This window comes from Cenococcum geophilum (assembly GCF_001692895.1).
Source record: "Cenococcum geophilum 1.58 unplaced genomic scaffold K441scaffold_5, whole genome shotgun sequence".
Lineage (NCBI taxonomy): Eukaryota > Fungi > Ascomycota > Dothideomycetes > Gloniales > Gloniaceae > Cenococcum > Cenococcum geophilum.
Window position 1 is genome coordinate 1,077,019 of NW_027137563.1, and position 72,089 is coordinate 1,149,107.

General features: G+C 36.8%; 7 protein-coding genes across 7 annotated transcripts; 3 read left to right on the forward strand and 4 right to left on the reverse strand.

Moving 5' to 3' along the window:
• Positions 1-21,236: 21,236 nt before the first annotated feature.
• K441DRAFT_540994 (uncharacterized protein) lies at positions 21,237-21,629 on the forward strand (the record flags this gene model as incomplete). Its single annotated transcript, XM_067642621.1, has 2 exons — positions 21,237-21,384; positions 21,451-21,629. Coding segments are annotated over 2 exons (327 nt in total), but the record flags the coding sequence as incomplete, so codon positions are not given.
• Positions 21,630-30,053: 8,424 nt separating this feature from the next.
• K441DRAFT_653318 (uncharacterized protein) lies at positions 30,054-31,793 on the reverse strand. The gene has a single exon (XM_067647524.1). It carries the CDS (start codon positions 31,748-31,750, stop codon positions 30,461-30,463), a length of 1,290 nt encoding a protein of 429 aa, XP_067508440.1. The 5' UTR covers positions 31,751-31,793; the 3' UTR covers positions 30,054-30,460.
• Positions 31,794-33,143: 1,350 nt separating this feature from the next.
• K441DRAFT_541298 (Clavaminate synthase-like protein) lies at positions 33,144-37,152 on the reverse strand (the record flags this gene model as incomplete). Its single annotated transcript, XM_067642639.1, has 9 exons — positions 33,144-33,600; positions 33,664-33,833; positions 33,885-33,958; positions 34,011-34,241; positions 34,296-34,505; positions 35,641-35,752; positions 35,899-36,243; positions 36,302-36,796; positions 36,850-37,152. The coding sequence occupies 9 exons, from the start codon at positions 37,150-37,152 to the stop codon at positions 33,144-33,146; spliced, it is 2,397 nt and encodes a 798-aa protein (XP_067508441.1).
• A 1,578-nt stretch (positions 37,153-38,730) lies between these two features.
• K441DRAFT_684486 (thiamine pyrophosphokinase-related protein-like protein) lies at positions 38,731-39,735 on the forward strand (the record flags this gene model as incomplete). Its single annotated transcript, XM_067651783.1, has 2 exons — positions 38,731-38,783; positions 38,844-39,735. The coding sequence occupies 2 exons, from the start codon at positions 38,731-38,733 to the stop codon at positions 39,733-39,735; spliced, it is 945 nt and encodes a 314-aa protein (XP_067508442.1).
• A 1,537-nt stretch (positions 39,736-41,272) lies between these two features.
• K441DRAFT_628185 (uncharacterized protein) lies at positions 41,273-44,558 on the reverse strand. Its single transcript, XM_067646186.1, has 5 exons — positions 44,486-44,558; positions 44,323-44,427; positions 43,572-44,263; positions 43,283-43,522; positions 41,273-43,236 (listed from the first exon to the last, which is right to left on the reverse strand). The coding sequence occupies exons 1-5, from the start codon at positions 44,492-44,494 to the stop codon at positions 41,598-41,600; spliced, it is 2,685 nt and encodes an 894-aa protein (XP_067508443.1). The 5' UTR covers positions 44,495-44,558; the 3' UTR covers positions 41,273-41,597.
• A 181-nt stretch (positions 44,559-44,739) lies between these two features.
• Positions 44,740-46,669, reverse strand: K441DRAFT_653324 (uncharacterized protein). Its single transcript, XM_067647525.1, has one exon. The coding sequence runs from the start codon at positions 46,611-46,613 to the stop codon at positions 44,976-44,978; it is 1,638 nt and encodes a 545-aa protein (XP_067508444.1). The 5' UTR covers positions 46,614-46,669; the 3' UTR covers positions 44,740-44,975.
• Positions 46,670-47,352: 683 nt separating this feature from the next.
• K441DRAFT_684488 (uncharacterized protein) lies at positions 47,353-50,428 on the forward strand (the record flags this gene model as incomplete). The annotated part of the gene is made up of 4 exons (XM_067651784.1): positions 47,353-47,664; positions 47,906-48,994; positions 49,054-49,455; positions 50,372-50,428. 4 exons carry the CDS (start codon positions 47,353-47,355, stop codon positions 50,426-50,428), a joined length of 1,860 nt encoding a protein of 619 aa, XP_067508445.1.
• Between the last annotated feature and the right edge of the window lie 21,661 nt (positions 50,429-72,089).

A 72,089-nucleotide genomic window follows, 5' to 3' on the forward strand; every position in this document is an offset into this window, starting at 1 on the left:
CGAGCTACTTTAGAAACTAGGACGCTGCTATAAATGCCGTTAAGAAGGCTATTATTATAATAACCTAAACTACCTAATAGCTAGGTTTAGTAACCGCTGCCTAATACCTAACCTAATACCCTAAATACTAAATATATCGCTACGTGTTATTACTATATAAGACGAAGACGTAGTAATAATAGTAGAATTGGATATAGAAGTGGAAAACGCTAAGTCCTAGCCCTAAGTTGTGGGTTAGGACGCCCTAATAATAGAGGGATCTATATATTAGCCTACTTAATAGATAACTTAGTAAAAATAAACGGACGGAAATAGATAGTTTTACCTATAATAGAAACTACTGCTAAAAAATAATATAAAAGCCGTTTTATAATTAACTGCAAAGCTATTAATAAATTTATAGATACCTAATTTGTACGTATTTATAACCTACCTACCTTACCCCTTACTAAAGCCCGCGCCCTATAACTCGCTAACGGTAGTTATACTATATAGAAGATTACCTATATAGTATAACTCTACTTAGATATAAACGGGCACTAGGAAGGGCTCTAGCCCTATATTATACCACTTACTAACTACCCTATTATTCTTAGAATAAGCTAGCTTAAATAATATAACCCCACTATTAACTAGGAAAAAAAAAGCAACCTTTAACTCTAAATACTGTAGAGAGACTTACCTAGAACATAGCCTAGCCGCCTCTATTTATTTATTTATTTTTATATCCGTTGTATTATACTACGTACAATACTACGTATGCAGCCTTAGGCTATAGCGCTATAGTTCTATATACATGAATCCTTTCTAAGCATCTTAATATATACTCCTAGTAGTTTATAAACCTCTAAACTAGAAGTTTATAGTTCCTTAGTAAACTAAGTTACTGCAACTACTAGGGAATGAGAAAACGGTAGGAAAAACTATAAGAAATCCTAACACCTGTCCCTATCCTTTTGCAATTTATTTCTGTCCTTTTGCTCTCTATAGTCCTTTTAAGAGCCTAGTAGGAGTTGCCTCCTTCTAGAGTCCTATTTGTTTTATTTTTCTATAGAACCTTCTACGCTAATACTACGTACTATGTACTAGTTTCGCTGCTTGAAGAGTCTCGCAGTCTTTACTATTAGCAAAGCGGTTTTCCTTACAATTAATGCAAAAAGGGGTAGTATGCTTGCAAGGCCTGCCTGATATTAAACAGGTAGGACAGCAGTAGTCTTTAGATAAATATACAGCCGCACAGAATCTACAGGCTCTAGTAGAGCATCTATCTCCTATATGGCCAAATTTTTGGCAGCTAGTGCACTGCGTAGTAGAAGAGACTTCGAGGTATTTTACTACCTTAGTAGCTGTACCTGCAATTAATATCTCTTTTTGCTTAAGGATTTCTTGTCTTTTTTCCTTGTTCTCTATAGTAAAAACTATAAAGCCAAATCTGGTTTATGGATCGTGTCTTTTTACGCTAGATAAAATCCATCTAGGTAGTCCTTGTATCCGTATAGGATTAAAGGTCTCAATTTCTTCTTTTAGAAGCTTAGAGCCTCCCTCTCCTAGAAAAGGTAGGGTAGGAACTCTATGGGCTATAATTTAAACCCAGGGTTCTAGTTTTTATTCTCTTTAAAAAGTAAAGCAGTTATGCCAGATATCCTTATATTTAATTAGGAAATCTGCATTATACTCTTCTGTAGTTATAAGGAAAATATTTTGTTTTCCTTTAGTTCTAGCTATAGACGCTAGTACTGGCTTTTCTACTTACAGTTTTAATGCAAATAGTTAATTAACTTTGTTCCGTATAGAGAAGGTATTTAAAGATTGGTTTTTTTCGTCTGCGTCAGGAAAACGGGAGGGTGGTAGGGGCTAGCCAGGGGCTAGCCCGGGGCTGGCCCGGGGTCATTTTAGCTGGATCCGCTAATCTGCTTATATATACTTATTTATAATAGCCCGGGGCTAGCCCGGGGCCATATTAGCAACATTAACACATTTTATACGTTTTATACGTTTTATACATTTTATACGTTTTATACATTTTATACGTTTTATACATTTTATATAATATTTCCTATAGCTGCAATATGTATAATTATAATAAAATTCAAAATTCAAAATTCAAAATTCAAAAATTTAAAATTAATAGTAGCTATAAGGGATATCTCTCGCAGAGTCTCCAAATCGTCAATTGGCGGCGTTCCCGATGATCCGCTGGCCATGTACTGATTTCCTAACTAGGCCTAGTGCCTGTCCTGCCTGTCCTGCCTGTCCTACCTGTCCTACCTGTCCTACCTGTTCCTACCTGTCCTACCTGTCCTACCTGTCCTACCTGTCCTACCTGTCCTACCTGTCCTACCTGTCCTACCTGTCCTACCTGTCCTACCTGTCCTAACCGTCTGACCGTCCTACTTGTTCGTGCCTACCTGTCTGTGCCTGCCGGTCGTGCCTACTTGTCTATGCTACCTGTCTGTATCTGTAATTCGGGGGAGAGGTCGGCCCGATCGAAGGCTCTGCTTGATTTGATTTGCGATTGGATTATATTGATTCGAATCGTTCTCCTCTGGGCGTTCGCTGGCTGTACGTTTGAACAGTGGGGTCGTCTGGGGTGCCCTCCCTAAGAGGCCTTGATTCGATTTGATTTGGTAATAGGATGATATCGAGGCTCTAGTTCGATTCGATCGATCGATTGAATTGATCGTGGTGTTTGCTGGCTGGTCGTTTAAACGATTATCGTCTGGCTCTGGCGACGGTCGTCTTGGTTCTGGCGACGGTCGTCTGGTTCTGGCGACGGTCGTCTGGTTCTGGTCACAGTCCTCTGGCTACCGTTCTGGTGCCTCCCTAAGTAGGGAGGATGTAAGGAGGAAGGGTAAAGGTGGCATTTAGGTGTACAAGGGGTATGCAAAGGCACGTGTAGAGGCTGTCGGGAATATAGCGGGGACCCGATGGTACTTCGGACGATTTAGATGATAAGGAAATCAAAGTCCTGCTAGGAGCCTACTAGGAAGCCTGCTAGGAGCCTGCCCGGAGGCCTTTAGGATTTTAATACCCTAATAGCAATAAATATAATAATAGTAATAATATTTATTTTATAGCTATAAGCTAGCATAGTGCTAGCGTATAGCTCTAGGGCTTAGCTAATATGGCTAAAAGCTAGCCCTAGGCTAGGGGGGGTTAGCTAATATAGCTAAAAGCTAGCCCTAGGCTAGGGGGGGTTAGCTAATATAGCTAAAAGCTAGCCCTAGGCTAGGGGGGGTCAGCTAATATGGCTAAAAGCTGGCCCCGGGCCAGGGGGGGTTAGCTAATATGGCGGAAAGCTAGCCCCGGGCCCTAAAAACACTTTTAGCGAAACCAAATTTCCTACGCCACTTCCCGTTTTCCTGATGTGTAATTAGGACTAGCTTCCTTTCTTATAGCTGCTTTTTCTTACTTCTAGTAGAAGTAGAACTCCTACTAGAAGGAGAAGGGGTAGAAGATGGTGGTGGTGATAGTAAAAAGGGTAGGGAGGACGAAGAAGGGAGGCCCTTCTTTAGCCTCTCTGCGTAAGTTTTCTTAGTAGGAGCTACCTCCTTACGGAGAGCCCTTACTTCTTCTACTAGTCCTTTTAGGACATTGTTTGCCTTTTCTTTTCCTTATATAAAGGGATTTTCTCCTACTAGAATACTCCGTATATAGTCCTTTAGCTGTTTAACTTGTTCTTTTTTTTCTTTTTCTTCTTCTCTTAGCCCTTTATAAGCCTGAGTTAGGCTTTCTAAAGCTTTTTATAGGTGTTGATTTAGAGAGAGAGAAGAGGGGAGTATACTAGCCGTAATAGGCCTGAAATCTATCCCCTCTCTTATTTAGCATTGGTTTTGGTATTAATTTTTTCCTTCTTTCTTTTCTTTTTCTTTTTTGGAAAGTGATTAAGAGTAGCTTCTTTTTTTTCCTATATAGATTAGAGGGTTAAATAGGCAAGGGGAAGATTGAAGAGAGGAGGTAGAGGTAGAGGTAGATAATATATTATTAATTATCTCTATAGTTTTGCTTTTGAATGGCTTTTTTTTTTAAACTTATAAGTCTTTACCATTTTAAAGCTTATAGAAGCTTATAGGGGGGTTTCCTAGTTTTTATAGTAGATAATAACCTTCTTAGGTCTCTTATCTCCTAGTCCTAGAGGTAAAAAACTAGGCAAAAAGCCTTGCTAGTTTTTACTATCCTTTTACGCCCTTTCTCCTTACTAATCCTACTAGAAGATTTCTAGGGAGACTAGGCTTAAAGGTAGTAGAAAAACTAGCTAAAAAAAGACTAGTATCGTTTTGGTATTGGTAGTAGTGGTAGTAGTAGTTTTGGTGTTCCTATCCATGCCTCGCTTACAAGCTAGGACCACCCCTAAGAAGAATTTTCTGTTGGGGGAAAGGGGGTAAAACGACAAATAAATCCACCTCTAGCTCGCTAGGCAGGAGGAATTGGGTCTTGAAAGTCGGAAAATCGATTGTTTTTGATGGTAAGATAGGTATGCGTAAGTTTTGAAGTGTGGCGCTACCTTTTAGTAAGGTTGCATGTGTGGTGAATCTGCCGCCTCTATTTACTTACTAGGATATTAACCTAAGAAATCCCTTATTATCCCACCTATAACTAACTACCACTATATAAGTACCGCGGCCTTTTACTATATAGTACGTAGGAAAGGCTAGATCGTTGCTATAGCTTCCTAATTATAACTATATAAGCTTAATAAAAATAGAATTATATCCTCTATAGTAATAGGATAGATATAGTTAACCTTTTAGAAGACGACGCCCCTATAGAACTCTACGGACTTTTACCTTTAGACTTTAAGAAGTTTATAAAGCTTAAAAAAGGACTTACTAATAAGGAACTTCGTAAGCTTCTCCCTAAAAGGTACTACAACCTTATTAATATATGCTTATAAAATGGCGTAGATATACTCCCCCTACATTAACCTAATAACTATGCCATTAATATTAAATAAGGAAAAATGCTATTTTATAAGAAACCCTACCTAATATTAAAAAATAAACTTTTAGTTATAAAAAAGTATATTAACGAGCACCTTAATAAAGGNTTTATNTNTNCTNGNATATTACTAATAACNNCCCCTATNNTTCTNNCTAANAAGCTANNAGGAGNNATNTAATTCTATATTAACTATAAAGGACTTAACGCTATTATAATTAAAAACTAATACCTAGTACCGCTTATACGGGAGACCCTTAAGCGGCTTAGCTAAGCTAAAATCTATACTAAGCTTAATATTATTGCCGCCTTTAACTATCTTTGAATATAGAAAGGTAATAAATAGAAAACCGTATTTGTATCGCGCTTTAGCTAATTTAAATATACTATTATGCCCTTTAGCGTATATAACGGCCTAGGCGCCTTCTAAAGCTATATTAATAACGCCTTACGGGACTACCTTAATAACTTCTACTCTGCGTACCTAGACAATATACTTATTTATAGTAATAACCCCTTTAAGTATACCGAGTATATTTAAAAGGTTATATAGCGCCTTAAGGACGTAGGACTTTATATTAATTTAAAGAAGTGTAAATTCTTAATTATAGAAGTAAAATACCTTAAACTAATTGTTATTATTAAGGGTATCCGTATAGACCTTAAAAAGGTACGTATAATTGCTAAATAGTAAGCCCTTAACTGCATTGAGAATATATAAGCCTTTCTTAGTTTTACTAACTTCTATTAGAAATTTATATATAACTTCTTAGGCGTAGTAGCACTATTTATAGCAATAATATAAATAAAGGGCCTTTTTACGAAAGGAAGAAAAATGTATTTACGCTTTATCTAAACGCCTAAATATAAGAAGGCGTTCTAAGACCTTAAAAATGCTTTAACTAAAGTATCTATTCTAGCTTACTTTATACTAGGATAATAACTCTACCTTAAAACTAACTCCTTAGACTATATTAATATAGGCGTCCTTTTCTAGATAGGTAACAACGGTCTCCTTTACCTAGTCGCGTTCTACTTATTTAAGCTTATACTATAAGAGTGTAACTATAAGATCTATAATAAGGAACTTCTCGCAATTATATAAGCGTTTAAGGAACTTTAACTAGAACTCTTCTTAGTAGAACCTAATTAGCCAACTAAAGTCCTTACGGATTATTATAACCTTAAGTACTTTATAACTATAAAGCAGCTAAACTAATGCTAAGTATACTAGAACGAGTTCCTCTCTAGTTTTAACTTTAAAATTATATATAGACTAGGAGTATAAGGTACTAAGCTTAATAGCCTAGTACACCGCTCGCAAGACCTCCCTTAGTTAAAAAAAGACCCTTAAAATTAGTTCCAATAATAAACAATCCTAAAAGCACGGAATTTAGCCTTAGGTATACTACCTATAATAAAGTTAACAGTACCTGAGCTTTATACTATAGAACTAGAGTTACCTCCTAAAATTAATAAACTTATTACTACGGTATATAACACCTCTATTAACCTATTACTATATTAACTTATTACCGTAAAGACTGCTAGCGCCTATATGCTACCTACTAACCTCTAAAGCCTAGGCTAGATTAATATAGCAGCCTTAGAAGTAAAAGAGAATAGACTCTATTATAGAGGCCGCCTATTTATCCCTAACTTAGAAAACCTATAACGGCAACTAATTTAAATAGCCTATAACCTCCGGTTAAGCGGCTACCTAGGTAAAAAAGGAACCTATAAGCTCCTTAGCCAATACTACTTCTAGCCTAAGATAATAGACTTAGTTAAACGCTTTATAGGTGCCTACTACGGTTATAAGCGCGCTAAAGCCTTTAATATAAAGTACTAAGGACTATTATATCCTCTACTAGTACCTATACGACAATAGGCAGACATTATTATAGATTTTATTGTTAACCTACCACCCTATAAATAACACGGCCGTACCTATAAGAATATTCTTATAATAATATACCAACTTATAAAAGAGCGCTACTACGTCCTAATAGAAGGCGTAGCCGTTAGTAATATTACTAACGCCTTTTTCTGCAAAGTTTACCAATTATATAGGTTACCTAACTTAATTATATCCGACTAAGGTATATAGTTTAACTCCGATATATAGAGACAAATTTGCTAATACTTTAGCATCTCCGTTAAAATATCTATATCCTTTTACTATAAAACTGCTGGGTAACCGAAAAACGCGAATGCTAGTATAAAAGCGTACCTATAATAGGTAGTCGTCTATAGTTAAGATAACTAGGTAGATTACCTTCTACTAGGTAAATTCGCAGTAAATAACTACGTCTTAACCACTATAGGACTTACCCCGTTCTTCGCGAATAAGGGCTATTACCCCTAATCTAGTATAGAGCCACTAGAACCTATTAATAAGAAACTGCTATATAGAAAACGCCTTAAGATGCTACTTGCCGACTAGTATGCAGACTGTATAAAAAATCTACTTAACTACTATAAGGGAGAAATGGCCTAGGCTTAAGTAAAGTAGGTTTACTTTACTAACTGCTATAGAACGCCACTACTGGAGATACGTGTTAATAATTGGGTATAGCTAGATATACGCAATATCTCCATATAAAGGCCTATAAAGTTACTTAATTATAAGAACCTTAGCCCCTATTAAATTAAATAAGTTATTAATAGAGGAGCCGTATATAAGCTAGAGCTCCTATCTACCTTAGCTACCCGTAGGATATAGCCTATATTTTACCTATAGCTACTATACCTTTACTAGCCTAACCCCTTACCGGGATAGATATAGCCTAAACCCCTATTAGTACTAATCTGAGATAAGAACGAATATAAGAACCATAAGGAGTAGACCATTAAACAAATTATTAACTCTAAATACTTTGGTAAAGGTAGAGGACGGCGGCTCTACTATAGAGTTATCTATATAGGATTTAATATAGACTAGCCAGAATAGTAACTATAGGAAGACTTTAAAAACACAAAGGATTTAATTAGCGATTTTTACTATACGAACCCATAGAAACTAGGCCTAAGTAGAGATTTTGTACCTAATCCTCTATAGTGTTAGCGACTTAGTTAATTAAGGCACGAGCACGGTATAAGGGACGCGCAAGCCTCTACGATTGGATTGTCTATAAACGAGAATCTAAAGCTAGAGAAAGGAAAGGAGAAGAAGAGCAGCGCCGATCGAAGTAGGGTTCTTTTATGCGGTCCTCTAGTCACGTGACCGCGAAGTTCTGCCAAGTTCTGCCAGTGCCGTAACATTCCCCTCCCTCCGTAAAAGCCTGCCCTTAGGCTTTATATATCCGTATTATGCCTATAGGGCGTTCTTATCTTTATGTTCTTCCGGTAGCTTATTGTCTTTACTATACTAGTACTCTATCTACTCGTTTAGGTACTTTAAGGGTCCTAGTTTATTAGGGTAACGGCTATAGAATTCTTAAAGCTTATAGGAACTGCTAATAAAGTTCCATATAGGGTACTAGATAGGGTTTAGATTATAGCCTTTCTAACTAACGTGGTACTTTAGCGTTTTCCTTACTAGTTTATAGGCTAGTACTTCTTTAATTTCCTATTTATCGTCGCTATTAACTTAAATTAGTAGGGGAGGTTCGTTCTTTTATTTAGGCAATAGGTTGTTTATAGCTTTTTATAGCTTATCTAGTAAGAAAATAGGGTAAACCTTAATTAAATCCAGGAGCTTTATTTTATATAAGTTACCTATCTTTTTAAAACCCTTATATGGTCCCGCTATTTAATAGTCTAGCTTATAGCTAGGCCGTTCTATCTTCTAGTTCTTTGTTATAACCTAGACTATATCGCCTATAGTAAAGTTAGGTTCGCGCCTATACTTATTTACCTGCTATTCTATTAATTTTTAGGCCTTTTCTAGATTAAGCTATAAGCCTAAATAGCCTAGTTATTTTCTCTTTAAGATTATATTATAGCTTCCTAGGTCCGTAATAAGGAAGGGGATATTATACTACCTTTATCTATTAATATAAAGGTAAATCCGTAATATAGTTATAATAGGTAGCCTTATCCGTCCGTTATACCCGCGAATAAAAATTAGTTTAGGCAGTTCTTTAAAGGGTATATTTAAAAAGTTAGCTAGCTTTATAGCGTATTAGGTATCTATTAAGGTAAAGGTATTTACTTTAGAGTTAGCTAAAGTAGAGGTTAAAACTTAATATCTATTACGGAATAAAGTATAAGGGATAGTGAAGCTTTTTTTACTAACTAGCTAACCTAGATTAATATATAATATATTAATCCCTTTTAACCCTAAAGAGGAGTCTTTTTTTAGGGTTCCTCTTTTTCTAACTCCGTACTATCCTTCTAGATTAATAAAACTTTATCCCTTTTTATGTTTATTAGGTAGTCTTTTATAATATAGCCCTTTTAGCCACAAGAGAAGTAGGCGCCTTAATTGCTAAGGGCCTATATATAGGGGCTGCTATATATAGGCCGAGTATTTACTGGACCTATAGTAGGACTAGCTATATAGCCAGCTGCTATATTGGCGGTAGGCTATATAGCTAGTGCTGTGGGAGTTATTAATTATACTAGGGCACTACGGGCCGTTCTTACGTTACTTATAATCTAATTTAGAGGGTTTTTAGCTTTATACCGTTTAGCGCGTGCCTTAATTTAATAAAGGCCTTAGTTAATAGCTAAGTACTAATCTATAAGTTCCTTTAGCGTCTATACAGTAGTAAAAACTAGTAGTACGGCCCGCTATAGGTCTAGGGTAAGCTTATTAAATAGGTCTAGTATTAAATCTTTCTAGGGAATTTAGGCTTAGCTAGCTAGGTATAAAAAGCGAGTCAAAAAGGTTAAAAAGGTCTCTATTGTTTTTATATTTAGGCCTTTATAATTAAGGTGGGCGTTTTATACCTTAAAGGGGTCCTTATAGATAGAAAATAAGTAGTTAATTATTTCTTCTTTAGAGGTAAAAGGGTTTATTAAGTCCTTGGTATATTACGGGCGTAGGTACATTTAGGTGTCCCTATTAGTACGGCTAAAGATATAGGCTATTTAGGCCTAAGGGGTAGGAAAGTAGTTAGTATTAACTTTAAGCTTATCCTATAATTAGAGCTTCCAGTTATTAAATATAGGGTTTGTTCCATCTATAAGCAATAGGGGATCCGCGACCTTTATAGACCGCGATAGTACTATATAGGGCTTAGTGGGTCCGCTAAGGCGCTAGGATACGGCCTTAAGGACCATAGCAAGTCTCTAGGTATTTAATAATTTATTACTAAATATAGAAGTAGGGGTATCTCTAGCTTTAAGCAGCTCTTACAGTTATTTAATCTTAGTATTAGCTACTACTAGCTCTGCCTAGGGGTTTAAGATATTAACTATTTTATTATCTAAGGTATTTAAAGGTCCTGCAGCTGCTTTACTAGCTGCTGTATTTCTTAGCATAGTAATAGGAGTGTTAGATAATTTTAGGTAAATTCCTTAGGGTTCTGGTCTATGCTTGTCCTATTCTTAGGGTTTGTGTTTTTTTTATATTCTTTAGTTCTAGTTCTTATTTTAGTCTTTATTCTTATTTTAGTCTTTAAATATATTTAAGTTCCTTCTTAGGAAGAAAGGGTAGATAAGCTTTAGATAATATTAGCGACTTAGTTAATTAAGGCACGAGTACAATATAAGGGACGCGTAAGCCTATACAATTGGATTGTCTATAAACAAGAATCTAAAGCTAGAGAAAGGAAAGGAGAAGAAGAGCAGCGCCGGTTAAAGTAGGGTTCTTTTATGCGGTCCTTTAGTTACGTAACCACGAAGTTCTACTAAGTTCTACCAGTGCCGTAATATATAGGAGTCCTTAGAGAGTTAAACCGTTATATATTGCTACGTAAGGGTAAATTGCCGTTAAATTACCGTTAGATTGCCGTAGATTGCCGTTACATAATAGTAAAGTGCAATTATATAACTGGAAATTATTAAAATGTCTAGAAACTTTAACCAGCGGTTAAAGTTATCTAATTAGTTAGATTCTTATAACGGAACCTTGTAGCAAGAACTACAATAGGCTCGTTAATGGGCTAGGTGTATAGGAAATGCAAGTATAAAAGTCAATAACGTAATAACAACTGGTGGAGTAGTTGCCTAATAGATTAACTCCAATTATATTCTAAGAATTACTACAAAGAAGGAACTATCTAGGTAGGAACTAAGGGTCCTTAAATACACAACCGTACTCTTATAAAATCCTTCTTATACGTAATATACGTCTTATATATAAGGTACATAAGTTCCTCTCATTCCTCTTATTTAATACGTAGCATATTATATAACCTCAGTTACTATTTCTCATCATATAGTTCTATTGGCTCTATTCCAAACCGTGCCTAGATTAACTAACTAGCTTCTTCCGTCTCTTCTTTAAGTAGTTATAATATCGTACTTAAAGCGTCTATAACACCATCTCCCTCCTCTTTATCTTTATCCTTAAAGATTCAAAACATCTCTAAGTCGTTTACTAGAGGTGTAATATCTATTTAATTAATTTGGTTAATATCATTGCTTATTATACCTAAAGTAATTTCTTCTTTACACGCCCAATGTCGTGCTCGCATTATTACTATAATATTATCTCTTAGTGAAATTATGCCGTCTCTGTATTCTCGTTATTCGAAAAAGGGGTTAGTTTATATTACGTTAGTAAACCCATCTTCGTAATAACCGTCCTCTTATTTAGAGTGTACTAAAGCGAATATTTATTTATCCTATAACGTTCGCTCTACTTCTAATACTAAATATACGCGACCTATTACTCTTAATAGTCGTCTAGTTCCCTAATTAATTTGTCTTAGGGTTTTATATTTAATCTACTACTACGCGGCTAGATAGTAAACTATTATAAGCCCTTACTAAGTTAGAACATTCTTATAATACGGAACAGAAGGCCCTAAATACTCAAATCACGGCATCTACTCATCTACTTTGTCTTAAGAAGGTTCATAAGAAGGTTTATTTTAAGAAGTGGAAACTTATAAAATAAGGCTTATAGGAACTAGGTAATAAAAGAACGGATTCTCCTCTAATAGAGAAGGAAACAGATCTAAGTAGTTCAGCAACTACTCTTCTTAGGTCCCCCTTAGGTGACTTATTCTTTAGCGATCCTTCTTTATTAATGCTGCCTAACCTAATTTCTTCTAATACTCCTATACCTTTCCTATAGCGTTCTTTAAATTCTCTAGTAGCTCCTAGATAGTCTTAGTATAGCCTATTTACTTAACCTCGTACTATATTTCGTTATTAATGTCCTTATAATTAATAATCTTTAAAACTTACTATTCATCTTCATCTTATCCTTTATACGTGTCTACTTTATAAACCGATAGCTTAACATTCCTATATACTGGCTCTAGCATTACAATATACTATATAGGGTAGATCTTTATTTTAGCTAGTAGGTTTAACTTAAATATAACTAGTGAAATTCTCTATATAATTTTAAAAGGTCCTAGTCTAACATAGTCTAATTTCTTACTTAGTCGTTAACTCTTGAAATTTTTATATAGTAGCTACACTTTATCTCCCTCCTTAAGATCTAGTCCCTTAGATCTTTTAGCATTATAGTACCTTTTTATTCTCTTTTATACTTTCTTTACTAATTCCATAAGGTCTATATAAAGATTTATCAATATCTTTATTCTCTCTTTAGCTATACTACTCGTTTTCTTTACTTACCATAGTAATAACGATATTCTCGGCTCGTACCCATAATTTGCCTTAAATAGTAATATGCCTATTCCTTCTTAAGGTGTTGCATTATATGCAAACTATATAATTAGTAATAGCGATACCTAATTATTCTGTATATAATTAATATAATACCTTAGGTACTACTCTAGTGTCTAATTTAACCTTTCCGTTTAACCGTCTGTCTGCGGATAATATACGGTAAAAGTTGCTGCTTAAACTCCTTACTCCGCTAAGAATACTTTCTAAAATACTGCTACAAATCTTAGATCTCTATCCAATATAATCTTACTTAGTATTCTATATCTTACAAACACTTCTTTAATATAAATTCTAGTAATATCTTCCACTAAGATTTCTTCTATATATGCTATAAAGTATCCCCACTTTATAAGCTTATCTACTATTACTAAGATCACGTTATAATCCTATCCAGTAATAGGATCTTTTAATTTTAGCAACTTAATAATAAAGTCCTATAATATAACCTCCCATAATCTCTCTGGTATTTTAATAGGTTATAGCCCTTTATATAGCTTATGCCTCATTAGTTTATTCCTTTAGTAATCTAGATATTCCTTTATAACCTTTCTAGCTATCTTCTAAATTCTATTAATAATATACTTCTCCTAGAGTCTCAACACTAAGCCCATAGCTCTATTATGTCCTTAGGTTAGTCCCTTATAAAAGTCTTCTATAAACTACTCTACTATGCTTCTTAGGATATACTTTACTTCTTAATTTTCGTATATATCCGTCTATAAATCTTTTAGCTATACTTCTAGAATTCTTTATACCTAAAAGCTTTCTAGTGTCTTATAGACTTTTTTTAGTTTATTATCTTCTTAAGTTGCTATAATTTTTAGATAATTATACCTAATTAATCCGTCTATATCTTTCCGTAATAAAGCCCCTAATAGCTTTCCCTTATTTTATAGTTTAGTTTTATAGCTTAGGGTATTTGCCCGCATATTGTCTATACCTTTAGTATACTAAATCTTGAAATAGTATTCCGCAAGCATCTCTGCCTATCTAACCTATCTTTAGTTAAGTTCCTTTATCGTTAGGAATCCTATTAGGTTCTTATAATCCATTTTAACTATAAATGGTTTTTCTATACCTTATAAGAATGCTCTCTATTTCTTTAATGCTGTAACTATACCTAACAACTCCTTATTGTAGATATTATAGTTTAACTCTAGTAGTGTTATCTTTCGACTATAGTATGCTACTAGATGCCATCTATCTTAATGCCTTTATATAAAGTATACCCCTAGTATATAGTCTAATGCATCTATTTCTACAACCGTCTCTAGTTCTAGTTGGTAGATCTTAAGAACTGGCTCCTAGGTGAACAACTCTTTAACTTTCTTAAAGAGTTCTCTTTACTCCTTTCTCTATACCTATAGTTCTTCTTTCTTTATTAACCGCGTAAATGGCTTAATATCTTTTAACTACTACGCTATAAACCTTTTATAGTAATTGCAAAACCTTAAAAACAATCTTAACTGTATAATATTCTCTAATTTCTACTAATTCACTATAGCCTTAATCTTTTTTAGATCTATACTAAGTTGGCTTAATTTAATAATAAATCTAACAAAATCGGTTTTCCTAGTAAAGAATTTGCATTTCTTAATTGCTACTAGCATCTATTCTTCTTATAGTCTCTTTAAAACCTATTTAACGTATTCCCCGTATTCTTTCTTAGTTATTAAGTAGATAATAATATCGTTAAAATATGCTATAATAAATTTATCTAAGTGTTCTCCTAATATATTATTAATACGCTTCTAGAACGTTGCTAGTACATTTATAAGCCCAAATTATATAACTAATAGTTTGTATAGTCCTTCCTTTAACCTAAAGGCTGCCTTTTATTNATCACCTTCCTTAATCCTAATTTAATAGTACGCCTATCTTAGATCTATCTTCATGAAGATTTACGCATTACCTATCCTATCTTAGATTTCGCTAATTAAGGGTAAAGGATACCTATCCTTCCTGGTAATGCTATTTAACTATCTATAGTTAATACATAGCCTTAGTTTACTATTCTTCTTTAGTATAAATAGTACTGGATAACCCGCTGATAACTACAATAGTCTAATATATCCCTTTTATAGATTTTCCTAGATAAACTCTTTTAACGCTCTACCTTCTTCTTTAGTAAGCTTATAGATTAAAAAGAACCTTAGACTTATTCCTAGCTCTAATTCTATCTTATAGTCCTATACTATATATTCTAACAGCTTTTTACTTTCTAGTGACTATAGTTTCTTACCATACTTATAGTATCTCTTTAGTATATAACTTAGTCCTTTTTCTATTTCTTCGTAGGTTGCTCCTACTTAGTACTATACTAACTTAGCTTATTGTTATATCTTACGGCGTTAAGTATTTCTAATATTGACCTAACCTATAATCTAATTAATCCTTAGATTGTATTTCTATAACTAAGGTATACCTAATACTACCTTATCCCGTCCTAATAGTAGGATATTAAAAGATATCTTAATTTATCTTCCTTTAATAGTTATCTAAATAGGTCCTATTTTAAGATTAATAATTCCTCCTCTATAGGTTATTAGATCTCCTAAAATCGTAATTAATAGGTAAGGTTACTCCTTTTATCTATAAGGTAGTCCCATTCTCTTAACTACTACTAGTAAGATATAGTTTTATATTACTCTACTATCTATTAGCGCTTTAAACTGCTAATCTTACTAATTAACTTATAAATTTAGGTATTGTCCTTAAATTCCTTTAAGGGTCTAAGGCTCTACTACTAGCTCCCTCTAGTTCTATAGGCCTCTACTTTTCCTAACTATTAGCTACTTAATCCTAGTATACTTAGCTTACTCTTTAGCCAATACTTTATTTGCTTTTTATCTTTAATATACTATAGATACATATTCTTTAGGTATTCCCACTACTATTATCCGTCTAAGTATTCTTCCGTAAGGAATTTTCCTGGTTAAAGTACTAAACTTCCTTTCTCTTAGATCTCTATTAGATGCCATCTATATATATATTTGGCATTTCTATACTATTACTTATCCGTTATCTAGTATATCCTTATAAGGTATTTCCAATTCTTTTTTTTTAAATTCTTATATATTTCGTATATATCGTCTACGCATATAATCCATGATATTATGTAATATACTAGGTGCTTTAGGTTAACTCTTAGCTCGTCTTTATCCCTAAGTTTAAACCTTTATTATGCTGATCTAAACGTTATAACTTTATTCGCAGGTATTAAGATACGCCTCTTACTTCTCTAGTCCTCTAAATATTCCTCTAGATCCTTTGACGTTATAATTAAGGCTCCTTTAATATACGTTATAGCCTTCTCTATAATTAGGTGGTTTTAGATAACTTTTTTATCTAACTATATATAGAAATCTTCCTACTTATTATTGTGCCTTTACCTATACCACTTTTGGTATAGCTGCTAAAGTATATATAGTCTGTCCGTAAGGAAATATCTTCTTATTACTATATTGTAATAGCCCTTTATATATCGTTCCTTAAACCTAGTTAGAATTCCTAAATCCTCTTTTTATTCCAGTTTAGTAAGCCACTTAGCTCTTAGTATACCTACTCTTAGCCTATTAGTAATTTTTTATACTAGTACTCTATCCTTTATACGTCCTAATATACTAGATCTCTTATCTAGTTTCTATTCTTGCTATACGATGATTTTTTGCCTAAACTCTTTTATAGTTTCTTTTGGTTTGCGCCTTACGCTCTAATCCTTAAAGTCGTCTTACTTCTTAATTTTAGTATTAACTTTTTAATCTTTAGGCTAAATACTATACTCTTTTAGTAAGTCTTCTAGGTTTATATATCTGTCTCCTAGTCTAATTGCTATTTGTACTACAGATTCTCTAATTTATAAAGAAGCTCCTTGCCTCTTATTTATAGGTGTCCTAATTTATACTTTAAATTCTTAACCCCTTAGATTCTTTAATCCTAAACTTACTTCTAACTTAAGCTTAGCTCCTGCCTTAGTCTAACTAGGCTTAGCTAGTGTCCTCGTCTTATCTTAAGAGTTCTAGATCTCACTTATCTCGTCTTAAAAATCTTATACTATTAGGAATTCTTATCCTAAGCTTATTTATATATCTTTAAACTAAGCTACTACTCTGCTCTATTAGTTTCTATCCATTATAGGTCCTTAAGCTTACCTTATCTTATCTTAAGAATCTTAGTTATCTCTTATCTTATCTTAAGAATCTTAAGCCTTTAGCCTTTTGCCTTTATTAAGTGCCAAAGTAGTTTACTATCTTACTTCTCTTATATCTTGCAAAGCGATAGACATTATATCTAGTGGGGTTTTAATCCCTACTAATATTCCCTATTCTATAGTGGAATTATCCTTTACCTTTAGTATAACATCTCCGAGGTCTACTCGCTCCTAGTAAGCGGCCCTTATTACCTTATTATTACAAAATATTTCGCCTATATTAAATTTATCGTCCTTAATATCCGATCTGTAAACTAGTTTATTAATTCCTCTATATCCTATAGGTGCTAGCTCCTATAGCTAATAGCTTACGCTATACTTAGCATTCTTATAAATTTGGTATATATTATTATAATAAAACGCAAAACTTCTAATTAAATATTCTTTTGTTCCTCGTAGTATATTATCATCCCTTTATATATATATATTGTCTACTAGTCTTATACCCTTTACTATATAGTGACTCTATTTATTTTTATAGTCTCTAATATAATAACCCTATTTTCCATAATTTATATAAGCTCCTTTTTTAAACTATTTTTCTTACTATAGAGTCCGCCTAAATATCTTCTGCTATTAAAATCCCTAATTCGGCCTCTACTTTTTAGACCTTTAATTACTTAATCCTTATCCTCTAGGTTTCTATAGTTTGCTCCATCTCTTATAGGCTTCTTTAGTACTACTTAGGTCTATTAGCTCTACGCTATACCATAGTTTCTAACTTAGCTTTTATTATTACGTACTCTACGCCTTATATAATTATAGAACTCTATCTTAGCCTTTCTTAGCCTATTCCCTTTAGTAAATCTAATTATTAATCTTAATCGCCTAATCTATTAGTTCTCTTAGAGTTTCCGTATCTTCCATTAGAATAATTACATTCTAGACTTTAGCCTTAAGTCCCTATTTATACTATGCTATAAGCGCCCTATTATTCTACTCTACTTATATTACTAGTGTTTAGAACTATATTATATACTTAATTGCTAAAGTTTATTATATAAGGTTCTGGAGTTTTTTTTCTACTATAGTTATCCCTTCTGGGTCTCTAAATATCTGTATAAGTTATTCTACAAATCCTTCCTAACTTAAGAACATAAATCGCACGTCTTAGTTAGTAGTCATTATTCCATTTACCTATATCTCCATAAGGTAAGATTTAAACTACTTAAGTGCTTTTCCTAATAAGAATAGTCCCACATAGGCTATCCGATCCACGGGTATAGGTAACTTTACTTCCTCCTATAAGACCTTAAAGTACATCTATATAAGGAATCCTTTAAGCTTTAACCTCTCTCCTATAAATCTCTTAATTAATAATAGCTTAATCTTTGCTGCTCCTATCCTATTAAGTCTTTCTTCCAACACTATATTATTAGCTATTAGCTAGTTAACTACCTCCTATAGCTGTCTAACCGTCACAGGTTGCTATAAGTTAGTATCTACTATACTAGTATTACCTCCTGTCCTTAAAGTAGTTGCTGCCATTAATGGCGTCATAGTGGCTGCTTTTAGTAGCATATTATTTAACTTCTTATATTAATACTATAACTGGGTAGTAATTATATAACGGAACCTTATAGCAAGAACTATAATAGGCTCGTTAATAGGCTAGGTGTATAGGAAATGTAAGTATAAAAGTTAATAACGTAATAATAACTGGTGGAGTGGTTGCCTAATAGATTAACTCTAATTATATTCTAAAAATCACTATAAGGAAGGAACTATCTAGGTAGGGACTAAGGGTCCTTAAATACACAACTATACTCCTATAAAATCCTTCTTATACGTAATATACGTCTTATACATAAGGTACGTAAGTTCCTCTTATTCCTCTCGTTTAATACGTAGCACATCATATAACCTTAGTTACCATTCCTCGTCACATAGTTCTATCGGCTCTATTCTAGACCGTGCCTAGATTAACCAACTAGCTTCTTCCATCTCTTCTCCAAGTAGTCGTAACATCGTACTTAAAGCATCCGTAACAATTCTTAGGTACTAAGCCTTATTATATAACGTTATTGCAAATACTAAAACCTTTACCGCACATATAACCTTACTAAAAGGTAGCGCCGCACTTTTAAACTCACCTATACCCATCTTCCTATTAAAAACAATCGATTTTCCAACTTTTAAGGCCTAATTCCTACTGCCTAGCAAGCTAGAGGTGGATTTATTCCCCTTTTACCCCCTTTTACCTAAGAGAAAATTCTCTTAAGAGGTGACCCTAGCTTATAAGTAAGGTAGGGGTAGAAACACTAAAATACTAAAATATAGACTTTTTATAGGTTTTTCTTCTATAGAAAGTAAAAGCCTAATAAAATAGGGGGTGTAGGTATTTTTCTATATCTCCTTTAGTCAGATTTTCCTTAGTAAGAGAAGGATTGCCTTTTTGGGCTTTTCTGCTAGTAAAAGCCTAACAAGTCCTTTTTTCTAGTAGTTTTTTCTACTTCTAACAGAGAAGAAAATAACTATTATAGTCTTTTTACCTGGTTTTTCTACTACTTTTTAGTCTAATTTCCCCAGAAGCTCTCTAGTAGGGTTAGTAAGGAAAAAGGATATAGAAGGATAGTCAAAATTAGAAAGGCTTTTTACCTAGTTTTTTACCTCTATGCTAGGAGATAAGAGACCTAAGGAGGTTATTATCTACTAAAAAAACTAGGAACCCCCCCTATAAGCTATAAGCTATAAGATATAAAATGCTAAAGGTAAAGGCTACTAAGCCTAAAATAAAGCCCCCTATAGAGATAAGCGATAACGAATTCTTATCTACCTCTTCTACTTATTCTTCTCTATCTTCTCTATGTCTATTTAGAAAAGATAAAGATATAAAAGAAGTAGATAAGCCGTCTCTAGCTTATACAAAAAACTAAAGAAAAAAAAACTGCCCCTTATTGTCTTTTAAAAAAGATAGCTAAAACCTAAAAAGAAACCTAGTAAAAATGAGGTCCTCTATAGCTAGTTTATACTTCCCCCCTCCTTCTTTAAAACAATTCCTATAAAAGGCCCTAGAAAGCCTAACCCAGGCTTATTTAAGGCTAGAAGGAGAAAGTAAGGAGCAAGTTAAATATATTAGGGACGACGTATAAAGAATTATAGTAGGAGAAAATCCTTCTATAAAGGAAACAGAAAAGGAAAAATAGGAGACAGATATCCTTAAAGGACTAGTAGAAGAAGTAAGAGCCCTTTGTAAGGAGGTAGCCCCCAAAACCTATACAGAAAAGTTAAAGAAGGGCCTCTCTTCTTCCACTTACTCTTCTTCGTCGTCGTCTTCTCTTTCTTCTACCATCTCTTCTTCTTCTTTACCCCCTACCTCCTCCTTAATTCCCTCTACTAGTAAGGCAGCTAGTAGTACTACCAGTTCTACAAGCCCTACCTCTACTAGAGGGAAAAAGAAGCATCTATAAGAAAGAGGACTAGTCTTAGTTACAGACCAAAAGGACCAGCCTCTAGATATCTTCTCTATACAAAATATAATTAATTAACGATTTATGTCTAAATTATAAATAGAGAAGCTAGTTATAGCTTCTATAGCTAGAACTAAAGAAAAGCAGAATATTCTCCTTATAATAACGGAGGAATATAATGCAGATTTTCTAGTTAAATATAAAGAAGTCTGGTCTAGCTGCTTCTCTTTTAAAAGAGAACAAAAACTAGAGCCCTAGGCTTAAATAGTAGCTTATAGCGTCCCTATTCCCCCTTTTCTAGGAGAAGGAGGCTCTAAACTTCTAAAAGAAGAAATAGAGACCTTTAACCCTATTAGGATATAGGGACTACCTAAATAGATCTCTTTTAGGGCAAAGAGATATAATCCACAGACTAGGTTCGGCTCTATAGTATTTGCTACAGAAAATAAGGAGAAAAGATAGGAAATCCTTAAGTAGAAGGAAATCCTAATTGCAGGGGTAGCTACTAAGGGAGTTAAATACCTAGAAGTCTCTCCTATTATATAGTGTATAAGCTGCCAAAAATTTGGCCATATAGGAGATAGATGCTCTACTAGGGGCTGTCGGTTTTGTGTAGCAGTATATATATCTAAAGACCACTTCTGCTCGAGTTATAATACGATAGGTAAGCCTTGCGAGCATACTACCCCTCTTTGCATTAATTGTAAAGAAAAACACTTTGCTACTAGTAAAGACTGCCAGTCTTTTAAAGCAGCTAAGTTAATATACCAATAAGTATACACTTAGAAGGTTCTATATAGGAAGAAGAAGAAATCTCCCTAGCTTCTAAAGCTAGAGGGGAAATCTCCTTTATACAATATAATGTAGGGAAAAGATAAAAAGTATAGCAAACCCTACTAGAAATAGGATTTAGGAGAAAAATAGATATTATTCTAGTACAGGAACCTAGTACCTGGAAAGATAGGCAAAAAGGATCCTATTTCTCTATTCTATATCCTGCATTTAATCTTATTCTTCCTAGTAATCTAGCTATTCGTCCTAGAGTAGCTATCTATATAAGGAAAACTAGTTCTAGTGTTCTATAATATAGAAATAGGGAGGATATCTGTAAAGATATAGATACTATAGCACTAGAAATCTATGGCCAATTTAAAAGATTCTTACTACTTAATATCTATAACGAGAGACAACTAGACGAGAACTCTAGAACCCAAAGAAATAGTATAAGTACTATCTCCAGAACCATTCTAGAACTAGAAATAGACCTCCCTTTTATACTAATAGGAGACTATAACCTACACCACACACGGTGAAATATGCTAGCGAGGAATCTAACTAGAGAGGCTAAAGAACTAGTAGACTGGCTAGATAAATATAACTACTAACTACTAAATTTAGGCGAATAGGAAGGGACCTTTTATAGATCTAATATAAGGGAAAAGTCTATTATAGACCTAGCCTTCTATTTAGGAAACTTTCAAGAAAACACCTGGGATAATTGGACTATAATAAAAGATACAGGATCTAATTATAAGACTATAGTATTCTCTCTATTTACTAGAGAGACGTAAAGATACCTAAACCCTCTTTAAGAAACTCCTTTCTCTATAAAAAAGGCAAACTAGGAGATTTTCTCTACTTCTTTAAAAGAGAAAGTTCTAGAGCTAGAACTAGAAGTAAAACTTTTAGTACTAGAGGAACTAGTAGGAGAAAACCCCTATATAGAGATAGGAGAAAAAGGTCCCCTAGCCTCTCTAGAAGATTCTTATAGACCTAGGGATAGAAGCTTAAGTACACTAGTAGACAATCTAGTAATAGATCTTACTAGCTGTATAAAGCTAATAGTAGAGAAAGCTATCCCTAGATCTAAAACCTGTAAATTCTCTAAACTATGGTGGAATAAGGAGCTTCTAAAAAAAAGACAAAAAATGGCAAAACTAGGAAGACTTTAAGAGGAATAACCTACTAGAAGTTCTAGACTAGAAGCCTATAAAGAAGCTAAAAATTAATACTTCTACGCAATAAGAGAAGCTAAGACTAGCTACTAGAATAGCTTCCTAAAAAAAGTATAAGGAAAGGAGGTCTTTACTACCCTAAAATATATAAAGGAGAGAAAATTAAGAATAATCCCTAGTCTATAGTATAGTAAGGATGGGACTACTAGACTAGTAGAAAGCTTCGAGGACTAGTATAAAGCTTTTATAACTACTCTATTCCTAAAACCCCCCCCCCCTTCTACTAGCCCTATAGAGTGGAAGGACTACATAATAGACAATAAATGGGAATGGCTAGAACTAGAGAAAATAGAAGTTAAACAAGCAATTTTCTCTAGCTTTAATAAAAAGGCTCTAGGACCAGGTGAGATATCTTTTATAATTCTATAAAAGGCCTACCCTATTATAGAAGATCTTCTATATAGAATCTATAGGATTTTATTTATCCTAGGCTATTAGCTAAAGGTCTAGAGAGAAGCTTAAGGAGTTATTCTCCCTAAAGTAAATAAGGAGGACTATTCTTTACTAAAGGCCTATAGACCTATCTCCTTACTAAACTGCCTAGGAAAGACTCTAGAAAAGATCTTTACTACTAGATTAGGATATCTAGCTAGTACTACTAGCTTACTTTAAGACTTTTAATTAGGAGGAAGAAGACAGCGGTCCGTAATAGACGCAGTCTTACTATTTCTAAATAATATCCAACCTAAAAATAGTAGGAAAAAAGCTAGATAAAGGATAGCTACTACGTTATTCCTAAACGTAAAAGGGGCTTTTAACTATGTCTCTAAAAACCAGCTTTTATCTATCTATAAGGAACTAGGACTACCTATAGCGTTTACACAATAGGTAGCCACTTTCCTTAGCAATAGAAAGCTACAGCTTTCCTTTAATGGGTAAATATAAGAAAAAGTAAAACTAGAAATAGGGATACTATAGGGATCGCCTATATCCCCCATTTTATTTATACTATATATACGTAATATCTGCAGCATATAGACAGAAGGAGCCTATTCTCTTAGCTATATAGACAATTTTGCAATTACAGTTACTTTAAATTCTGCTAAATCTAATTGTAAAAAGCTAGAGAGAATAGCGCTAGAGCTAATATCTAAAGCTAAAGAAGATGCTATTAGTTTTAACGTTAGCAAAATAGAGCTTATATACTTCTACAATAAACGTATTACTATAGAAGAAGGGTTAAAGCTAGGAGACGTAGAAATATCCCCTAAACCCCTAGTTAGGTGGTTAGGGGTATTCCTAGACTCTAAGCTTACTTTTAAATAATATATAGAAATACAAATCTCTAAAGCAAAGGCAGCTTTCTATTTAATTAGAAGGCTAGGTAATATATAAAGAGGTTTATCTCTATAAGCCCTACGACAGCTCTATATAGCTTGCGTTACTACTATAGTAGATTATGGAGTATAATGCTGGTGGAAAAGCAAATCTAGAGACTACCTACTAGATAGGTACCAATCTCTATAAAATAAGGCCCTAAGACTAGTTCTAGGAGCTTTTAGAGGATTTCCTAGCTAAGCTATAGAGATTGAAGCCTCTATTCCTCCTCCTAGAATTAGATTTAAAAAGCTTTGTAATAACTACGCATTAAGAATCCTAAAATTTAAGGAAAAACACGTAATTAAGAAGGTCTATATAGAAGAGATTAACAAAGATAGGGACGAATTAGCAGCTAGTTCTAGCTCTAATTCTAGCCCTAGAAACTCTACTATAAAGTATCTCTTACAGCTAAAGACACAGCTACTATCTCTAGCCTCTAGAGTTTAGCAGCTAATTCAAAATTAGAAAATAGAGAGAATCTCTTTAGAATGGTAAAAACCGTAGTCTCCTTCTATTTATGCATCCTTTTCTATCTCGAAAGGTAGTAAGGAAGAAGCTGTATAAAAACATCTAAGACTAGTAAAAAATCTATAAGAATCCCTAGAGTGGGACCTAGTAGATATATACTATACAGATAGCTCTAAAGACAATAAATTAAATGCAGCTGCCGTATATAAAATAGGGGAGAGAAATAGGATTAAATATATAACAAACTGGAATCTAAAACCCTATATAGAAATTATAAACGCAGAGATCTATGCAGTCTATAGGGCCCTAAAACACCTAAAACAATAAAGACTAGAAGAGAAATAAGTCTATATCTTTATAGATAGCCAAGCGGCTATTAAGAGATTATAGCTTAATTCTTTTATAGGGGGGTAAGAACTAGTCTTTAAAATTATGTAAAGCTGTTCCTATCTAGCTAGTAAGGGGATCTCTATTAACTTCTACTAGATTTCTAGCTATTTAGGAATCTATAGGAACGAAATAGCAGATAAGCTAGCTAAAAAGGGCCTTTTTAGAAGAAAACTATAATCTTCTTATACCTCCCTAGCCTATATAGGGAGAGCAGTAAGAGAAAAGATACTAAAATAGTGGAAAAATAACTGGCAACAGAATAAGAATAAAGGAAAACACTATACTAAGATCTGTAAAGGAAGTCATTCCTTTTCTCTTAAAGCCCCTAAGGATAAATATCCTAAAAGGCTATTTTAAATCCTTCTCTAAAGTAATAGGGGGGGAGGACGAAGATAGTAGATGCTTTAGGGAATGTAGAGCACTACAAACCCCTAGGCACCTACTACTAGACTACAACCTATATAGAGAAGAAAGAAGAGAAATGTAAAAGAAACTAGGCTCTTCTCTCTCTCTAAAAAAGCTATTTTGTATATAAAAAGGAAGAGAGGCGCTTTTTCTATTCCTAAGTAGGACAGGGATAGCCACTAGAAAGTGGCTAATAACAGCAGGATCTATAGAAGGAGATAACTCCTACTAGGCTCTTAGTAAAGAGATATTAGTAAGTAAAAGGACAGAAATAAATTACAAAAGGACAGGGGTAGGCGTTAGGACTTCTTATTTCTTATAGTTTTCTATCGCTTTCTTATTCCCTAGTAGTTGCTTATAACTTAGTATTTTACTAAGGAATTATAAACTCCTAGTTTAGGGGCTTATAAACTACTAGGACATAGTTACTAGTACATGTTAAGCTGCCCTAAGGGATTTATATATATAGGACTATAGCGTCATAGCCTAGAGGCTGCATGCGCAGTATTGTACGTAGTATAATACAACGGATATAAAAAAATATAAAAAAAAACGTTATTGCAAGCCCTTAGTAATATTCCCTTTTTTTTTCTTTATACCTTAAGTATCCTTTTTATATATATATAGTAACCATAGCGTCGCTAGAGCTCCGCCTTTATAGGAGGGGGGATAATATTATAGAACCCTACCGTAGGGGCCTCTATAGGAGAGTCCCGTGCCCTTATATACACCTCGCGTATAGCTTATATTAGCTACGCGTAGGTATATTACCTCCTTACGCCCTTAACCCTTATAATTAATCGCGTAATGTCTTATAGACTCCTTAAATATATACATTCTATAGCCACTACTTCTAACCTATAATATAGCAGGACTATATAGGGTTCTTAAAAAAATAGGTAACTTATATAAAGTAAAGCTCCCAGATTTAATTAAGGTTTACCCTTTTTTTGCTAGATAAGCTATAGAAAGCTATAAATAACCTATTACCTAGATAAAAAACGAACCTCTCCTACCAATTTAAGTTAATAGCGACGATAAATAGGAAATTAAAGAAATACTAGTCTGTAAACTAGTAAGAAAAACGCTAAAATACTATATTAGTTGGAAAGGCTATAACCCAAATTCTACCTAATACCCTATATAAAACTTTATTAGTAGTCCCTATAAGCTTTAAAAACTCTATAGCTATTACCCTAATAAACTAGAACCCCTAAAGTACCTAAATAAGTAGATAAAGTGCTAGTATAGCGAAGACAGAAGAATATAAGGATAATAACGCCCTATAGGTGTAATATAAATATATAAAGTCTAAGGGCAGGCTTTACTAAAGGGGGGGTAATATTATGGCACTAGCAGAAAACGGTCAAACTTAGGTAGCAGAACTTAGTAAAACTTTATGGTTATATAACCTAAGGGACCGTATAAAAGAATCCTACTTTAACTCGCGCTGCTTTTTTTCTCCTTTCCTCTCTCTAGCTTTAGATCCTTGTTTATAGACAATCTAATTATATGGGCTTGCGCGTTCCTCTTACCGTACTTATACCTCGATTAACTAAGTCGCTAATAGAACTATACCTTTTTATAACCCTTTATAAGACGGTTTAGCCAAGTATAAGTAGTTAGTTGCGCTTATAGGGCTTAAGACGCCTTATTAGAGCGACGCTAAACCTTAGTAAGAGCTAGGGATAGTTTACTCTTTAGTTTTTTAGCTGCTATTAATATATAAGACCCTAAGATAAATTAAATAAGGTACTAAATAATTATAAAGAATAGTAAGACGTATATACTTAGCCTTAAAAATGGATTAAATATTATAGGACGATTGTATATTTACTCGCGTATACTTAGTATATAAAAAAGGTTAGTAACTAAATAGAGCTATAATTATAATATATACTAGCTTTTTTTTATATAATAAGAATAGGATGGTATAACTTTACTAAATAAAAAAATAATAGTTACTAGCTAGTTATAATAGTTAAATATAAAGGATTTAATGAAAGGTATTAGGAATAATAAAGGTTATTAAATTAAAGATACGAATACTATACCTCTAATAGATAACTTAAAAATAGGAAATATCTTTAAGGATAAAGATAGAAAGGAGGGGGATAGTATTATAGACCTTATATTAGTAGTAGTACAACTACTAAGAAGAGATATAAATAGGTTAGTTAAGATAGTATAGGAGGCGCTAAAACTAATTAAGCTATAGAATAAGGAGTAGCTAAGTTATATAGCTAGTTACGTTATAGGGTTAGAATATAAAAATATAGGAATATAGAAATGTAACGTGCCGATATACTAATATACTAACATACTTAGTATATTTCTTAGGCATAGTATTAAATACTTAAAGGACTATAATCCCTACCTTAGATAGTCCTCTTCTTTATAGTAAATCTTAGAATATAATTAAAGTTAATCTATTAGGTAACCTACTCTACTAGTTATATTTACGTTATTAACTATTTTATATTTATATACCTAGCCTATTAATAAGTCCACCGTGGTATTTCCTATAAGGCTTTATTATCCCTTAACTCGCCAAAATTCGTCCACACGTTATCGATAAGAATTTACCAATCAAATCAATGCATTAAAATCGCTGTGCTCAGGAATATACAGCTGATGTGGAGAGTTTCGAAATCGGGAGAGGCCTTTTTTAAAGCATAATTTAATTAAACATTATATTGAGTCGGCTGAACAAGGCCTATGTCATTGGAAGTACGATTAGAAGGCATAGTTGATGGTTTATATTGATTAAATCTATTAAGCCTGTTCCGCACGGACTACTTACTTTGTGGACGTTGGCGGGTTAAGGGATACCTAGAATAGAAAATTGCTATTAGTCCAATTAAGGCGGTAAGCGGAACTAATATCTTTGTGGTAAAAGTGGGTAAACGCGTATAGGGTATTACGGGGTAGTTTTATAATAAGGTAGGAGAATAAGTTAAAGGTAGAGAAGAATTAAATTAAGGTAAGATAAGATTAAAACCTAAGCTCCTTTTATAAGATATATAATCTTAAGTCCTTTATATATAATAAGAAAGCGAACTAATATAATTAAGGTATTACGGACCCCTTAATAAAAATAGTATAACGACTAATAATGTGGATAGAGAACGCTATTAAGTTAGTTACGGTACGGGCTATAATAGACCTAGTAGAACTATATAATAAGAGATAGTAAGCGAGTTATATAGTATATATATAAGGAGGGTTTATAAAAGTATTAAAAATATTTAAAGACCTATAATCTCTATCTAGATAGTTCTCTTTCTTATAGTAAATCTATTATAGACTTATTACTACTTATTCCTATAAAAGGGGTTTTAAGCTTATTAGGCCTTAGAATTTCATATCCTATAAGGGATTTTTCTAGTTTTTATAGTAGATAATAATCTCCTTAGGTCTTTTATCTCCTAGTTTTTAAAGTAAAAACTAGGCAAAAGGTCTTACTAGTTTTCACTATCCTTTTATGCTCTTTTTCCTTATTAATCTTACTAGAAGATTTCTATAGAGATTAGTCTAAGAGGTAGTAGAAAAACTAGCTGAAAAAAGACTAGTATAGTTCTTTTCTTTTCTTATTAGAAGTAGAAAAAACTATAAAAAAAAATTATTTATTAGCAGAAAAGCTCTAAGGGTAATCCTCTTCTTACTAAGGAAAATCTAACTAAAGGAGATGTAGAAAAGTACCTATACCCCCTATTTTATTACGCTTTTACTTTCTATAGAAGAAAAACCTATGAAAAGTCTATATTTTATAGTTTTGGTATTCTACCCCTGCCTTACTTATAAGCTAGGACCCCTTTTGCCAAGGCTTCTGCCGTAGAATAAAGGGGGTAACAAGGAGAATGAATCTACCTCTAGCTTGCTGAGTAGGCGGAATTAGGTCTTGGGAGTTGGAAAAACGGTAGTTCTTGATATAAAGTTGAGTTTGCGTAAGTTTTAAGTTGCGGCGCCACCTTTTGGTAAGGTTGCATGTGCGGTGAAAAGTACCCGTCGCAATATTTGGCTGGGACAGATGCATAGAAACATGAGAACTGCCTGGCCGGAATTGCGATTGTATGACGCATGTACCATGCAGGCTTCCGGCCATGCACATTGCTTTCAGCTAGATACTTCTGAAGGCAGCCGTCCAGACCCCCCCCCCCCCCGCTTGCCAGGTTACATTCCCGGGGTAAGCGGATTTGCGCGGCTCTAAAACAAGATTACCGCTGTTTAAGGCGGGTGCCTGCGTGTGGAAGCCTTCATAGCTGATTAACTTTGCCTGACAAGCTCCATCCAAACTAATTAGAGATGCCTCAGTAGAGTAAGGTAGTTGCTACTTACAACTATAGGCGGTACAAAATTCTGCGGAGGTAGCACTAATGTAAGGTTATAGAGGTTACCACTGATAATACTGGATGACGCAAAGGTAGAACGATGAGGGGTTAGAGTCTTAGCAGAGGTAGCACTGTTGCAAGGCTGCAAGAGTGGTGATGTCGACCGAGTGGCAATATTGACCGAGTGGCGATTGTTAGTCGTCGTCGTCAGCGTCGTCATCACCTTTTCGCTACCTCATATATATATATAAGGGCTCCTAGAGCCACCTTAAATAGGCAGACTTCTCATTCTTGATCCTCCGATCGATAGGTGACGCCGGAGAGCAGACATGGAATGCTGAACCTAGGATTTCAACAGAGGTGGTACTGCTAAAAACCTATAGCGGTTGATACTAGATGATGCAGAGATAGCAAGCCTAGAGCATTCGAGGCTGCAGTTTTAATAGAAGTGACGACGATGCTGATTGATGTAAAGGCGATAATGCTAAGAAGTTGTAGAAGTGTAAGCACAAGCGCTTAGAGATTCCAATAGAGGTGAGGGGTTTGAGGTTGTAGAAATGAAGACGTTTGGAGATCCCAGAGCTGGGAGGCGTGGCCTGAGTAAAGGGGAGGTTATAAAAGTAAAGAAGCTTAGAGAGCACATGACCATGGTAGCAAAGCATTGGGCCTTGATCATGGCAAAAACTTTGAGAGAATAACAGACAAAACCTCAGCAGGTGTAGAGACGGTAAGATCGAGTATTTTCAAATTTGTATTCACGTAGAGCTTTGCAGAGTTTTAAAGAAACCACATTTAATCTCCGCAGAATCTTCCCAACTCTGTACGTCTCCCCTGGAAACTCTACTGCAGGTTCTATTGAGAAGGCTCTCCATTAGGTCTCTGCAAAATGCTCTGCACGAAGCCCTCTACAACGCTACGCCACGTCTTGTCAACTGTTACAGCTCGTAGAACTTGATGATAAGGCGTTGGCTAATAGTAAATGACCAATTAGGGCTTGGTGGTAAAGTATTGTAAGTACTAGGTTATTTCGTATTTGCTCAAGTAGCTGTAGGGTTTTAGGAAACGTACAGCAAGAAGGTTTGGCGAGAAGTTCTGTATAGACGATGATGAAATAAGATGATGGCCGTACGTGCCATTTTTATAAGTGAACGGTGTTCACTAATCTGTTACGCCAATATCAATGATCGATCATGTCTTCCTTGCGCCTGATTCATCTCATCCTTGCAATAAAGACGCCTCTGCTTTCCCTATAAGCTCCGAAACCTCTACTAGACCTGGGCGTTGCCTTGCTAAGAGAAGGACGTCGGCTCCAATCGCATCATCCTGTATCCCACTTTCTTTACTCCGTACCCTACTCTCCAGGAATTTCTTTGCACTGCCGACCTCTTCCCGCCACCATCTCCTCGCTGCCTCCTTTGTTTCTGCCGCACTTCCTTCTGGAAACTCTTTGCCTAGTCTTTCAACAGAGAATAGTTTAGTGCCAGACCTCATTATATTTCGATGCTTACCCTTCCACTCCGGTGCTCCAGCTGTACAGGATCTGATACATTCCCTCAATTCCATAGGTGTTGATCGAAACTCCGGAAATCGATGGTCCCAATCCAGCTCCCGGAAAATCTCAATACCAATCCCACAATTAATCGAACCCATTGACTCAAAGATACACCAGAGCAACTTTCCTAGCATGAAGACCTGCGCCGCCTCCATCTCGGCCTGTGTGAGGGAAAGCCAGGCTGAGCTGAAGCCCCGTTCTGAGTTGCAGTATTTGTCGGTTTGTGTCAGAGGCTTCCAATCAGGTATGAGAGAACGCAGCAGTGCGGTGCACTTTGCCTTGACTGGTTTGCATTCGACGCGCGTCGCAATGTACTCTTCGTATTCGATGTAGGCGACTTCGGGAGGAGACCAAGAGAACCAACCGCCGCGCTGCTCAAGGTCGATTAGCGTTGCGTGGCGAATACCGTCATGGGTACTCAGGAGGACGTTGTCGGGTTTGAGGTCAGGGTAAAACCCGGGAGTTGAATTGTTGATGTGTATCAAGGCATGGGTAACTTGACGAGCCCAGCGAAACTGGTCCCGCAGAGAAATAGAGGGTAGGATACCGCATCGAGAGTGAGAGAGCGTGTCGCGAAGCGTGCCTAGGGGGTAGTACGGAAGGATGAACCCGCACACGCCTTCTTTGCCGCCAAAGCGACAGCGCTTCGTTACGATATATAGCGGTCGCGAGATGATGTTTGGGTGGGGCTCCATGGACAGAAGCATCTTAAGTTCGTGATATAGATACTTCACATCTCTCACTAGAGATTTGAAGACGAAATTCTTTGAAGGATGCCGAGTCGGTATTCGAACCAGAGTGATAGCTTCGTGGAGTTGGAACTGCATCTGCAAATCCGTGAGGTCGACAACCTCGGGCCAGTTTTCAGGGGGGATGTTCCAGATTCCTCGCAACGTCTTTACCGAATACCATTGTTGTTCTACCTCGTATGTTGGGTAAAAATGGATATCCATTTGTCGGACATCACCGCGGACTGCGTTGATGTCTATACGACAGCCAAACGGCATGTTGTTGTACTCCGATTGGAAGCTGGGGAACTGTCCAGACCAGAATTCTAACGCTCGCAGCACATGTTGGGAAATGCCAACCCGCGTGGCTTGTTCACTCCTCAGCAGCATTGTTGAACCCGACTGCAACAATTGGCGAAGTTGAAATGAATACTCATCTTGACCGGGAATGCACACATCAATCCGTAGCGGTGGGTGTCCAAGTGCAAAAGTAGGTACAGCAAAGAACCGAGTCCCGTCGACGTCAACCCCGTCAAGACGCCATTTTGGATGTTTTTGAGGACTAAGGCTTTCTATGCGGTTCTTAGGATTCAGGCAGGAACTCTCCCAGCTCGATGGAGCTACGGGGAGATCCTCATCCCATCTCAAAAGAGAAGAACTGTACGCAGCTGTGGGGTTCAGCACTGCGTCGAACATGGCTGTTGAAGGCTCCATGATGACTGAAATCGCCCAGAAATGAATTAACAATCCGCCCGATTGAGCTAAAAGCAATACAAGCAGTCAATGATCCAAAACCAATATCGCTTTCGCGTCTGAAGAAAGGGGGATTCTACCCAGAGACCGCCACGGTCTGCGCGTAAGAGCCACCAGTCACGCAGAGTTGCAGGATGATTATTCCTGGCACGGCCTCGTGGACCTCCAAACCGGTGAAGCACTGAAAAAAGAGCCGCAACGTTTAGGATGCCGTCCGTCATATGATCATCCATCGGTGTAAAACACGAAGAGAGCCGGAGCGGTTTATTGACGAGTCACACAGGTAAGACGTTAACCAATAATCATATGATTTACTTTTATAAACTGACTAGACCAGTGATCGGTGAAGCCGGAATACGACTATGAGTGTTACAATGCAAGTTGCCTTCTTCTAGTCCACGTTGCCTTCCCAGAGTCGAGACTGAACCGTCAGTGCTGATTCGCATATCGGAATAACGAGCCCATCCCCCGCATATTGCCTCTGCCGAGCCGTGCGAGTCACCCTTGGTCATTGTGGTGATCGCCTGCAGATTATCCAAAAGCTATGATGAAGGCGTCGCCCTTTCGATGCATCCAGGTGAAGGCAACGTAATGGTTACACTGCTTCGGACACGTCCATGTGCCCATGTCCTTTCTACACAGCCCGAGCATCTTCCGAAATTGGAACGCAAAAGCCTGGCACGAGTGACGTTGTTTGAAACAAGAGCTCAACCCTCGAAAAAGGGTGCTGTTATGAAAGAAGTTAGGAATAGTAGAACAAGAGTCAACAAGCTGAGATGTAAAAAGAAGCGTGCATTGTTAAGCATGTTATCAATTTAATAAGTAGGCCGTAAGATTTGATCGTGTATATAAAGAACAGAAAATTTCAAGAGCACAACCTCTCGCTGAGCTTAAAACGCAGTTTTGGTAGTGCAACAACATTCCACTTTTCCTCCAATTCATTACTCTCATAAATCCGTTGATTCCCCATCTGGAGTTGATAAGGCAACTTCCATGCCAATTCCTCGTTCTTCAACCACATGCGGACAAGATAACGAGTAGCTCTAGGGTCGTCTTCGAAAGCCTCTCTTGAGTGTAACAAAGCGTGATTGTTAATGAACGTCAGGTCGCCGGGTTGTATGTCCAGAATCAACTGGCTTTCGCGTGCAAGAGATTCAATCAGGTCGAGTGCTTCGCGTTGTTCTCCGGAAAGCACCGGGAAGCCCTCTGTTCTTTTGACATTATTAAGACCTATGAGAGGCTCCCGAGCAAAATTTAAAATGATGCGTCCACCATGATAGAACAGTAGCGGCCGTGTATTGCAATCAAACAATCTGCCGCGACTATTGTGCGTTTTAGGTTAGATAGCCAATTTAGAACCAACTCGCGTATGCCAGAAAACTAACCTATCGAACGGCCAGTTGGGACGGGCCAAGACCTCCAGCAGATCTGGTCTTGTAGCTGCTATCTTGTTGTAAATTGTCCATGAAGCTGCAATGATGTGATTACCTCCTTTTGCGGCGCAATTTCTTGTTTGAAGAGCAAGTATGTCGCAGAATGCGTCTGTGTGGAATGTCTTTGATCTAGATTAGTTTTTGAAGAAGAGTTAAGAGGGGGGTAGCGATACTGAAGCTCGGGTCGAAAACCTTGTGGGCCGATTTTGTTGCGATTCGCGGGAATTTTTTGCGTCGGATATATGCACTTCAAAATGTCATGAATAGGGGGAAGTAAACTAGAAAGATTAAAGACATACTAAGCATGCTTCCGTCATCATCTTGCTTTGCCCTCTTTTCCCCAATGTAGCTTGAAATCCCCAAGAATAATAGGATGTTGTCCTCCGATGAATAATGGTTGGGATCCAGCCCTCGAATATTCACAAATCCTTTGCCATGGTGTAGATCTTCTGCGTAGTGAAGGAGCATTTTACCTAGTGTTGGTAGCGGAAAGTTATGGCGGTTGACTTCATTCCCATCCCGACCAAGACCTGACTCTTCTTAGAAACGGAAACCAAAATTCATCTAAGAATACGATAGCTCACTCTTGAAATATGCCAAAGCAGTGCGAATTTCAAATTTGTGCTGTGCAGTTAACTCGTGCGTATAGTCTACGTGCGTGTGAAAGCTAGACGCATCCCAAGTCAGGTCACCCGTTAAGACCGACGGCCAGTATTGTACTTGTTCTGAGATATTCGACAGGCTCGATCTGCAGGGACTACAGGGAGCTAAGCCTAGGGCCTCGGCCAATGTTCCTGGTGCCATTGCAAGAGAGAAAGCAGTGGAATTCGACCGTGATGTGGTTGCAAGACGACTTGGATATGCCTAGGTGAGAGCGGCCTGTGGTAATATTTGATGGGAATGGCTGAAAGGCTTTGGATGTTATAGTGGATCTACCGCGGCTCTATCCAGTATGTAGCATTAGGCTCAAAAAGGATGCTTCTGATAATGGTTGCCCGAAGACTGAAAGATCATTGCTCACTCGAAGCGGAGCCCTAACGACGAAACAACTTTCCTGCTAGCAAGCAGCTGTGGATAGCCACACTACTCTCTTAGGAGTTCGACTGCTCAACCCCAGTCGAATCAGCCAGCAATGCTTCAAGCAGCATTTTGAGCTATGTAGAACAAACGCTCTAACCAAATGCGGTGGTCGGAGGCGAATCACCAAGACATGAGAGGCGTCCGCCCGCAACGACACCAGTAGCATCCTCAATTTACCTGATGCACAGACAGAATGAGATCTGTCACCTGGCCGCAGATAAGTATATAGGAGACAATTGGTCCTTGATAATTAACTATGATAGTCATCACATGCTCGGTGGCAAGAGCACAGAGGGCGCCATGGGCGGATTCCAAGTTCCTGGATAAAAAGATCTAGCGCTTACAGTGCGGTCGAGTTCCTCGGTCGTTGGAAACACATGATCCCATGAGTTGGTAGGGGTCTGACCAAGAGGGAGAGGTGAATCCGTTAATCAGACAACGAGGTTCTTACAGCGTAGAGGCTTATAATCATTCATCATTGGCCGGTATGCAGCCAACAGAAGTACTGGTATGCCCCAACACATGCAGATCTACCCCGCTCCGGTCAAGACAAGGCAACTATCGAAAGAAGCAGCTTGCAGAACCAGACGTTATTCCTTAAGGGGATATTAAGAGCCTCCGTGACAAGATGCACCATAGATTTAGCCGGGAATTGATGGAACATCAGAGGTGTATTCTAAACGGCCGGTGAATGCTCGTAGGTGTCGCGCGGAGACCAGTCTATGTCGAAGAGCTGACTAGTAAACCAGTAGGTATCCTCATACTGATCAGTAAGGCTAACGGCTTGCAAAAGCGACACTGTTGACTGTTAGTGCGCATTCGCTGGCGGTTATGTTACTTGATAATCACCATTTTGATTAACCCGCTCCTTGATTTTCTCCATGAACATGATCTGCTCGCTATCTAATTGAGCCATTTTCCGTATCTGAGGTATTGCCCAGTCAAAGTCTGGATGGAATGGCTGCTGACCTTTACAGCAGTAGTGGAAGTGGGCTAGAATTGTTTTGGCTCCAGAATGTGTTGCGCGAACGAGCGGCATGTCAAGGTAACGCACCTGAGAGGCATCAATACCGAAAATCGAGGTTTCAAAAAATAATTCTGTCTCACCTGAGCTTGTCGCCTAGAGGCAAACTGCCTCTGAAAGAGCACTTGGAGCTCGTAATTGTGCAGTAGTATGAATGAGGTTAAAAATATGGGATACCAATTGCTTGGTTTGTTCGAGAGAACTAAGCCTTGCAAACCGTGCAATGTATCATGCCTCAAAGGCCCTAGTATTCGTTGTATGATAACTGAAGCTAATTGGTAGTCTATGTACGGAGGAGGTGATATCCAGTCGTAAAACGGATTCTTCAGGCTTTCGGCATTCAGCGTATCGTCACCACAGCATCTCCAGCGTGATTCGATGAAGCGACAGACAACCCACAAGCGTAGGACGTTACGAAGCAACTTGTTCTTACGAAACGGTTAGATTGTGAAAGAGCTTAACGCATAGATGTAAGGGGTTACTAACAGGCATCGGAAACACTGACAGCCGAAATGCAACATGGAAAACATCCCAGACCAAGCTATCCGTATCATCCAGCATTGCGTCGAGATAAGATCCAACGCTTTGATCTATATACGCGTTGATAGTTTCGACAGCAACATCTGGGTCTGCAATCGCCCAAGGAATACAATACATCGATCGTCCTTTGAGATCTAAAGAATTTTTTTCGTACGGCGGATGGAATTCTCGAACTTCTAACCTCAAAACTATAGAGCTTCGGTCTTGAGTAACATCTAGAAATCTAGTTTTAGCCCCCACCCAGTCCTTAGCGATATGAAAGTCTCCATAGGTTGGTCCGATCATGGGGTGTCTCTTGTAAAAAGGCATGTAATCAAGCCCAGTTCTAAAAAGCACACTATCCGTAATCTTGTATCGAAGACATGGGAGTCGAGTAATACGGGTCATGATTCCCTGGCATGATATACAAGGTCCTTTGGGATTGGTAAGGTCTAGTTTACACTGCGAATCATCAGCTGTATGATCTGGATGCGAAGCTAGCCATTAATGAGTACCCTATTTCGCTGCATTCTACACCTTAGACAGGCATTGAGTTGGCGTGTCAAGCTTGTCTCTTTTCGTATCCTGTCATCTTTGAACGGCTTTCTCTTGGTCTTCACTTGTGACAAAGCCGTTCCAGGTGAAGACACGCTAGCCACGCATTCTGTATCGGGTTGACGTACACAGCCAGTGCTAAGACCGTCAGGCTTCGGTGCCAGATATTGTAGAGGGATTGAATTCCTCAACGGGGAGACCTCTGGTAATTTCGAGACGACGTTTGGCTGCTGTTGTACATACGGGGAACCAGCAAGACTCATAATGGCAGTATCACTAGTGTCACTGTTCTCCGAGCTTTCAGTTAACGCATCAATCTCTGTAGACTCGCCGGACCACGGAGGTGTAATTTCAGTCCACCCATTATTATCAGAATCATCTGAAGATGACTGATGCAAGAGCAACGGACGAGACGATATCAAGGATGTATTCCAAATGGAATCGGAGGTGGAGTCGAGTGCGGTATCGCTGTCGTGCGATGTCCAACTGATGCTTGTATGATCTTCTTTAGGCGCAGAATTACGAAACTCTTCTTCAGTCGTTGTATGATCCACAGTATATGCTTCCTCCGGAAGCACACCTGGGTTTAACGGAGGGAGATTCGACCGGTGCTGGAGGAGAAAAGAAGGTACAGGCAGGGATATGCCGACAAAGGGAATTCCTAAGTCCGGGTCATAGCTGTCGTAAGGTGGTAGAATGCTATCATGCTTGCTTCCGACTACTGAAGTAATGTTCTGCTGTTCAGATGGCCCAGGAGCTGCCGGATTGGTGGCAAATTCTTTCGATGCAGCTGCAAGCTCGTTAATGGAGATGCCCAAGATACTAGCGGCCTGTCGCAGAACTTCGAGCTGATTTTCGGAGAAGGCCTGCTCCCCGGGAGGTGGTTGCGAGTCCATAGAGCTGCGCTTTGAGCAAAGCTCAGATTGTCCTAACCAGAAGATTCGATCTAAGTGGCCCGCTCCCCCAACTCCAAACACGCAACACGGCGCTAGAGTACACTAGTTGTTGATTGTGTGAATAGCGGTGGGAAGGGGGTTGTAGGAATAGCTTGGCGCCGCTACCATACCACGTGCATTTCAATCATGGAGCAAGTTTAAATTCGCCGAATGCATACGGACACTGTTGTCGAGACAGTCGTATCTGAATTTCAGGTCCAGATATTTCGGAGAGCAGAGTGCGGATTTGACGTGTATCTGCTCTGTTGCCCCGAAGATATGTCGTGCAAGAGTTAGGCGCTGATGTGTTGCAGATCCTTTGGTGCGATGATAACGCGAATATCGCAGATGACCACTTACGACGTTCCGTGAAAACCGATGAGAGTGTCATTGATGCACAGCTAAACCGATGAAGCCTTCGTCGGGCGTCCATGATGAAACCGATGAGCGTTTCAGCGTGTAATATTTGCGGCTCAAACCGTAGATGCACTCTACCAATTAGAATCCTCTAATAGAAAACCGGTGTGGACTTCACCGATGGTAATGAACCAATCATAGTTTAGCTCAGCCCTATGCATCCCCGATGCCTGATTTTCTATCTCACGACATTTACATAGACGCTACTCTGCCTTTAAACTATTACATGCATACAAAAGCTGCTAACTCCCTCTTCTGTTTCGAAATCCACCAAGATGAGGAATTTGATTCGCTACTTTGGCCTACATGCAAGCAACGTTTTTGGCTATTACCAACATCTTCAAATGTTTATGTGGCCTGCTTTTCTTTACCTCTTTTGGCAAGTTTGCTTCGTCTACTAGCCACAAGAAAAATCCTACCAATAGTATGGGGATAGATCAGCACTCCTTTGGTCTTGGGCCGAGTTTTAGCAACGGGACAGACAGTATCATGATTCCTGGCAAAGAATTCAACAGCTTAGACCTGATTAAACAGATTGATACGTGAGTATTTCTCCACTCAAACGCGTGAGGGCTTCATTGAACCATCAACTATTCATCCAGATGGCCATATTATCAACATGGCCCAGAAGAATATCGAGCATTCGTCGATGACTACTACTATTTTATCGTTGAGGGATACAAGGCACCCCTAGGTTACACACACAAGTCGTTCGTGGAGGCCATGAATTGGCTTCCATATTGGCATATCGACCATGAGAAACGTCTTTTAGTTCTCTCCGGAATATCTAGTCTCAATGAACGAACCAATGCCATGCAGGCTACCCTTCGCCAGGGGCATACGGATGGCAGAGTCCAATGTTTGCGGAAGTGGGGGAGGGAGCTCATTGCAGTTGTCTCATCTACTGGAGAACACGTATTAGATATGGATCTTTGCGGCGTCGATATATTTGGTATTATCACGTCTGGTGTTCACCTAACCGCGTACGTTAGGACTGAAGAAGGCTTGAAGTACTGGGTTCCAAGAAGAGCAATGACGAAGACGCCGTATCCTGGGATGCTCGATAATACCGTTGCTACAAATCTTGCTTCCGGGCAGAAGCCGCTGGAGAAGCTTGTTCAAAGGGCCTTAGAAGAAGCCTCCATCCCGGAAGCTTACACGCGGTGGTATGCAAAAGCATGTGGGACAATCTCGTACCAAATGTCTCGGACCAATGATGGCAAGCCAGGTTGCCAACACCATGTCCAGTATGTATACGAGATGGAATTAACACCCGAAATTGTTCCAACGCCGTCTAATGGTGAAGTTGAGAGGTTCCGGTTGATGAGCCTTGAGGAGGTGGCTGAAGCTCTGGCCCGTGGAGAGTTTAATTTCCGTGCCATGACCTGGATAGCACATTTTGTTCGGCATGGGATAGTGAATGCTGAGAACGAGGCAAATTTAGCGGAGGTCTGCGCTCGACTGCATCGGAAGCATGATATTTTCATAATATAGGCAGGATACGATAATGGCTATGTTACTTGTGTTCAACTCCACTACTCTCGTAGACTCAATATGTGATTGAATCGATTAATTTTTAGAATTTCTATACAACACCGTCGTAAAAGCCTCACCCCCGCCTCACTTTTCCCAGTTCCAACCCTTAGGAGTAAATTTCATCGGTTCTAGGAACTGGCCCATCTCAAAATGTGACTGGTCAGTGTGTACATGGCTCTGGGCCCCAACCATGAACCACAAGGGCGGCTATTCCGGGCGCCTCCGCATTCTTAGAAGAGCTTGGTGAAGCTTTTGGTTGGTTCGTGGTTGGACCAATCCATTCCTCTCCTAGAAACCGGGGAGGCGTCTTTCCTACCTGGGCCGAACAGCCGAACCGCGCCAAGACCGATGAGCACGGCTACCGGTCTGTCAATCACATAGTTTGGCATATGTGCCCTTACTGCCATGATTAGGCTCAATTCTGCGCATGTCGAATTAGAAACACGCCTGAAACCAGGCACACGTTAGTAACCATCGTGAAAGCCCTACCATACCCCATGATGGAGGCAATGAGAACTGACCCCACTCAGCTTTCTAGGAGTCAACACGATGGAGGATTGTACGGTTGTACAGCTCAGAGCGGTCCAGGCGGCCGGTAATTGGCTTAAAGGACAGTACGTCCATACCATCTAGGTTGGGGCGATATAAATAAGTACTTACCACCTTGAAATGGAGTGATTTAGCACCTGAGCATACTGAATCCTCTTAACTCATCCCTGCAAGCGTTATCCCTCGATAGCGTCACTGCTATTTGATCCTTCTACCAACTCTTAACATGGATTTAGCTCAACTGTCCTTCAATAATGAGGATTACCTAGTCTCAGACATGAGCGCAGAATTAAATAATCAAGTACCAACCTTCACCGATTTTTTGATACTCGCAAGGCCGTACACATCTGACCTTTGCTTCAATGGTATATATCCACTCTTCTATGATCAGATGAATATTATTCAGCACAATGCTTAACTTGAAGCCCAGAATTTTCCGCAGAGGATGTCACAAACCACTGTCATGAGAAGATGGCTGAATCCGACTTGTGGTCTGTTGAGGTAGGGTCCCGGTAAAGCCAGATTACCACAGGATTGACAAAATTAGGCTGTTAATGGCGACGAGGTGAAAGCCTGCAAGAGCTTCCCATTAAGTGTGATTAGTGATAATTTGGCCACGCGGAGTGCCCGTAGCGTGCTGTTAGTAGGGGTGGCTATGCTTGTGTTTCTTGCAATGTGGAGTTTCAACTACTTGGATTTCTGTTAAGTTTATGACCTTGTTCGTGTTTGCATTAATACTGGATGGTGTTATTGTCAGCAGACGATCTCTTGAAGGGAGGCAATAAATTCCTGACTCCTAATTAGACGGACCGGGCGTAAGAGGAGTGTTGTTTTCCTTTGGTTTCGGTACTGTTGCGTTGTTATGACGTGTCCGGCAGCTCGGTTTCGCGTATACGTACGTTAATTCCTGTAGTTTTACTCTGGATGAAAATATTTATTGATAATTCTGGTATCGGTGCTTGTGTCCCATCAATACATTTCAAAGAGTTGCTGCAGCCATAGAAGGACGCCTATGAGTAGTATGCAACCAGGGGAATTCGCAATGAAAAGGATGCTGATTGGCGATTGACTTCCTAACGCCCGCTCAAGCTCTAGGTTGAGAATACCTGGATATGGTTGCTGTTGGAAACCAAAAGACGTGATGAGCCATGGCAAATAATTTGGAATAATATAGATAAAGAAAAGACTTAATTGGGTATATAATCCTGACTCCAAATCCACATCGACAATGTTTGACCTTACACCAAGACAACTTACAAAACAATTCCTGATCAAGTAAACTTGACTTCGTTAAATAAACTCGCCCTCACTTGCAACAGGGCAACAAGTTCCAAAACAAACTCTTGTAAAATGACCACATTCGTAATGATGTGACTTAAACTAGCCTCTCTGATGTCATCCTCATCTTCAGTCTCACCATTCACCGACGCGATTGCATCAGATCGTTCTTTGGTGGGTTCAAATGTTTTGCTGTGCACTAACTTAATCTCACGTCCACCTTGGAGTCTTCGGAATTTGATTCTTTTCTTCAAAGCCTCTGCATCCGCAATCTCCGCTAGGTTGCTAAAAACATCCGCCATGAGGGTTGTTTGGCGCTGCTGAACCCTTGGGATAGGAGAGAGTGTGCGCGAAGGGGCCGGAGAGCTAACCAGAGTTTGACCGCCAAGTTTCGATGAAGGTGCTGGAGATGCAGTAGGTGTATGCCTCAGATCTAAGCCTTCTTTCCGGCCTCGTGGAGACTGCGAACGTGAAGGGGTATTGGAACTATCGAGAACGTGTTTGGGGATCTGCGGAGTCCAAGTACCTGGAGGTAGTTCTACCGACCGACGGGTAGATTGCGGCTGTGTTGGTGTTGATCTCATTGCTTCACTAATGTCTTCATGCACACGGAATGCTTGCTTCCGATTTGCGACATGCTGGTCAAAATCCGGAACGTTGGTTCGCAGTTGATCGAGTTGCGATTGCAAAGATTGGAGGCAAGCAAGCAGAGAAGGCGTGTGTTGAATGGCCCAAGATGGCTGACGACTTGCTCTGGCCATATTGACAAGGTAGTCGTCCTCAGTCTCAATGCCGCCGCCTTGATCAGAGACAGGCGTAAATTGGTACTTTGAAGGTTCAACAGCGAGCCAGCCTTCTAGGCGTAATTGTGCGCAAGCACCAAGAGTCACAAAAGCCTCGGTTAACCCAAGATTTGTCTCAACGTCGTTTGTGAGGAACCGTAGGAGTAATTCTAGCAATGACTTTAAGAGAGGATCTTCAGGAATTAAATGGTGGAGATCAACATCTCGTGGACCGTCGACGGCAAGGTAGTCAGTGTTCGACGTTCCTGTATTGGGTAGAGTCAACAGGCGTAATGAGCAAGGATGGTTTTCCAATAGAGCGAGCGTATCCTTTACATGACTATCATACGCTTCATCCACACCTATCTCCCCTGCCAAAGACATCGCAAGAGAAAGATATGCTTCCATTTCAGCATTTAGAGCACCGACAGTCCGTTGTGGCTCTTTGATATGAATATCAACGGCTTTTAACAAGGTCCCAACGGCATAATTATGGTTTTTACTGAGGATGACAGTGGTTAATTTTAAAGCTGCGATAACGGTTTGCGGGTTCTTTGATTCAGTGCTAGTGAGAATGAGATCGACTAGATTAAAAAGAGAGGGGTTCAGCCTATCGTCGTCATCCTCGGGTTGAGTGAGCAGCATCAAGGACATTCGGCGTTTAGCAGCTACAGGGGAGCGTTGAGTTCTTGACCTCGTCTCCGCCGGATCAGGAAGAGCAAGTAGATAGTGTAGGATCATGTGCACCAACTCTGGGTGATCTAGCGAATCAAGTATGCGTCGGAGATAAGTTAGAACTGCTACAGAAGAGCCACCATCAACATCTGAAGACTCTAACAACGAGGGATACCTGAAATGCGTTAGTGTATTTTGACAATAATGTGGTTCATTCTTACAGTAGCTGCTGAAGAAATAAGACTTGAAAATGGTCGATCAGGGTTTGTCTAACGTCGATAGATCTGCAATGCTCAAGGACATCTTGCCAAAATGTCAAGTAGGAGAGAAAGGTATCCATATGTATTTGAAAGTCTGGAGAAAATAGGCTCTCAGCTTGTGAGGAATTGTGCATTTCTCCATAATCAGAAAGGGTCAAAATAATAGGTAAGTCTTTTCCAGGGTGGAGAATTGATAATTTCCTAGTGTAGATTAGGACTGGCGAAAAAATTAAGGTCGATGAATGCAAACCTGCTAAGTTGACTGTACAAGGCTCCGAGTCCGCTTGCCATAAGGGTGGGAAGATCGCTACCAACTATCCACTGTTCTAGATCCTGTGATTTAGATGCCGATTCAAAAATATAGAGCAGGCCAGTCCGAGCAAAATCTCCAATTCGGCCTTCATGGTGGACATGGTCAATCAGCTGATAGCACAAAGGAAAATCTTCCTTCTGCGTGACGCCAGCAAAATTGACTTTCTGATTTATTGACTGTCCATCGGTATCCTTTGCATGAGAGGTGAACCACACTGGCAGTATTTCCGGTTGTAACCTGATTTTCGCTGATATCCCAAATAAAAGCTCTACAATCTCCGCTTCCGTATCTTCCCCGACTACCATACTACCAGATCCGACTATTCGTCCGATGAAGGTCATGAGCGCTTGCGCAAACTGGTCGCTCTCAAGAAAGTCTTCCTCTTCGCTGTCGATAAGTGCTCCGAAAACAGCAACAGCGTCTTTAACGATCCCCTCATTGTATGCCGTTGAAGCTATCTTAGAGACTGCAATGTAAATCTGAGAGGAGGCAGAAAATGACAGGCAGAGATGAGGCGCTGGCGAACGAGATTCATCGTTAAGTATAGAGGTGAGTCGTTGGAAGGAAGCTCGAATGCTCTCGACGGCTTGAGCATCGGATGCCAAAGAGGATGTTTTATGCCATGTTTGCTATTTCATGGTTAGCCTTACGTCTCTTTTAATGGAGTTGTGTATCTGGGCGGACGGACAAGAATTTGGCTGTAAACCCGCTTGAAGCGTGCCAGGCGCTGCGGCGGGTTGTTCGCTGTCGACTGTTTTTTCTGAGTCCCGACACCGGCGATCAATCGCGCCCACTAGGAGAAATTTTTGTGAGTATTTGAGAGATAATTTAGACGCTATAATTTAGCTTACAAAGTCCATAGCAACGTGCTATCTACAGTCCATCGTCACTTCAGTTGCTTTCGGGGGAAAGATTAACGTGTTCCTGTTCGGTTTGCGGAGCTACCGCCATATCCCCGGAGTTGTTGCAGAACGTCCTAAAACGAGATTTGAGAACGAAGTGAAACCTTTGAGGTAATATGCTTATATGCACTATACCACAACATTATCTGTCGCTAGGTATATTGATATATCTTTTTATTAAATTGAACTTGAAATCCTACTTTCGGTCACGTGATTACATATAAATTTACCAAAACGGACGCTATTCATCTGAAAACTACCTCAAAGGAAGCACATCCTTTTACGAGAACCTTAAAATACTCCGTTCGGGCAGCAGTGCGGGAATTGGGGGTGAGGTAAATAAACAGTTGACCATAATCGAGCAAGCTCTACGATGTCTCGCATGGATATCTCTAATACTACAATTAATTCACGTCGTCGTGTAACTAATGATATATCCTCATCCCAGCCGGACCCTCCTCCATATACGGAGACACTCCTGTAAGTCTGATACCACACTCCCCGTAGGCTCTGTGGCAGTGTTTTTAATTACGAAAAGCACACAGGACGCAAGAGCGAAAAGCACTTGCGACTCTTTCACAGCCTGGAAATGCGTCTTTGCCATGCCGCCACTCTGCGTCCAAGTCTTCCACTGATCCAAAATCATAGATATCGCTTTGGCAAAGCCCTCACTTTGAACCATGCCAAACAAAATCTGTTCCACGAGAGCAGCGATAGTCGTAGTCTCCTTGACATACCCTTTGCCAATAAGCCACTTGCGATTAGCTTCAGCGACGACCGCAATACCAAGTTTCCGGGAAGTCATAGCTTCTGTCATCTCTTGCTCCTTGCGTCTCTCTTCTAATAACCGCCGCCTCCTATGCTCGTTGTGGAAATCAATAGCCTCCTGCTGGACGCGTTTCCTGCGCGCAGCTTCCCGCTGGTCAGGCGGCAGCCGCATCTCTTCCTGGATTCTCCGAGCCTGCTCCGTAAATTTAACGTGCCGTTCGAATTGATCGGCCTGGCTGTCGTGTGGTGTTCGCCAAGCTGGGACTTCATCGTCAGCCACGACTCCCATAAGAACCATCACGCCGCAGGGAACAGTTTCTCGTCGCGCGACTGCCAGGATATCGTCTGGGATAGCGAAACTCCATAGACCGCCTTGAGGTGCGCCAAGAGCAGTTGCAGCGCATGAGAACCAAAAGCTCGAGTTGCAACAGTCGCTGCCATCGCGTTTATCGTGGAGATGTGGAAGCGCAAGTTTGTGTTTTGGCTCATCTTCCCGGTAGGCTTCATCTATACCGGAGGACCCAATTCGTAGTCGAACAGTAGAGCCATGGTTCGAGTATAACGAATTGGTTTCGCTATCCCGTTCACTGTCATCCTCAAGAATACCCTCTTTTTCTTCTTTACTCGCTTGAGTCTCCTTGTCCTCCAAAGCTAGCAAAACGTTATCCCCTTTTTGCGGAGGTCTTATCCGTGTCCAGTAAGGCGGTAAGGAATTGCAATTCCTCCGATCCCATTCTTTCTTCCAATTCAGCGACAATGATAGTATGCCATCAGAGTCATCTGAAGTTGCAACAATGAGTACAGCATCCGCTGTAGTTGGTGCGAGTAGCAGCTTTGTTCCAGCAGGCGTCCAAAGTCCGGAATTTCTCAGATCGCTGAATCCAGCTTGACTCGGCACTGCTCCTCTATCAAGCAGGAACGCAACGAGATGTTCAAAATCTATTTCCGCCTGCGGTTGACTCAACTCGTCATGATATTGTAGCCTGTACGCTTTGACTCCGATTACCATCTCTTTCCAGTTGAATATCGTCCAACTACCGCCTTTCAGGCTCGAAGGCGACTTCGAAAGCTCGAAATAGGGAGGGTCGGAGCGGTCGAGGGGTGTAATGCTGCGCCGAGGTATCTCGATTTCGACAATGCCGGAGAGGAGAGTGCTTCGAGTAATCGCCGTGACACCATTCTTGTGGAGGGTTCGCTGGATTTCCCGTAGGGTCAAACCACTCTTGAGAACCGTGTATATTGTAGGAAGAACCCCTAGCACTGCTAGGGGAACACCTACGTAGGTGATCGCGTCGACGGCGGAGACCATTGAGTTGTACCCTCTGCCACAGCGGAGACGGTTTTAGGCAATGAGGGGTGTGGCATGGTAGGCAGAATAGAACGCGATGCGGCTGACGGGTGATTTGCTCACGCAGGGGGCTGTTTTAGCGATAATGACCGAGGCACGTGAACGCGCGACAGAGAGTACTTCTCCAAACATTATTCTGGCAACACCCTTGTGTAAAAGCCACTTTTCGTCAACATTATTGCTATGTAATGATATTGGTGCCTAGATTAGGCAACCAGGGTAAACAAGAGTCGCAACGGAGCTACCGGGCATGAACATGGGACAAGGCGGCACTAGCGTGTGGTTATTTCGGCGTCGCGCTAACATTCTACACCACCCTGGTGCATCCGGTTGAAAGCGCGTGTTGATCTTGGTCAAACGGCAGAGTTTATACCTTTTAAAGTAATACGCACAGCCATTTCAATGTATTTTTACCTTTTTTTAGGTGTAAATCTACGCGTTTTGATTAGCGTGATCAACATGCGCTTTCAACCGGATGTATATCTCTTCCGTGACTGCTAGTACGTATTGGACTTACCACTAAAAGCTACCACACAAATCAGAAAGGTTAATGAGGGAACCGCAAAACGACGGATAATTAGTCACTAACAGCTTGTAGCCTAATAGTGTCTCTCAACTATGAATTCGATTTGATTTTAGTATAAAGTCTCATCTTGCTCCTTCACAGCCAGATTTCCTACATCATCTCAACATCTTCATCATGGTGTTAGAACGAACAGGCCGCATCAAGCTCCCTGGCTTCGGTCTACCTGTCAACACTATGGGCGATGAATTCTCAAAGTGGGATTCGGAGAAGCGGGTGCATCCACGTAATCGTTTTCCTAATGTTATCATGGACAGGGAAGCCAACCCGGTGACAGTGAGGGAACGCTTGATGACTTACTTCATTAACACCACCACAGATAAGCCGGAGTGGGATTGGAAGGTGTTTGATGAAGAGATTGTTAATAGGTGGCGGAACGAGGCTCTTTTTCCGGATACTGGATACTTTTCGGAGCAGATGTTTGATTATGTGAGTTTTGCTATGAAAGTCTAGCTACCCCAACAACACCCCCAATCCCTCAATATCTCAATAGCGAGTCTCGAAGTTAGTTCAATTTTCTTTGTATAATTTATACTTCGACATCCGTTTTGGTTGGCTTCCAATCTCAGAGGTTTTGCTCTTGAGTATAAGTCCTAGTAGCTCCATTCTATTAACACAATTCATTTGGAATGTGGCACCCGTTACCATTACATCCTAACAAAACATATAGTGCATCGCAGAGCTCCGTGACAAAGCCAAGAGGTTCGAGACAACCAACACAATCCCCGTTTTCGACACAGACGCTGCTGTCATCAAGACCGACACTACCATTCCCTCCGAATTAGTCCAAGCTCTTAAAGACGCCGTTAGACCTCTTGAGAACATATCTGAACACCACAGAGACTGGCTCCAATGGTCGGATAAGAAGGTTCTTGATCTCGTCCATCCATCACTATTCCCACTTATCTACGGCCGTACGAGAGTTTTGCCAACTGGCACAGTGGGATTGGAGAATTGCATTGAAAGCTGTGGCAAAGGAGATATTATCGGAGTCCCCGCGGAAGAAGAACCTCAGAGCCGTCCTTGGCATCATTCTTACTGGTCAACCCGGTACCAGTGGCTGCCATGTGATGTTAAATTTATAGAGGGTGATGCTGTCAGAATTACCAGCTATATCAACAACTTGCATCCAGTCACGCATGCAAAGCTCTATTCTGTACTAGAGAAGATTATCCAGAGAGTTGTACCACTATGGAACGAAACATTATCCTGGTATGATTGCTTCAGCAGATTACGAATCAACGTCCAGGATTGTGAGTTCACACACGCAGAGAAGCAAGACAAGGCGGCTGCCGACATGGCGAATCCCTCTACGAAAGCAAGAACCTCTCCGATGAAAGAACATGACGAGGACAAGGAAGAGGAAGAAGGGGATGAAGACATTGACGGCGAAAACTCCGATGAGGGCATGAATAGTGAGGACAGCGAAGACGAACGGCGCAGAACTCGCATCGTTTTCCAACCCGAACCACGGCCCTACACTCCCATTGCCGCAAAGCCCCACAGAACTCCCATCAGTCTCTCTCAAGACTTCCAAGCCTCTGGCATCCAAATTTTCGTCAAACTAACGAACATACATCTAACACCAGAGAAGCCTACCTACGATGGCGGGGTATGGCACACTGAAGACCAGCTGAATGAGCGTATCTGCGCATCGGCGCTTTACTATTATGACCAAGACAACATCACCAACTCTATGCTTGAGTTTCGCCAAATGGTCTTTGACGAGGATATTATGGGGGATGATGCTTATAAAAAGGTACAAAGCCTTGCATCTTTCCCTTCCAATCTTACTTCTTACGTCTCGTGCTATTATAGGAAGGCTACGTCGATGTTGAGGATATTTTTGATGTCGGGCTAGGCAGACCATGTCCCCAGGAGATTGGCCGCATCCTCACGCGCGAGGGAAGACTGATAACCTTCCAAAACGTCCTCCAGTGCCGCGTTGCGCCCTTCGAACTTATCGACGAAAGCAAACCTGGACATTGCAAGATCCTCGCTCTATTCCTTGTCGACCCAAATATGCGAATCCTGTCGACTGCAAATGTACCACCGCAGCAAAAGCAGTGGTGGGCGGACGCAATAGTACAGGGCAACGAGCGACTTGGCAAACTGCCGCCCAAGTTGATGGCCCAGGTTGTGGATGGTGTGGATGACTTCCCGATTAGTCTGGAGGAGGCGAAGGAGATTAGAGAACAGTTACGAAGGGCCGTTATCTCAGTAAGCGACTCAGATGGCAAGAGCAGAGCGTAAGGCGCACTCACTAATACTAAAGTGTCACTAGTCTCTGCCTAGGAAACATCACTTTCTTTTAACCAATCAGCTGTCTGATAGCATTAAGTCTGCCCTGCCGTCTGAGGGCCTATGGTGTGAGTTTTGGTGAGGCACGACTTCAATTTTCGCAATTTTGTAGAGTTGTGGCCTGTGCGCGCGATCTATCCGGTTGGGCGGATAATAATCCTATCCGAGGATAACCCGGATATCGGATAATATCCGGATAATATCTAGATATCCGCAAAAATTTAACAACAGGGTTCTGTAGTGGGTGCTATAGAAATTATAAGTAGCGGGATTATAGGGCTTAATATTTGGCGTATAATAAAAATTCTTAGCCTATAGCGGCGGCAGTAGGAGCACTAGAGGGTGGGAATTAGATTGTGGAACTAGAGGATAAGGAATAGATAAAAGTTACTAAATTTAGACTGCTGGGTCTCCTCTCCTTTCTACTATTTTTATTTTATTTTATAGTATTTTATATAAAGAAAATCATAAATAAAGAGGTAGAAAGGAGATATCTAATTAGTAGGAAAGCTAAAGATATTTACTAAGGCTCTGCACCAAGCTCTATACGAGGCTTTCCCTAGGCCTTATTCTGCAGAGCTCTTATAAGTTTTATATCTATATAATATCACTTATCCTTAGGATATTTAGATAAAAGTGGTACTATTTTAAAGCGCTTTACAAGCTCTATAAATCTATACTAATAGAAAATTTATTTATTTAATATTAGGGGGTGTATTATAAGTATAAGTATATTGTTAGCGGCTTAGTCAATCGAGGCATAGGCACGGCAAAAGGGACGCGCAAGCCTGTACGATTGGATTGTCTATAAACGAGAATCTAAAGCTAAAGAAAGGAAAGGAGAAGAAGGGGAGCGCCGCTCGAAGCTATATACGATCCTCTAGTTACGTAACTACAACTATATAAAACTATCTAAAATTGTCCGCTACAATCCACCGTTTTCCATCAGTGCTATAATATTACCCCACCCTCTAAAAAAGCCTGCCCTTAGGCTTTGTCGTTAAAAGTCTTAGTAAGAGAATCTAACTAATTAGATAACTTTAACCGCTGGTTAAAGTTCCTAGATATTTTAAGACCTTATATAACTAAGAAATTTCTAGGGTATTCTTGTCCTTATATTTTTCTAGTAGCTTATTATCTTTGTTATACTAGCATTCTATCTACTTATTTAGGTACTTTAGCGGTCTGGGTTTATTAGGGTAATAGCTATAAAACTCCTAAAGCTTATAGGGACTACCTATAAAGTTCTATATAGGGTACTAAGTAGGGTCTAGGTTATATCCTTTCCAACTAATATAATACTTTAACGTTCCCTTTATAAGTTTATAAGCCAGTATTTCTTTAATTTCCTATTTATTATCGCTATTAACTTAAATTAGTAGGGGAGGTTTATTCTTTTATCTAGGTAGTAGGTTATTTATAGCTTTTTATAGCTTATCTAGTAAGAAAATAAGGTAAACTTTAATTAAGTTTAGGAGCTTAACTTTATATAAGTTGCCTACTTTATTAAGAATCTTATACGGTTCTTCTATTTTATAGTCTAGCTTATAGCTAGGCCGTTCTATCTTTTAGTTCTTTATTATAACCTAGACTATATTACCTATAGTAAAGTTAGGCTCGCGCCTATACTTATTTACCTACTATTTTATTAATTTTTAGGCCTTTTTTAGGTTTATATAGGCTACTTTCTAGGCTTCTTCTAAGCGCTTAGCGTACTGCTAGGCTTCCTTATAAGATAGTTTTTCGCGTACGGTCTAGGGCCCTTTTAGTCTTTCCTAGTTAAAGCTTATATAGGGTAAGTAACCTATTTCTAGTTAAATAGGGGCAAATCCGGTAGAGTTATAGGGTAGGGTTGCTTAGGCGTAGTCTATTAAGGGTAATAGTTTAGCCTAGTTATTCTAGAAGTAGTTAATAAAAGGCTAAAGTCTCTAGTCTAAGTATTAATTTATAATCTTCGTTTAACTATCTATCTAGGGGTAATATACTATAGAAAGCTTTAGCTTAATGCCTAAGATCTAGGTAAACTTATTCTAAAAGGCTAATATAAACTATAGCCTATAGTTGGATATAATAGTATCTAGTAGTCCATAAATTCGGTAAATGTAGTAAATATATAATTAGGCCGCCTCTTTAGTATTAATATTCTTATAATAGGGAATTAAAAATAGGCGCTTGCTAAAGCGGTTAACTAGGATTATAACTATATTATATCCGTTACGGTCTAGAGGTAGCTTATAAAAGTCTATAAAGATATATTATTAGGGGCGGTTGGGTATTAAGAGGGGTTTTAATAGTCCTAGGGTCTTATTTCGTAGAATTATAAACCTATAGTAGTTATTATAGTTCTGTATATAGCAGTTAATATTTATAATTATTCCGGGCCAGTAGTAGCGGTCGCTAATAATCTTATAGGTTTTATTTTTTTTAGGGTAGGCCGTAGAGACCTAGGTATATACTTTGGCAATAAGCCAAGTCTATAAGTTCTGTTCCTCTATTACCACTAGCCGTTTATAGTGCTTAAGTAGTCTACTTTTAAGGGACTATAGGCTAGAAACATTCTTTGCCTTTTTATGGTACTTCTATAGAGAAGGGGCTGTACGGTTTACCTATAGTAGTTTATTAATAAGGTCTAGTTCTATAAAGTTAATAGGGCATATCTTAGTATTTAAAGAGTCTGTATTTAGTTCTACCTATATTTAAGAGTTAAGGTGCTCTAGTTATAGTAGCGCTTAGGTCTATAATAAGATCTTTATAGCTATCTAGTTATTTATATCCTATTTACGCCTTATAAGAGCATCCGTACGGTTAGTAGCGCCTAGCTTATATATAATTAGGAAGTTAAACTAAAATAGGGTATCCGCCTAGTGCGCCTATTAGGCTATAAGGGCCTTTATTATTATAAAATATTCTAAGGCCTTATAATTAGAAACTACCTAGATAGACTTAGGGGTGCCTTCTAGTTAGGCTCGCTAGTGCTAAAAGCTAGAGATAATAGCTAGCATTTCTTTATTATAAATTGGGTAGTTTAGCTTAGCATCTACTATAGTCTTTAAATAGTAAGCAATAGGGTACTATTCTCTGTTTATCTACTTTTGGGAGTAAACGCTAGCTATAATACTATCTAAGGCATTAGTTTCTAGCATTAAGGGCCATTCTAGGTTAAAGTGGGCGAGTAAGGGAGTAGAGGCTAGTCGTTTCTTAAGCTTATTAAAGGCCTACCTATATACGGTATTAAAGTAAAAAGGCCGGTCCTTATAGGTAGGTAGGCTTAGTAGCTAGGTAATTTTGCTATAGTTTTTAATAAAGCGTCGGTAGAAGTTATAGAACTCTAAAAATAACTATACCCCCTTTACGGTTTTTAGGGGTACCTATTAGTTAATTACAGCCGTCTTTTTTAGGTCTACCTTAATCCCGTTTATACTAATAATAAACCCTAGGTATTTTATATGCTTAACACTAAATTCTAACTTCTTAATATTAGCTTAGAGGCTAGCTTCCTAAAGCTGTTATAGGACTTTATAGATATATTCTTTATATTCCAGTTTATTTTTAGAGTAGATTATAATATTATCTAGGTATACTATATAGAAGTTATTAAGGTAGTTAAATAGTATATTATTTATATATCGTTAGTATATAGCCAGTTCGTTAGTTAGTCTAAAAGGTAGTACTTTATATTTATATGTTCCGTAATAGGTTTAAAATATAATAAGATTTTCTAATTTAGGGTTTATTTTAATTTAGTAAAAAGCCTAGCGGATATTAAGCTTCGTAAAGATTTTAGCTCTACTTATTTAGGCTAAAGTCTTATTAAGTAAAGGTAGTAGGTAGCGGTTTTTAAGGGTTAAGTTATTAAGCTTATAGTAGTTAATACAGAAACGAAGTCCTCTATTTAGCTTTTTGGTAAAAAAAATAGATAAATTAAAAGGGGCTTAACTAGGCTTAATAAAGCCCTTATCTAGGTTATTAATAAAATACTACTTTATAGCCTATAATTCGGCAGTAAATTATTATTAGAGGGGGCTATAGCTAAGGGTAACTACCCTATCCGGCTTAATTTTAATCTTATAGTTATATAGTCGGTAAAGCGGAAGTATATTAGATACTGCTTTAGAGAAAGTATCTTTAAATTTCTAGTATTAATAGGGCAGTTTCTATTCTACTAACTCCTTATCTATAAGCTTGCCTTTTTCTTAGGCTAGGGCTTCTTTCTCTTTAATTATTTAATTAATTTCGTATAAGCTAGTTATAATGGTAATAGTATTGGGCTAAACTAGGTTCTAGTAGAATCCTATAGCGTTAATATAGTAGATATTAACTAGTAGGAGGTCTATAGGTTTCTTTATAGATATTTATTAGGCCGTATTTTGCGGTATAAGGTTTCTAGTCTTCCTTAGCTTACATTCTATTTTCCATAAGTTGTCCTTTTAGTTTATTAGTTTAGTATATTATCTAATATCCCTAGCCTTCCTTTATGGCTGCGTAGGGCCTAAGTTCTCTATTAGGGACTTAGCTAGGCTACTACCGACTTCCTAAGTCTTTAGTGCAGGTAGTGTAATATAGGCAGTCTAGGGGCGGCGTAGTATACGGATCTGTTGCGGATTAAGCTATATATCCTTCTTAAAAGCCTAGTCCTTACGCGTTATATTAGCCTAGTAAACGGTGTTTATCTACAGCCGTATAAGGTTTTCTATTATAATTCTAATCTCTTTTATAAAGGAAGGCGTTAGGGGTATAGTTTTAGGCTAGATAAGCTGCCTATTCTATACGTTAAGCTATAAGCCTAAATAGGCTAGCTATTTTCTCCCTAAGATTATATTATAGCTTCTAAGGTCTATAATAAGGAAGGGGATATTATACTACCTTCGTCTATTAACGCGGAGGTAGATCTATAAGATAGTTATAATAGGTAACCCTATCCGTCCATTATAACCGCAAATAGGGATTAGTTTAGGTAGTTCTTTAAAGAATAAATTTAAAAAGTTAGCTAGTTTTATAGCGCACTTTATATTAATTAAGGTAAAGGTATTTACTCCTAAGTTAGCTAAAGCAGAGGTTAAAACTTAATATTTATTATGGAATAAAGTATAAGGGATAGTATAGCTTCTTCTACTAACTAGCTAACCTAGATTAATATATAATATATTAATCCCTTTTAACCCTAAAGAGGAGTCTTCCTCTAGGGTTTCTTTTTTTCTAGCTCTGTATTATCCTCCTAAATTAATAAGACCTTATTTATTTTTGCCTTTATTAGGCAGTTTCTTATAGGGTAGCCTATTTAACCGTATAAGAAGTAAGCTCCTTAATTACTAAGGGCCTATATATAGGGGTTACTATATATAGGCTAGGTGTATACTAGGCCCGTAGTAGGGGTAGCTATATAGCTAGCTACTAGGTTAACTATAGGAGTTGCCAATTATACCAGGGCACTATAGGCTGTACTTATAGTACTTATAGCCTAGTTTATAAGGGTTCTAGTTTTTAGCTAATTAGTGCGTGCCTTAATTTAACGGAGGCCTTAGTTAATAGCTAAGCAATAGTCTATAAGTTTCTTTAACGTCTATACTATAATATAAGCTAGTAATATAGCCAGCTATAGGTCTAGGGTAAGCTTATTAAAGAGGTCTAGTAATAGGTCTTCTTAGGGGATCTAGGCCTATCTGGCTAGGTATAAAAAGCGGGTTTAAAAGGCTAAAAAGGTCTCCGTTGTTTTTATGTTTAGGCTTTTATAGCTAAGGTAGGCGTTTTATACTTTAAAATGGTCTTTATAAATAAAAGATAAATATTTAAATATTTCTTTTTTAGAAATAAAGGGGTCTATTAAGTCTTTAGTATATCGCGGACGTAAATACGTCTAAGCGTCTCCGCTAGTACGGCCGAAGACATAGGCCATTTTGGCTTAGGCGTTAGGGAAGTAGTCTATATTAACTTTAAGTTTATCCTATAATTAAAGCTTCTAATTATTAAATATAGGGTTAGTTCCGTTTATAAGTAGCGAGGGATCTATAACCTTTATTAACCGCTTTAGTACTATATAGGCCTTAGTAGATCTATAAAGGCGCTAAAATAGGGCCTAAAGGACTATAGTAAGTCTTTAGTTATCTAATAATGACTTATTATTAGATATAGGGGTATCTCTAGCTTTAAGTAGTTCTTATAGTTGTTTAATTTTAGTATTAGTAGCCGTAAGCTCCGCCTAGGGGGTTAAAATATTAATTATTTCTTCGTCTAAAGTATTTAAGGGTCCTATAGCTGCTTTACCTACTGCTATATTTTGTAATATAGTAGTAGGGGTATTAGGTAATTCTAGGTAATTTCTTTAGGGGTTCTAGTCTATATATATCTTATAGGTCCTTTCCTTAGGATTCTATTCTTTTCTTTTAGGTTCTATCCTTATGGTCCTAGTAATGTCCTTAGGGTCCTATTGTATTCTTGTCCTATTTATAGTCTTATAGATATATTTAAGTTCCTTTTTAGGAAGAAAGAGTAAAGTAAGCTTTAGATAATGTTAGCGACTTAATTAATTAAGGTATAGATACGGCAAAAGGGACGCGCAAGCCTATATAATTGGATTGTCTATAAACAAGAATCTAAAGCTAAAGAAAAGAAAGAAGAAGAAGGGGAGCGCCGCTTAAAGCTATATATAATCCTTTAGTTACATAACTATAACTATATAAAACTGTCTAAAATTGTCTACTATAATCTACCGTTTTCTATTAGTGCTGTAATATATATTAGGGGATTTTGCTAAGACTATCTAAAGACCATTAGCTAATAGGTCTATTATCTAAGAGGGCTATTTAGCCTATTCTCCGCAGGTCTAATAATATATGGATTGTTAATGCCTCCTAACGAAAATTTTAACCTAAGTTTATAAGTAATAAGCTGATAAATTAATCCAAAGCTTTAATTTAGAGCTTTATTATATAGACTTTATTTAAATATATATAGAGATAAGGTTTTCTAGGGGGAGACCCCCTAAGACCCCCCTATATAGAGCTTTTACTTAATTTAAAAGTAGTAATAAGATTAAGGCACCTTAGTTACCACTAGGTAAGGATCTACTATAGTAACTAAGGCGCCCTACTTAAGCTAGGCTTAAAAATTATATTAGTTATAGATCTAGTATATATTTAGACTATAGAGCTTTAATATAGAGCCCTCTACGTATAATCTAATATAGTAGATTATAATTATAATTTAAAGCTTTATATACTAAATATTTTTAACGCCTAATAACTAAATCGCTATATAGTTAGAATTAAAGTCTACTGCCCTAACTTGATTAAATATACGTATAAGAAGAGATATAACTATATACTAAGACCCCTCCCCTAATAGGCGAAGGCGGTGCGACTATAATAGTATAAGAGGCTAATTTAACTACGTCAGGAAAAATTTTACCAGCATTTTCGCAGCATTTGGCGGCATTTGGCGGCCAAATGCGCAATCCGCGCACTATAACGTGTAGCGTATGGTATCAACTTAGGTGCGGCATACTGCCGCATCTAACAACGCGATGTAGCATACTGCCGTATCCAATAACGCAGTGTAGCATACTGCCGCATCTAGCAACGCGGTGCAAGTATACTGCCGCATCTAATAACGCGGTGTAGCATTCTGCCGTATCTAATAACGTAGTGTAGTATTCTGCCGCATCTAACAACGTAGTGTAGCATTCTGCCATATCTAATAACGTGGTGTAGTATTCTGCCGTATCTAATAACGTGGTATAGCATTCTGCCGCATCTAATAACGTGGTATAGTATACTGCCGCATCTAATAACGCGGTATAAGTATACTGCCGTATCTAATAACGCGGTACAGCTAATTGCGTATTTATAGCTACCTAGGTAAATAGTGCCTTTATTCTATTAAGCTCTCTCTATACTTAATATATAATTAATATATAATACCCCCTTTATATATTTTATATATCTTACTTACTTTAAGTAATAAATAAGTATTACTCTTTCCATGTACTTAATAGTATTTACTTAGTTTATATAGTTAGTAGTATTTACCTATTCCGCGTAATTAGTATACTTTACTTAGTCTGCGTAGTTAGTACCCTTTACTTATTCTATATAATTAGTACCCTTTACTTATTCTACGTAGTTAGTATTTTTTACTTATTTTATGCGCCTAGCATATATTATATAAAGAACATATTTTAATCTAATAGTAGTATAGTATAACACCCTTTAATTAACCTACTATTTTAAGTTTAATATTTATATAAGTCCCGCCGCGATAGTAGTACCGTACTATTAAACCCCTAATTATCTTTATTCTCGCTATTATTTTCCCTATCTATTTTACTACCTTCTTTACTCTTATCCTCTTTATCGCCGTTATTTTCCCTATCTATTCTACTACCTTCTTTACTCTTATCCTCTTTATTAGTAAATTCTAGTATTACTAGTTTATCTTTACTCTATAGGCGGGCCTTTATATCCTTTAGTATAGCACTATTTATAATATCTATAACCTTAGACTTACCGGTAAAAGTATACTGCAAGATATAGTAATTAATTCCTATTTTCTGTTTATTATTACCTTAAATTTATTTAAGGCGCGCTTAGATAATATTAATGTTATAGTTATAACGTGGTTTATAAGCGAGCGGCGAATACAAGCGAGCAGCGCACCTTGAAACTCACCAAAAATTGGAAAAATCGCACTTTAATATCTCGATAACCACTTAATAATAAATTCTAATAATTTAGATTTAGGCTTTTATATATACTCTATAGCTTCTATTAAGATTATAGAGTAAATAGTTTAATAGTTTTTAAAATATTAAAATTTGGGGGCTAAAATAAGGCTAAATTACTATATCCTACTATATCTTAAAAACTATAAAGCTCTTTACTATATAATTTTAATAGAAGCTATAAAGTATATATAAAAGCCCAAATCTAAATTATTAAAATTTATTATTTAGTAGTTATCGAGATATTAAAGTGCGATTTTTCCAATTTTTGGTGAGTTTTAAGGTGCGCCGCTTACTTATATTCGCCGCTCGCTTATAAACCACGTTATAGCATTAAAATTATTTTATTAGTATACTATAAAAAGGAGACCTTATATATAGTTTTAGGGTTTATTCTTTATAACGAATATACTAGGCTACCGTTATCCTATTATATTATCTTTATTAGCCTATATATAATAATTAAAATAGTATAATATTATAATATAGGAAACGGTAGTAAAGTACTATAGTATATAGTAAGTATCGCGATATAACGTTGCGATATAATTAATATAATATTATATATTTACACTTATAGTATACGGTTATTAAGTAAACCTATTATTATACTTAGGATTTAATTCCTTTAAATCTTTTATAGTATCCTTAAACGGATTACTAATTACCTATTAAATCTATAGTATCTTATCTCTAGTTACGTTTTATATCTTATTAACTTATTATAGAAGTAGCTTACATAGCCTTTTATTACGCTTAGGTTAGTAGCTCTTCTAGGTATTTTATAGTTGCTCCTAACTATTTATAATACGCTTTAGTAAGTATAGTAAGAGGCTTTCTATAGATTTACCTATAATTATAGCGTTAGCTTTAAACTTATAAATAACTTATATTCTGCTTTTATAGTCCTTAAGAGTATATTAAATTGCTATATATATAAGCTATATTATATTAGCTATAATAGGCAAGAAGAGGTTAGTATTATTCTTATTAAGGGTAAGTAACCTTAGCCCAGAATTAAAGAACACGCGCTTAATATAATGTATAATAATTAGTGCCTTAAATCTTGTCTCTCTATCCTAGCCTTAGTTAGTTAGGTATAATAAAAGGTAGAGTACTAACTAGGCCACTAAGCGTAAAGCGGTTATCCTTAAGTAGTTCTACTACTTTCTTTACTATAGCCTTAGTATCTAGTTTAAGGCAGTAATAGCTCCTGGTAATAATATCGCGTACTATATTTATTATATAATACTAAAATACGCTAAGCTAGTTATATAGCTAGAAAATTAGTTAGTATAGTACTACTAAATTTAAGGACCGTAAACCTTATATGCCGCTAGCCCTAGTGGCATACTTAATACTCTATTTATTAGGTTTCCGTAACAGTCTATAATAGTAATTACCTCTTTCTATATCTACTTTATTAGTATATTTAAACCACTTATATTTATTTCCGGCTAGGGAGAGAAATAGAGCTCTTTAGGCATAGAGCCTATTATTACTTATATAATAAGACGTGTCTAAGTAATACCGTATATCTTTGTATTAACTAGGCTAAGTAGCTGCTTTATATATTGTCTAAAGTTATTCTATAGCGGTTATTTATTTAAGTAATATATGCGTTTCTTTTAGGTATGGGTTTTAGATATTTTAGGGTTGCTTAAGGTTTATAGGCTTTTATCTAATAAGAACGGAACTATCCGTTAGGATAACGTTATTAAAATTAATAATAATAGGTTATACTATAGCATATTAATAATAGTCTTGCCTTTTAATAGAGACAGTTACGGTATAGAGCCTAATATTATCCCCTTTAAAATCCGGATTATCTTAAAAGCTACTACTTAACTTATAGCATCTTTATTTACTTTTCTACGGGATAGGTAGAGGATAAGTATATTAGTTTAGTAAAACTATTTAACTTTTATACGCACCTTACTTCCCTAAAAGACGCTAGATAGTCTGGAGTCTTATACTTAATATACTTTAAACAATAACCTAGTTAACTTTTATAATATAAATTAGGTATTTCTTACTAAGTATATAGAAAGGAGCTTTAATAAACTTATAATAATAAGTTAGAAGGGCGGCCTAACTATCTATTAGGCTTTATAATAGGGTAATTAGATTGCCTTACTATAGCGTAGGGTCCTACTTTATATAATATTTTTTCTATACCGCATAGAAGCCTAGTTCTTTGCGATATTTACCTACTCTTAAGGTAAATAGTATGGTGTATAGGATATAAAGGGTAGCTAGCGCATAGAGGGTAATGTGTAGTGGTGTTATGTTCTAGTTTATTATAGTCGCGGCAATTTACCCCTTTATTATAATCCGGCGCCGCTAGTTATAACTTACCGCTATTTTAGTTAAGTTATATTTATTTACCGCCTAGTATAAGCCTATTTTCTTACATATATATTAACCTGTGCCCTATTTATTTGCTTAAAGTCTTTATTATATATAGTATTATATATATCCCAATTACTATAGTTATTTATAAAGAAACAGTCTATAATATTAATATTCGTCGGTATAAGTAAGATAGGCCTTATAATATAGTTAATATTATATATCTAGAGGGCATCTAGCGTGCGTTTTATCCTACTATTAGATAGCTTTATACTCTATACTCTAAGTATTCTAGTTCTTATATTAATTTTACTACCGTTATAAACTTAAAGGGTCTCTACTAATGCACTAGCGTATTTTAGGTATTTACCCTTACTATCTAATTACCTAGTATCATGGATTATAAATAGCAGATAAAGCCTCCCCACTTTATTGCTATAGAGGCTGTCGTTTGCCTACTTATATTCTTATACTATTATAGCATTATAGTAGGGGGCTTTAGTATTAGCCTATAACGGGGTATATTAAGCAAATACCTTATTAAGCTTATTAGTGTTAGTGGCATTCTTCCTAAAGTAAATATAGTATATAACGCTGTAATGGATACTTAAGGGTATCTTTAATACCCAATTATTATCGGCCTCTAGTTAGTTAACGTCCTAGTTTATTTACTAGATTCCGTTAATCTACTTACGGTATTCCCTTATAAAGGGGGCTAGTTTAGATATAAGGTCGGTAATCTTTATCTAGCGCTATACCTCCTTAACTATACGCCAGATAGATATATTAATTCTTTAGTCTTAAAGTATCTAAGTTATATAGTCGTTAAAGTTCCATATATATAAGCGATATACGTATATAATAACTATAGGACCTAGTTATATTATCTATATTGCGCTTATTAGGTCTACTATATTAATTATATTAGTTAATGTCTATAGCTTAAGTTCGTTTTAAAGTATAGTGTTAAGATATATAGTGTTATATTATAGCATCTGCTCTTTATAGTTGTTCTATTTATTAGTCCTACGGTAGAATACCTTCTATAGCTTATATACTTACTCCAAATACTTTATATCTATACCTTTAATTACTCCTAGTTGCTAAATACTCTCTAGATAGTAGGTAATAGCATATAGCTTAGAAATATTAAAGTGTAGTAGTTTTACCTTACTTAGTTAAAACAGAAGGAATATATCCTTTATCTTATCCATTCTATAAATAGCTACTACTAGGTACTGGATGGTTAATTCATTGTGTAATATATATTAAAATAGTATAGTAAAGTCCACAAACGCCCGGATAAATAGCATAGCGCCTTTATTTTATTTTAGTAAGGGTACTATAATGGGGACCAATTATTGTAACAGAGATTTATATATCTTTTCTATTTATTAGCCGATATTTACCTAGCTATCCCATACTATTATATTAGTAAATCGTTTCACCTATATAAAGCGAGTGGTAATAAGTGTATTAATATTTAATATCTCCTAGCCGCAACTATCTATACGCGGGATATTAAGGCCCTAATATTTTCTAGCCTATATTTCGCTTTATATAAGCCCCTTAATCTAGTGCATAAGATATTTACTAGTAAGGCCTTTAAGCACCTAGTGTAGGAAATTAGGCGCCATTATCTTATAGATATTAGATAGATTATAGCCCTATATAAAGTTATAGAACGGCTAAATATAATCTAAGTTATTCTTTTTATTAGTATCGCAACCTTCCTACTATATTTATATTTGGTTTTTTGTTAATTAGTATATACGGAATAGCTACGGTTACTAGATAGCAGTTATTAAATTATACCGTTTATTTGTATATATATAATAAGTTAAATATTTATAGCTACTTTTAATACCTATAAGCGTGACCTGTTCTTTATAATTAGCTATAAATATAGCTAGAAGTAAAAAGTAGTGTTAATTCTAGCCATCTGTGTATAGGAGATATACTCCTTCTTTACTAGCTTTTTCTAACGCTATAGGCATTATTAGCATAACTATACTAGCAGTAGAGTTATCGCTAAAGTATACGTTTAAGGATAGCTATAAGGGTCTTATATTATACCGCTAGTTATATTATTTAGTTACTAGGTATATAGACCAGGAGGTATATAAGTAGTAATAGGGCTAGTTAATTTACGGATTGTTAAATATATAGTTTAATATTTCCAATTAAAATATAGAGCGACTATACTTTCTTACCGCCGGCGTATTATATTAGTTAGGTCTTATTACTAGCTAATATAATTAGCACTACGGTTACGCTAAGCGGTAGCTACTTTTACATCTCCTACTACCAGTCTACCGTGTTAAGCTTATTATATATTCTTATTTCTACTAATAAGTACTACCTTATTAGTGAGAAAGTTATATCTCTTTAGAAGGGCTATAACTAATAAGAAAGGATATAATCTTTAGAGCATTTTAGTAACGTACTAGCAGCTACTAGTCCCCTACGGTTATAATTATTTTAATTTACTATGGTTAATTACTCTTAGATTATATCTATTTTAAAAGTAGTTTTACTTTAATATTATTAGCACTCTAGTAAGAAAAATGGTTGGTAAATACTCCCTAAAGCCTAATATTATTAAACTATTTATTAATAGCGCGGTTAGAAGTCCCGTAGCTTACCTACTATAAACCCTATATATATTCTGCCTTACTGCTAAATAAATAAAATAGGGGAGGTATCTTATTTAGTGTACTGCTAGTACGCTTAATACGCGGCATAATATTGTATACTGCCGTAGTATTGTCCATAGTTTATGGATTTCCTTAGTTCCGTCTTAGAGGCTTTCCTATAGCGCGGCTAGTAGCCTCTTTAAATATTTTAGTCTAAAAGACGTCTATAAATATTCTAGTTAAAGTTTACTAATTAGTCTTAACTATCGCTAGGTTATATACCCTATTAAATGTTACGGAATTATTATTATAGTGTATATCTATAGCCCCGTTATTCGGCTTATTAATAATATTATTACCTAGAGCTTATATAGGTGGCCACTTATTACCTTGCTCTAATTTAGCCTTATAATTAGTTATATAATGCCCTTTTAAGGTTTAATAGTATAATAGTGCATTATCGTCTATATATTATATAAGTGGCCACTTATTATATTACTTTAGCTTAGCCCTATAATAGGCTGTCTAATACTTCTCTAAGCTTTAATAGCGTAAGGGTATATTATTATTTATTTCTTTAATATTAACGCCCTTATATCTACCCTTCTTTTATTTCTATTATTTTAGATAATATTATTTATAATAGGTTAGACCGCCCATGCTTTTTACTTTAGTCCTATACTTTCTCTATTACCGCTAAATAGAGCTTATTTATAAATTGCCGCATTAAGCTATAATTTGCTATAGTTTAGTTAGAAAGAAGCTGAAAATAATATCTATATAGAACCGTATATTTAAAGTAGTATTTATAGCTTATACTATGTTATAAGCTAGTTAAGATAGGAGGAGTATAATAAGAGTACGGCAATATCCGTGGATACTAACGCGCTAGATAGTGTAACCCGTTACGTTTTACGCTAATTTACGCTAGATCGCGTTACGTTAGGCTAGGAGACTCTACTTATTACTAATGTCGCGGTGCCTTTTTATTATACTAAGCATAGGATTTTAAATACCACTATTTCCTACTTAGGATACTAGACTGTTTTTTATAATAGGACGCGATATATAATAGCGGTATACTGTAAATACGGCGTAGTATAACTCTATAAGCGCTATAGACCCGTAAAAAGATATACAGCTTATTACTGGCTTAGGCATTACTGTAGAGAGACTTAATACTATTAAGCGGACTTTTAAGTAGGTTATTATTAAGGACGGCATCTTATATGTTTTATTTCGCGGATAACTAAATAATTTACTACGTAAGTAGGCGATTTAAAAAGTTATCTATTAGGTAATAGAATGTGAGAAGGTACTAGCGCTATAAGTATATAAGGCTATATAGAACATACTAGCCCGCGTATAGTTAAATATATATAAGAAGATAAAGGTGCTAAAACGGCCTGGCATTAACTATATAATAGATGCGGAAAGGGGGTATACGGCTACTATAAACTTATAGAGTTTATTTTAGCTTAACTATATATAGAACTACAGCTATAATCTTAAACGACTTGTTATACTACTTTATAGGCGGAAACTAGATAGTATAAACTTAGTCCTAAGTATAGACGTGGCCTTAAGTCTAGTGTTGCTGTTTAATGCGCCTTAAGACCTACGCATAGTTAAATATTAGCTACTAGTTAAGATGTTTTTAGAGGCCGGGGTAGATTATAATAAGGAGTGGATATAGGCCGCCTATATAGAGATTATGCCTATCCGAAATAATGGGGCCTTAAGGGCTGCTCTATTAAGGGCAGTTTATTATAGGGTAGACTAGGTTATATTTACGACTATCTATAAAGATAGTATATAGATATCCGTTATAATTATAATATATTACTAATATTTATCTAGCCCTATTTTTAGCGCGATACGTTTTACTAGGCGGGCTAGAAGGTATTAATTAATTATAGTTAATCTAATCTACGTAAAGATAGTGACTTTAGTTAAGTTTGCCTTATAGCGAGACCTCCTATTACACTAGGAAGCCCTAAGATTATTACCTATATATATAATCTTAGGTTATCTAGATATAGTACGGCGAATTGCCTTTACTATAGGCTCTTTTATTAGGGACAACTATATAGACATTATATTTATCCTATGTTTTACTAGCTAGTAGCTAGTATAATAGGATAGGTATTATTTTAAGGGCCTATGGTATTAGCGACAAGTTTCTTAAAATATAGTAACGGCGTACTAATACTAGGAATAGTATACCTAATATAAGCAGGAGAGGGTATTAGGTCACGTTGCCTTAGCGGCAGCTATAGTAAGAAAAGGATTAGATCCTATTTAAGGTTATTATAGTTTAGCGAAAATAGAGGCGGCCTATACTATATGGAGAGTAATTAATAATAGTTGCGATTGCTAGTAAGATATCTAGACTATAATCTAACTAATTAAGTACTTAGGGAATGTTTAGTTATAAGTTTAGATTAGAATAAGGGCTTTAAAATAGAGTTAATTTAAAGCTCTAATCTAATTCTAAGGCGACCGTTCGGTTAAATTCTAGTTTAACTTAACTTTAGCCATAAATTTTTAATGTTTTAAAAAACACGCTAAAAGTTACTAAAAAGTTGGTAACTTTACTATATATAGAATCTAAACTAAGGTCTTAGTATTAATTTAAATTAGGAGCTTAAAGCTCCTTATTTAAACTCTAAATTAAATCTAAAGGCTTTAGATTATATACGTCTATATAACCTATAGATCTATAAACGCGTATTAAATTAGGAAGGAACGCGTTCTTTCTACTAGACTTTTAGTTTAGATTTAAAAGCGATAGATTATAACTAAATAACCCCTTAAAATCTGGATTATGGATTAGTATTAATTAACCGCTAGCCTATAAGGGATAGAAACTAGGATTACTAAGCTTTATAAATTAGGCTATCTTTACCGTAATATACTTATCTATTTTAGAGATTATAATTATTAAAAGTTTATCTTATTTAGCTGTAATATATAATATTATAATATACCGTATTTTACCTAGTACTATAGTAAAATTATAAATGCTAAAGGCCTATAGCTACCGCCGCTCTTAACTTCTATCTAGTGTCCCTATTTAAGGGTCTCGCTACTAATAAAGTCTATAATATCCGTTTTTACTACCCTTCTTATATTCCGACGCCACTAATATCCTCTCTATTATTATTATTCTTGCTATTATTACTAGCACTATCCTAGCCGTTATTATTAGCGCCCTTTCTATCGGCCTTATTTTACGCTTTAGTATAATTACTAGTACTACTAATATTTACTTTACCCGCGAAGTTAGGGATAGTAATATTAAAGTTAACGTCTATACTATATAAAATGGGCGTATAATCGGCTGTATATTGGCGGTAGATACGCTATATAGTTTTATTAACGTTAAATAGGGTAATAAGTTGCTAGAAGTACTCTTTTTACTTAGGATTCTTAAGGTTAATAAATACCTTATTATTCTTATACTACTTCTTAATTTTATAGTACGCGGTATTTATAAAGGTTTTGTTGCTAGTATAATAATTATAGACTACCTAAGGACTACCGATAATAATAAGGCCTGCTTATAGTCTAGTAATTATAAAAAGGTTCCTCGCTATATCCTAGATAAATTTTAGTAGACTAGCAACTATTATATTATATACTAATAACTCTACCTAGCCGCCTTGGATGCTATTAACGGTAAAGACCTTAATCTCGCTAACTACTAACGCAAATTTTTGCCACTTACTGCTATCTTGCTGGGCGTAGCACTATTCTTTAAGCGTATGCAGTGCTGCGGAGTAGATGGTAAGTTAGGCTGTATATAGAACGGTAAGGCTAACCTTTAATGGCTTAAATTTAAAGTTTATTAGCGCTATGGCCACCTAGAATACGCGTTAAGTGTAGACTAGGTTATACGTTAATTAGCTAAGCTTATTTACCTATATAGTACTATTAACGGCAAGGAAGGTAATAGGGTAGTCACAGCGCAACATATCCTTAAAAAAGCTCGCCGCTAGCTTTAACTGCTCTTGGTCCTTAACTATTAGGCTTATCTAAAGCTAGCCGTGTAGTAGGACGGCATTTATGAGATATATAATGTCTTTAATAAATTAATATTATAGTAAGAACTATACTATATCTATACTAGCCGTAAGGAGATGCGTATAGAGGGAGATGGATTTTTAATAGTGGAACGGATTATCGAAATTAGGACTAAGGATTAGTTTTAGTTAGTATATATTATTAAGGAGAACCTAAGGTATAGGGTCGCTAGCCTAGATTTATAAACCTCCTTAGATTAAATATAGTCTACTTTAGGTAAACCTAGTAAGACTGCCCAGCTTAGATACCTTCTTGGCCTTATTATAGAAAACTACGCGTATAGCGCTAATAGAATATATATAAGTCTATAAGACTATATTAGGTGTTATAAGAATAATATTAGCCTTCTTAGCTAGGTCTATAATAACTACGTTAGCCGCGAGTATTAATCCTATCTTATTATTTTGCGTTATATTGTCACTAAGCGTAAATTAGTATAAGTATTAGCGGAATTTAGCGTATTTAGTTGTATTAGGGTCTGTAATAGGATATAGGTTTCTATTACTATTTAGGATACCTATAAGGCGTAATAATTACTAACCTTTAGATAAATCTATAACCTATAACCGCTTATTAAAGCTAATAGCATTACTAGCCTTAAACGTACGGTAGAGTAAGAATGCTATATTTAGCATAGACGCGTCCTTGTTAATTATAGTATAGTTATTCTATTCCTTAAAATACTTAGGATAAGTATTAATACCTACCGCTGTTTGCTGTATAACGGCATCCTACTTATAGACCTTAGTTTCCGTTAAGCGTATATAGTGGCGAAGGATAATAGGAAATTTAGCGGGACGGCCTTACGTAATTAGTACCTTATAGTCCTCTATAAGCGTATTATTAATTATCTTAGCTAGCATATTTAGTTAGTAATTAAGCGGCAATAGGACCTAGATTCTAGTAGGATCCTACTAAGGCGACCTAAGTTAATACTAGTATCGTACTAAGATAGTTAGGAAGGTTAATTTCCTAACACTACTAGGGCCTTATATTAGCAAAATACCGCCTATTATATATTTAAGCGTAGTACAGGCATCTATTTGCTCTTTATTAAGTAGCAGTAAAACGGCCTTAAGGGCATTATTAACTAAGTTCTTCCTATACTTAGCGATATTATAGTTAAAGTAATTAATATACGGGAGATCTATAAAGTTATTAGATAGCGTAATTTAGCGCTTAATATAGAAACTGTCGCCTCCTTACTATAGGTGGTATAGAGTATTAATCTTTTAGGAGATTCTAACCTTAGGGACACGCTTAGTTACGAGATATTTAATACCCTATACTATAATTAGGGCCTTACTTAGGTTACCAACTATTATAAAGTTGTTACTGCTTAGGATATACTCTAGAGCAAATATAGGGTTTAGTATAAACTTATAACCCACCTATAGTTAAAAAATAAAAGTATAGTAGTTATAGCCGGAGCTAAAGGGAGTAGTATTAATAATAACTTCTTCCTAGCTGGCCTAGCTATCTGCGTCTTTACCTAGGAATAAGATATTAATAATAGAGTTAGTATAAAGGGCAAGACTATTAACTATTTAGATAGTAGCGTAGTAGACTTAGTTTGCGCTACCTAAGAAGGTAATAAGATAAATAATAGTAGGTACCTAGGGGTTCTGATTAACGGCTTTAAGGCTCGCGACTATGGTATAGAACTGGACTATAAAATACTTAAGAACGCTATTGAACTAATACCTTACGGGGATTTTATATAATGGTCGGTCCTCCACTAAGAGCTATATACTAAGTTGGATATTTATATTATAGTTCTTCTACTAGCGACCTAAAGGATTATTAACGCTCTGCTGTTATAGGCTCGCGTTTAGGCTCGCGATATAACTATTAAGCTATTTAGTGCCTAGTGTAAAGAAGTAGACAACGACTATAGGATTATTTAACAGCATATTTTAAGCTTTATAGATTTGTGGTATAAACGGGCCGAAGTCCCTGTTAATAAAGAAGTACTTACTAAGTAACGTGCGCGTACCTAGTGTAAGTTTATTAGAGGCGATAATGAACCTAATATAGTAAAGTTATAGGGTTATAGTATCTTGTGGGAGAATATAAGTAAGATACTTAAGCGTAGTTAGACGTAATAGTTGTTAAGTAACTAGAGAAGCAGTATTAGTAGTATTAACCTTAATATTACCGGCGATATTGGTATTTGTAAATCGGATAGACGCCGTCTTATATAAATAATAAGTAGGTATTCTACCGGTCTTGTAAGACGCCTAGAATATAATACTATATGCTATAATATACTCTTTAATAATTTGCATAACAAACTAAACTATAAAGTAGTTATTATTTAGAAGCTAAAGTATATTTAAAGGTTCGGCTATTACGGAATTGCTGTCCTTTATATAGGTGTCTAGATTATCTACTAGGCTATCTACTACTAGATAGAAGCTGGCTGTATTAAGAGGTTTAGGTAATAGAGAGGTAGTAGTACCTAGTGCATCTACCTTACCTAAAGCGGTTACGGCGTCTATTACCTAAATTAAAGTAGGTCTACTTATGCAATTATTAATATTATACCCTATAACTCCGTAGTTCTTATATACCTAACTATAAAAGATAGTTTAATGGTCTAGGGAGCTATAGTTTAGGCAAGTTTACTTTTTCTTACCTAATAGCTAGGGACAGTCTCACTTTCTATAGCCTATAGCACTATATTAGTTACACGTTATACTAGGATAATTACTCTTAAGATAACTAGCTTCCCTATAATTATTATATATAGGGTTAAGGCAGTTAGCTTTAAAATAACTAGCCTTACTATAGCCGCGATAAAGTTAAAAAGCTTTCTTAAGAGGACAATCGGCGCGTATATGGCCGGTAAATAGATAAAGATAGCATTTTAGAGCGTTATTAGCCGAGAGGTATAGACTGCTAAGCTCTAGAAAAAGAGGCTCGTTAAGCGTAGGGCCCTTACTATTACCTTACAAGACACTAGAGCTTATAGTCGCTTTAGTTAAGGTAATTTTAAAAACTATAACGCCCTTAGCGAACTTTTTATAGTTACGGATATAGTTAACGTCGCAAGTTATAAAATAATTAGTAGGTAAGTCTATTTTAGTAGTAGGTTGTATTAAGCGGTAGTTTATATAAACATATTAGTAGATATAGATTCTCTATTATATAGCTAAGGCTAAAGATAAGGTAGCTAACTTACTACGTTATAAGGCTCTATAGCTTAGATAGATCTACGGAGGCACTAGTTATAGAGGTAGATGCTAGTAAGGTAGGAGTAAGGGTAGGTAGTTAGTAGAGTTAGGTTAACTAGTAAAGGTAAGGAAATAAGGCGCGCCCTAATAAAATTATATAAGTAAGGCCTTGGCGGTAAAGTATACGGTTATATACTTTATAGGTTAAACGCGTATAAGGGTAAATCTATAGTAATAAGACTAACCTATAAAGGAAGACGCGGTATAGTATAAGTTATAGGGACTACCCTACCTAGCCTATCTCTTAATATAGGCTAGGCGATAGTCTAGCACTATTAAGCTCTTATAGTTTATAATGCGAGTATATAGACATATAAAAGGGTAAGGGAAAAGAGAAGTAAGTAGTAAAGTAAAAGTACTTTATTATAGGCAGGCTAATTACGTTATAGGTAAACGGAAACTTAAATACTATAATCCGTTAAAAATATCACTAATAAGCACAGCCTACCACTGCTAGAAAGTATAAGTCTTTTCCTCCCTTAATTAGTAAGAGAAAAGGCATTATTAACTAAATAATCTTTTACTAGAGTATAGGGTAGAAAATAGGATATTATAAGACTGTATATAGTTCTAAATAAATCTAAAATAAAGATATTAAATTTAAGAGACTCTAACGTAATAAATACTATAGTAGAATACTAACCTTTTATATAACACTAAATAAATAAATAGTAAGATAAGTTAATATTACTAAGCGGCTAGATGCTAGTATATATAACATATTTACTATCCTAAAATACCCTAAAATGCTATAAAATGCCGCAAAATACTATTAATTATATAAACTTATAATATAAAATATAAAACCTTTTACTACCTTTTATAGTAGATATACGTTTAAATAAGCACTAGATATTTATGCATAGATATAGATCCTGCGTACTAGATAATTATTATTCTAAATAGACTTATCTAGTAGGCCCTTAAGTGCTATATAGTATAATAATAATACTAGCAATTATAAAGTAAGTATAATACGTCGCCGTCTACTAGAAGTACTACCTATTATATACTAAGTACTTTATAGTAATGGAGTCCGCATATATAAACATAGGCTAGCCCTATAACTCTAGTGGCGTGTATATCTACCGACTTTATATAATAATAAGAAATATAGTAACGCCTATAATAAGTGCAATATATTACAATTTACTAGAAATACTACCTATTATATAGTAAACACTTTATAGCAATAGAGCCTATACGTATAGATATAGGCCAGCCCTTTAACTCTAGCGGCGCGTATATATACTAACTCTATATAATAATAAGAAATATAGTAACGCCTATAACCTCCTATATTCTACTATATTATAATAACTAGTTACCCCTTTATAGGCACTTAATAAATTGCTTATATTAAAAACTATAAGAGTTTAGCAGTACTAAACCGCCACCTAGCCCTAAATAGGCTAGGTAGGGTGGTCCCTATAAGTTATATAATTATACCCTTATTTAACTATATAGTACTAAGTCTAGCTATATTTACCCTAACTAATAGTAGTAAACTATAGCTAATTTTACCTC

Excerpts from the sequence above, each read along its gene's own strand:
- K441DRAFT_653324 (XM_067647525.1), bottom strand. The coding sequence starts at position 46,613 with ATGGTCTCCGCCGTCGACGCGATCACCTACGTAGGTGTTCCCCTAGCA.
- K441DRAFT_628185 (XM_067646186.1), bottom strand. Across the intron at positions 44,264-44,322 it reads GGGTTTACAGCCAAATTCTT|CAAACATGGCATAAAACATC; the intron begins GTCCGTCCGCCC and ends ACCATGAAATAG. Across the intron at positions 43,237-43,282 it reads TTATTTCTTCAGCAGCTACT|GTATCCCTCGTTGTTAGAGT; the intron begins GTAAGAATGAAC and ends AACGCATTTCAG.
- K441DRAFT_653318 (XM_067647524.1), bottom strand. The coding sequence starts at position 31,750 with ATGGATATCCATTTTTACCCAACATACGAGGTAGAACAACAATGGTAT.